Source organism: Lissotriton vulgaris, chromosome 1_1 (assembly GCF_964263255.1).
Source record: "Lissotriton vulgaris chromosome 1_1, aLisVul1.2, whole genome shotgun sequence".
Taxonomy (NCBI): Eukaryota; Metazoa; Chordata; class Amphibia; order Caudata; family Salamandridae; genus Lissotriton; species Lissotriton vulgaris.
In genome coordinates, this window is record NC_141685.1 from 1,135,567,679 (window position 1) to 1,135,639,767 (window position 72,089).

The 72,089-nt window shown below is 46.2% G+C and overlaps 1 protein-coding gene across 1 annotated transcript; it reads right to left on the reverse strand.

Annotated features, from left to right (window-relative positions):
* Positions 1-13,206: 13,206 nt before the first annotated feature.
* On the reverse strand, positions 13,207-30,826 carry LOC147748779 (tubulin alpha-1A chain). The gene is made up of 4 exons (XM_086963808.1): positions 30,748-30,826; positions 20,773-20,995; positions 18,220-18,368; positions 13,207-16,196 (listed from the first exon to the last, which is right to left on the reverse strand). The coding sequence occupies exons 1-4, from the start codon at positions 30,748-30,750 to the stop codon at positions 15,216-15,218; spliced, it is 1,356 nt and encodes a 451-aa protein (XP_086819934.1). The 5' UTR covers positions 30,751-30,826; the 3' UTR covers positions 13,207-15,215.
* Between the last annotated feature and the right edge of the window lie 41,263 nt (positions 30,827-72,089).

A 72,089-nucleotide genomic window follows, 5' to 3' on the forward strand; every position in this document is an offset into this window, starting at 1 on the left:
CGGCTTGTGTAATGCCCCTGTGGCATTTCAATTCTTTATGGATGAGGTGCTGAGGGGTTTACTGGATGTCTCGTGCATCGTCTACATTGACGACATTTTGATTTATTCAGCCACACGAGAAGACCATGTCCAGCATGTAACGGAAGTCTTGGAACGATTGCAGCGTCATGAGCTACATGCTAAATTGGAGAAGTGTTTGTTTCATACCACCGAAGTGGAGTTTCTGGGTTACGTCATAGGTCCGAAGGGGCTGAAGATGGACCAAAAGAAGATACAAGCAATCATTCAGTGGAAACCTCCCTCTTGGGTGAAGTCCTTGCAGAGCTTCATGGGATTCGCGAATTTCTACAGGCGATTCATTAAAAACTTCTCTGGAATAATACGGCCTTTAACCCAACTGTTCAAGAAAGGAGTGGTCTTTAAGTGGACCGATGCTGCTGAACTGGCCTTTCAAGAATTAAAAACCCGCTTTGTAACAGCCCCCATCCTGTGACATCCAGATGCCAGTCAGCCTTTCGCGATGGAAACAGATGCCTCTTATTACGTCCTAGGTGGCATACTGTCGCAGAGACACCCTGAAACAGGCCAACTACATCCAGTGGCATATTTTTCTAGGAAATTGTCACCAAGTGAGATCAACTACAGTATCACAGATAAAGAACTGCTGGCCATTAAGAGGGCGTGCAAAGATGTACACGGATCACCAGAACCTCCTCTTTCTGAAAAGTGCGAAAGCATTAACACCAAGACAATTACGGTGGTCTCTGTTCTTCTCTGATTTTGATTTCATAATTAAATCCCACCTGGACCACAAAATGGGAAAGCCGATGCCCTTTCAAGACCTGCATCTGTAATGCAGGAGCAAACAACAGAAACTGGAGATCCGCCCATCATTCTTCACAAGGCGACCTTCTCACCTTCTGCTTCCGCGATCACATGTTCCTCAGAGTTCCTGAAGGAAGTGGAAGAGAGGACAGCGGTCATGGACGTGCAATCTTGGATAGCCAAAGAACCATTGCAAAGAACATTGAAAAACAAGTTACTCTTTAGGGACCAACAATTGTACCTTCCTGTGAACGAGTTACGGAATCAGGCGCTTCAATGGACACATGACTCTTCACAAAGTGGACACATGGGAGTCCAGAAAACGTTGCAGACCACTGCACGATATTTCTGGTGGGAGACCATACGAAAGGACATCGAGGAGTACATTGCTACATTGCTAGATGTCCTATTTGCATTCAAGGGAAAGTAACACATCATCGAAGCAGCGGATTGTTACGTCCCATACCCATTCCTCCTGCCCCATGGCACACTGTGTCCATGGATTTCATCGTGGAAATGCCTCTCAGTTTCGGCAATAACACCATCTTGGTGGTTATAGACCATCTAACTAAAATGGGCCATTTTATTGCATTAACTAAGTTACCCACGTCAGGAGAACTAGCTACTGTCTTTTTGCAAAATGTAGTTAGATTATATGGTGTTTCTTCTGTACTGATTACGGATAGAGGAACACAGTTCACCTCCAAATGTTGGAAGGCTTTGTGTGACATTATGAAGATCAATGCTAGATTATGGCAAGACCGAAAGGCTTAACCAAACCCTAGAACAATATTTGCGGTATTTCACTCTCCAGCAAGATGAGGAATGGAGAACGTTATTGTGGATGGCGGAGTTCGCTTATAATAACGCTACTCATTCCACATTGGGTTGTTCGCCCTTCTTTTGTCTTCATGGGTATCACCCCAATTTCCTGCCCTTTGAGAATCCAAGTTCCTCCTCTCACCCTACCATTCAGGAACACCATGCTCACCTTACATCTGTTGTGCAGAATGCTAAGGAGAATCTAGAGGCAGCCAGAAATCGTGAGAAATTACAGGCAGACAGGAAAAGAACCCCTGAACCAGCATACTCTCCTGGCGACAAAGTATGGTTGAGCACTAGATACTTGAAATTTAAGGGAAACACTCGGTTGCAACCTAAATATGTTGGTCCATATTCCATTCTTGAGGTGATCAATCCCGTAATTATGAAGTTAAAGCTTCCCTCCTCTTGGCACATCCACCCTGTGTTCCATGTGTCCCTACTGAAGCCATATGTGCAAGGAACTAGACCTTCAATGAAACCTCAGCCTATAGAAATAGACGGGGAGGTAGAATACGAAGTGCGGGCAGTGTTAGATTCCAGAAGGGTGAGGGGTGTCCTGCAATACCTGATCAATTGGAAAGGGTATGGCCCGGAGGAACGCTCTTGGGAACCTCGCGCCAATCTGCATTGTCCTGGGCTTTTGAGGCGTTTTCACACCATGCATCCTACAAAGCCTGGTGGACCGCCGAGACGTCGGTCATTGAGAGGGGGTTCTGTCACGGTTTAGGTGCGGATAGCCTTGGACTCAGTATCCCAGAATGCCTGTGTGTTAGTCTGTTCTTTGTGTCTGACATTCTGTTACCCTTCCGTTTCCTATATCTGCCTCACTCTGATTGCAATCAGTGCTTGTCACCTGTTGTGTTAGCCCTTTTGGAGTTATCTGGAGTTTGGGAAGCTAGAGAGTCCGATATCGTGTGCCCGTGATTCGGGGTAGGAACATTGTAGCCGCGTGTAGCAGGAGAGACGCTTTCTGCTTACGCGGTGTGCCTTTGATTTATGAACTTGGAAACAAGCGTTTAGGAGCCGCGCTGGAAGTAAGGAGAGACGCTTTCAGCTTTCGCTGTGTGCCTGACATTTGACCTTTGGAGACGCGCTGTGAGGAGCCACGCTGGAAGCAGGTAGAGACGCTTACTGCTTTCGATGTGCGCGAACCGTGAACTGTGAGCTTTCAATGGAATAACAGTTCATTGGATCTTTTTGTTTTTTACTCGTGCTTACGATTGGATTGACACCCTTGTAGAATTGTGGAATACTACGAGCGGTGGTGCAGCTCAGAGATTTGGGCTTCGGAGAACTTTTAGGAGGCAAGTGGGATTGCTTTCAGGCTACGCTCTGGAACTATGAAGGTATTTTACTTCCCTGGAAGCGTCAGCCGGGTGTGAGCTAAGTAGCCTTCTTCTTGCATTGACATTAACCACTAGACTATTGCTCTTCAAGACTGTGAAGCTCTGTTGGTTCGAATTTCTTTTCCTTTACTTTATTTTTTCCTTTTTGATGCACCTGTTTTTGTATGGACGTTTGTGGCAGCTTCTACCAGTGAGTGAAATATTCAGCTATATATATATAGTATATGTTGAGACAAGATAGGGGGGGTGTATTTATAGTGTCCCTTGTGTATTTCTGCAGGTAAACAGAACACAGACCCAACGTGAGGGTTCCACCCGTCATTCTGTGCTGTGGATGATTTCTGGCTGCCAGTTCTTTATATTTTATTTCTCCATTTTTTTCCCTTCCCTGGGTGAGGTCCTCTCAGTGGAGTGTTATCTATATTGCTCACTTGGGGTACCGCTCCTAGGAAAGAGTGAATCTAGCATCTGCTTCGCTCCCGCCGTGTCTGAATCCAAAGGTGGGTCAATCTGTTTTTTAATTGTCTTTTTTATGTTTTCGTGAATTAATTTAAAGCAGATTTCAAAATGTGGCCTTATTGACAGACTATAAAGTGAATTATGTCTTCTTTTACCCTACTCAGCATAGATTTTTAAGAGAAAGCTAGTTCTTTTTACTTCCAAATCACTTTGGCTGCTTCAGCTTATACTGAATTTTACTTATATTAATCTCCTCTGAGACTTCTGTGCGTTCCTGTATTCCTTTGTTCTAGCACAAGTTGCGTACAAGATTTTAAGTTGCCCTGCCTTGACTTAAGTTCACGACCTTCTGGATACCAGGGTTAAATATTGCACCATTTTCACCAGTCGAGACATCTTGTCTCTCCATCCTTCTGTACTTCTCACTTCTGCGATATTTTCTGTCTTGTGATGTTTTATGCAACAGACACCAAAGTGATGGAAGTCTCCTCCAGATAGGAATACAAGCAACCCATGATCCAAACTGCATCTCGATGAGGACCCCCAAGTAGGATAAAACCAGTCTGGAGTTGCTTGTGTTTACATCTGGAGGGGATGGAACCACTCTGGGGTTGCTTATGTTTCCATCTGGAGGGGATGGAACCAGTCTAGGGTTGCTTGTGTTTCCATCTGGAGGGAATGGAACCAGTCTGGGGTTGCTTGTGTTTCCATCTGGAGGGAACCTGACCTGGCAGTTTGGGCTGGACTTTTCTCACAAGAGCAGAACCAAGGCTGACTTGGATGCGGGTGGTCTCGGTCTACAGCGGAAAAGTGAGCAAAAAATGACAGACTGCCCTGTGCCTGAGTGACTTCAGTAGCTGAGGTTAATTTAAACATTCCTCCCATCACTTTGTTGCTTGTTGCGCCACATGTCCTAAGCATGACAGGTATGTCCATGAATGGGTCCTTTGGTTGCTGTGCCATCGGACTCAAGCTGTCTCTCGCTGTTGAGGCCCAAGTATCGTAAAACAGGCCTGGGTTGTTTGTGTTCCGGTTTATTTTTTTGGTTTCAAAGCTTTATTCGAGCAATGTACTCATAAAAGCACAACGTACATTTAAAAAAATACAAGACATAAAATTGACCTTTTTATACATTCAGTTATAAAAACAGTTGTGCAAGCTTTAACAGGAGCAGTTTGTGTTCCATTCTGTGGGAAGCTTGGCCTGGACTTGTTAGACAGGAGAAAGACTCCAAATGAATTTGAATAAGGCTGGTCTTTGTCTCAAGTGCTACAGCGGGGGAAAAATATTGGACCGAAATGCAGCTCTGAGTTGAGTCATTCCCTATGGCAGAAAATAGTTCACGCATTCTTCTTTCACTTGTTTGATGTCCATCGGCTGAGAAATGTGTTCAGTTTCCTGAAGCATCATAAGTATGTATTAACACCAGGCCAAATACAGACCCTTTATGTGCCCCAACTATTTTTTTTTTCAATTTATTTTTTTTATTTTTGATATAAGAACGCATAAGCAATTAGCAATTCTGATATAGGGTTATCATAGGAGTAACAACCGTTTTTTATACATCAGTGTCCTGAGAGATTATGATTCTTATCTAACCCAACATGACGTCACTAGTGAAAAAGAGAGAAAGGAAGACAGAAAGAGACAGGAAAGCAAGGGGGGAAAGTAGAGATAGGGGACAGGCACTGAGAGTTGCATTACTTATGAATTACTCTTTTCATCTGAGAAGCAGTGGGGGTGTTGTTACACATGATGGCACACATACAGGCCAGAGAGGACACATTGGCTCCGACCAGTAGGGCTCAGATAAATTCCATTGTCAGTGTGAAGCGTACAAAGGGGTGCCATGATGTGTTTCGCCGAACTGTCTTGTTTTCGTGGAGGCTCAAAAGAGTCAAGGTACGTATCGAGAGACTTCCACATCGTTCTGGAGGCCGGTTTCCATGGTAAGTTCTGTAGTGCAATGTTGTCCGCTCCTCTAAGATGCGTGATCCAATTGAACCAGCCTTTGTAAGATGTCTTACTTGTGTCTTTCCAATTGGCGAGGACCATTTTCACTGCTGCTGTCAATAACAGGTCTATTAGGTTCTTATCGTGTTCCGATCTCGTTTCTGTGTTCATAAATGCCGTGGTGAGGGTGGACAATTCTTTTGTTAGCGTACAGTCAAACAATTCATTTATAAGAGCAAAAACATCCTCCCAGAATGTGAAGAGTGATGGGCAATGAAGGATAAGATATGCTAGATCCCCTTTTCCTTTATTACAGTTCCAACATAGCTCCTCCTCCCTGAGGCCTAATGAGTGTAGCCATGCTGGGGTACAAAAAGCCTTGTGGAGCAGCCAAAATTTTGTTTGTGAGAGCACAGGGGAAATTTTATTGCGTGAGGCTGAGGCCCATAATGTGGACCATTCTTGTTTGTTATGTGTGGTTTTAGCTTGAATATCCCAATAGGCAATTGTCTTGTCATTAAGTTTAGAGAATTTGGGGTGGAGGAGTTTGTAGAGCTGCGAGACCTGGTGTCCTGATTTATTGATGTTTGACACATACTGGGAGATTGAAGGTTGTGAAGTGGATAATTTGGTTTTAGATAAGACCGCTCTGATTTTTAAAAAGTTATAGACCTCAATGTTGTTTAGGTTATGTCTTGACTTAAGGGCTGTGAATGTAATGGGGCATGATTCATTTTCTAGTTGGTAAGGATAGTAGATACCTCTCTCAATCCATGTTTCGAAGGCTAGGCTTTTCCCTCTTCAACGGATCTTGCTATTGTCCCAGAGTGATTCCATTTTGGAACCTTTGATGCTAGTCTTTAGCTTCTTATCTACCTTTAGTAGGGCGATTTTTGTGTTTTTAAAGATTGACTTGGAGGGAAGGGGGTATCTATTTGCTGTTAGTAGAGTGAGTGGGCTTTGTTTAGGATGGCCTTCTCCACCTGTAACCACGCCTGGATGTAATCGGACGGCGGAGAAATCCAGTATGAGCCTTGTTTTGGCAGGAAAGCTATCTGGAATATTCTGAAGTATGCTAGATGTATCCCTCCTTGATTTTTATCCGGTATTAACTTTTTGATGCTTATCCGAGCTTTCTTCCCTCACCAGAGGAATTTAGAGAACAGGATATCTACTTTGCAGTGGTACTCATCTGTGAGGAGGAGCGGGAGCATACTGATTAGATAGTTAACCATTGTGGTGATCATCATTTTAATAGTTACAATTCTGCACCACCATGTTATAAATTTTGGTGACCAGGAGTCGAGAAGTTTCTTAATCTTCTCTAGTAATATTTTCTCGTTGTGATGTAGTGTGTTTATTAGGTCACTACCAAAATGTATACCTAAGTATTTGATATACCCTGTTTGCCAGGCAAAGCCTGACCCCCCCCCCCCCCCACAGGCAGTCTCTCGTGCAGTGAATATTTTACTGGTTTGCATTCTGATGTGTCTTTGTTTAGCTTAGACCCTGAGAATCCGGAATATTCTGCTATTGTATGCATCAGGGCGTCTATTGAGGTCCTTGGCTGTTCCGCTACTAATAATATGATGTCCGCATAGGCGGCTAATTTTATTTCAACACCATTGATATTGACCCCTTTTATGTTTGTGTTTAATTTGATATCTTGGATAAGGGGTTCCAGTGCTAGTAAGAATACCAAAGGGGACAGTGGGCAACCCTGTCTGGTACCCTGTTGCAGTGTAAATGGTTCAGAGAGTGACCCATTAACGACTATCCAGGCTGATGGTTCCCCATACAGGGCCATCACCATCAGTATGTATCCCTCCCCTAAGTTGAAAGAATGCATGCAGCGTTCCAGGAAAGCCCAGGAGACTCTATCGAAGGCCTTCTCTGCATCTAATGTGATGGCAACTTCCGGTTCGGATTTAGTGGCCGCATGCTCAATAATGTGACACAGAAACCACGCGTTGTCATTAGACATTCGAGTACGTAAGAATCCCACCTGGGAGTTGCTTATTAGTTTGGGGAGAGCGGAATTGAGTCTAGCTGCCAACATCTTAGCAAATATTTTGCAGTCCACGTTGCTAAGGGATATGGGTCTGTAGTTTTTTGGTACCAGGAGGTCTTTACTCTCCTTTGGGATGGGTATTATGTTAGCGTCTCACAAGGATTGTGAAACCGCCCCTCTGGATGCAGAGTGGTTAAATATCTGTTTCATGGTTGGTTTCAGCTGGTTTAAGAAGTTCTTGTAGAAGGTGGCTGTAAACCCGTCCGGCCCGGAGGCTTTATTATCTTTCAGTGACTTGGCCGCCATTTCATTTTCGGTATCGTTAATTTCTTGACCTAGCCTGAGTGTCTCTTCGGTGCTTAGCTGTGGCAAACCAAGTAAATCTAGGTATTTTGAGCACTCCTCTAAGTTGAGGCTCTGATCTTTCTGTTAAAGTTCGTAATAGAACTCTTGGAAGGTCTTAAGGATGTCTTTGTGTCTTGTGTGGGTTTTGTTATTTGAGTCCACAAACTGGTTGTGTTCGTATTTTAGGTAGGAGGCAAGCAGTTTCCCTGCTTTATTGGCCTCGCACAGGTTAGGGGCATTGTATGTAATAATCCACAGTCCCGCTCTCTCACTCAGGATTTTGTTGTATTCATACTTGTTCTGTGTTAGTTTAGTTAGGAGCTTGCTATCTTGTACAGACCTTGCGTGGTCAATTCTAGGCTTTTGATCTCCTGCTCAACCTGTGTTAGACTCAGGTTTGTGTTGTTTATTTTTTACTTAATCTCAATTACTGTGCTTCTGACGGTCGCCTTCAGGGCTTCCCAGAGTATGTTGGTGCTAGTCCCTGGAGAGTCGTTATATAGGAGGTAGTCTGTTATGGCGTCCTCAATCTTTGTTTTGTTCGCGGGGTCGGACAGCACATCACTGTTGAAACGCCACCTCCGGGGAACAGTTTCATTGTGACTTCCACTCAATTTTAGGCTGATACATGAGTCGTCCAATACTAGTCTTGGCGCAATGTCTGAGTGTTCTATTAGTTGTGTGTGAGACCCAGAGATTAGTATATAATCTATCCTGGTGTAAGAATTGTGTGGGTTAGAGTAGAATGTGTAGTCCCTACTGTCCGGGTGCTGGAGTCGCCATGTATCTTTCAGGTTAAATTTGGAGCAGATATTTTGGAGTACTGCATGCAAATTCGTGGAGTGATATTGGCAGGAAGATTGTCTATCTGTTATGTGGTCCAGTGGGATGTTAAAATCCCCCGCCACTACCATGAGGTTGTTTTAGGGGAAGCTGTCTAGCGTACTTGATACCTCCGATCAGAAGTCTGGATCGTTCGCGTTGGGGCCGTATACATTTGCTACATGGATTAGCTCCTCCCTCCTTCTCAAATGAGTCACCGGAAGTCTGCCTTCGCTACCGTGGGATTGTGCCTCTATTGTTATGTTGGATCTTTTGGATAGCAGTGTCATAACCCCTTGTTTTTTTGTCAGCGGGTGAGCAAGCCATCTGTGAGATCCAGTTACCTCACACTAGCTTAGGATCCTCCATGGATAATTTGAACTCTTGTAGGAGAATTATAACACCCTTAGTTTTAGCTAGGTAATCTATGATCTTCTAGCGCTTAATAGGATGGTAAAGACCTTTGACATTGAGGGACACTATGCTAAGGTCGGTTGCCAAATTAATTGTGTTATTGCGGGCCATCATCTAGGTGTAGCATGGCGGGAGCCTCCGTTCTATATTTCCCATTCACACCTTCGGTGTCTCGGGCTTTGGAGTTTAGCAGCACTTTTTGTTCAACCTCCCCACTCCGACTGTACAGTACCACATTACCCCCAAATGAGCCGTAAGCTATTTATGCAACATCTCCAGGTATACATATATGAGCATGCCAGATACAGTTTGTAGTGAAGAAAGAGGTGAGAAAGGAAAGGAAAAGAGAGAAAATATAAAGCAAAGAACAGAGAAACCGACTCCCACGCCTCCCCCATACCATCAGATCTCATATGTCGGATGTGCAACGACAGGATCATCGTCCCGTCTCTCGGAGAATACTGTTGTGTGCTTTATATGACTGCAGTCCCAAGAGGTTTCGTCCAATATGCTGCATCTCGTCAAGTGAGCATATTCCAGCTTAGCGTCTAAGAATACGCGGTTTCGTCTCTTAAGCAGTGTGTAGGCCTCCCATACCATTGTCATGCCGTAGCCGGGTGTCAGATGTGCTGCGGTTGGGGGCTGAGGTAACCATTGAGGTTGAAGTGTGTAGGTAATTGAGGTAGCTAGTGGTTGCAAGGCCTAACTTGGCCTATGTAGTACCCCCGGGGTAGTTAATGAGGGCGGTGTGGTTATTAGATTCACTCCAGAGTAACAAGAATGATAGACACGGGGTATCTCTTGAGGTAGAATTGTGGTAGCATTATGTAGGAATTGAGGTTGCAAGATCTGACTCTTGTGATTCATAGTTCCATCAACAACAACAAGAAGGGTGGATCCCTGAGACTGGCCTTGTGAGAGAGTTGTGATCATTCAGTGACCGGCTCCGGTGACGCTCTTCTTTTGCTGGACCCTGCTTGTGATGTCTCCATCTCTTGGGATGCAGCCAGTTCCTTAGGATCGTTGAAGTGGTGGTGTCTTACGGTGTCGATTATCCTGAATTTGGCAGGGCCCACAAATGAGAACTGTATGTTTTTGCTCCTGAGTTTATCACGTAGGGCAAGGAAGCCCTTCCTGGTGTCGACCGTCGGCTTAGAATTCTCCTGCGTGAAAATGATATTGTGCCCCTTCCAGGTTATCTGGTGTTTTTTACGAGCAAAATTAAAGATGGCTTCCGTGTGCTGTGATCTCAGGGGCTTGCAAATGATAGGCCGCGGCCCATGCAGGTAAGGGCAGAGGGGCCGGGTTGGGGGGGGGGGGGGGGGTTCAATGGACGATGACGAGGGAAAACGAAATAAATAATTAATTTTCCCTCGTCATCGTCCGTCTAAATCCCCCCCACCCAGCCCCGCCTCTCTTACCTGCACGGGCCGTGGCTAACCCTAAAAATAATTGCTTAACCAAAATCTGTCTGTACTTACTGACATTACATTGTTACTGACTCTCCCTAAGTGGCAACGGTGTGCCCAGATGTGGGCCTCATGCTCACTGTAGCTAGGGACTGAAACTGTGCCTCACTGATGAATACAAATATGGCACAGGGGATATGAGCTAGCATTAGAGGCGGGGCTGCTACTTTAGAAAGGAAAGTCCGTTTTATAATGTACGAATGAGCTGAAAACAATTTAAAGGAATGCCAATCAGACGAATTTCCAGCGATCAGGAAACTTTGGCTCAAGCTTTTCCATCCATCACTGTTTTGTTGATTTATACTACAGAGTTTCCACATGACCATGTTTTACCAGTCATTTATTTAAATCTATATACATCACAGATTAGTTTATCTGATGTCCTGTGAAGTGCTTAGCCAAAATCAAGTCGAAGAGTGACACATTTTACCGAATGGTCATGGTATAGAATGTTGTAATGGGTTTGAAGAAGAATACATTTTCAAAAACCGGACCCATATTTAATTCTATAAACTGACCCGCTTTAAGGTGCTGTTATATATTCGAATTTTATTATTTTACCATTTGAAATGTTTTGGAATCAAAGCTGAAGTGTAATATCCAGGGTAATCCTTTTCAATTTTAGGCCCCACTGCTTCTCTTTTTATGCACCACTTTGTCCATCCGACAGCATTTGTCTAAAACGTTTGACGTGGCCTAGGAAATATTTCCCCTCAGGAAACCAGTATGTAATTTGCGTGATACGATTTATTTAATATTCCTCCTAATTGTTTTTGCTGTACCTGTGTGCTGAAAAAGGTAGTCTTTTCACCTTTATTGGGGAGAGCGTCCTATAATTCCAGGTCTAAATTTTGTAAGCCATTACACTTTTTTGAAAGTCCCATGACCAAACATTTAGGACTAAGATGTAGTAGCCAGTGGGATGTGTAGGAGCCCCACTGGTCACAGTGAGTGAAGGGTGTGACTCTTGGAGACATTTGACAGCTACCAGTTTAGGAATACTTTTGTGTCCACAAATGTGAAAACTATGATTTAACCAACATGGAGAGTTTGAAAGTGTTGACTATTGGCTTGCGACTTGATTCAAACAGCCATTTTCAATACATAAATCGTTTTTCTACTGTAAATGTCTCAATTTACGATAATCAGGTATCCACAGAAAGATACCTTTTAGGCGTAGTGGTTTTAATATTGTGTAATTGTATGCCACCACTGTGTGTAATTACGCTAAAGCAAACACCATGAAAGGGGGGGGGGTCAAGGCATGGCTTGCCTAGAGGTTTAGTGAGAGCCCACAAACTCTTCATGTTTTTTGGCATTAACTCCTGTCCCACCCTTTCTCGGCCTAGAACTGGTCAGAGATTTACTACAAGAAAGGGCTGAAGTTACTTCCTTTCAAGTGTGGGAAGGGGAACGAAACACTCCCAAAGTTTGTAGTGGTGCTGGGGAAGGCGTTCTACCACCGGAAACAATAGATTCCAAATGGAGAAAAAAAGAAAAAGGAAAAAATAGACATTTGTAGAACTGGCTGTCTCTCTCCAAAGCTGAGTTGTATTGTACTGTGCTTACAACTCCACATTTGGTAGATAGCTACTGTTGCATGTCGTTTCAGTAGCATTCCTGGAAAAACGTAATGGGAGTAGACATCTGGGAGCATGGGGTGTAAAGTATTCGGTGCATTTAGAGCAACTTGCTGAAAAGAGGAAAACTCAAATGGAGCACAAAAGGGTTTCAGGATGGACAAGAGTCACAGCGCCTAATTTGTAGATGGGTGGTAGTGGTGGTGGTGGTGGTGATAGTCGAACAGCCATTGATTTCTGGGGAAAGTGCTAGGTATGAAGGACAGTCCACCAGAGGGATTAATATAATCCTTAATAGACGAATGTTAAAAGATAATCCACTGGGAGATTCTCCTTCTGGATTCAGCACTTCCCGCAGGAATCAGAGTGGGGTATCATTCCTACAACTCTAAAGCAGACGCCCCATGAAGTGGAAGGCTAAGAGTAAGGGGTGGATTAATGGAGGTGTGCGGAACTTCGCAGAATTTTACTCTGGGGAATTCAACAGAGTTACAGAAAAACTCAGCAAGAGTCTGCCAAAGGGCAGAATATACACAGCTCATGCTGCTCGTGCTGCAATTTAGCACTCATAGCGCGAGCAGTGCTGATGATCAGCACAAACGTCACCATGCGTTGCGTAAGAGCACGCGGCCAATCGAGTTGAGTTTGATGCCAGAAGATAGGGGAACGGTCCTTGATATCATGTTAACGAGAGGAGCAGGAGTAAGTACAATCAGAGTTATGTCTATGAAAAGGAATCAGCTTGACTATCAAAACAGTGCGATGAGGATTACTAAAATGCATGGGGAAATAAAGAAGGAGAATGTTTAAGGAGAAGCAGTAGCCAGGGTCAAGTAGAGCGTGTGGTTCCCGCCCAGGGATCTATTACTGAAGAATTGAGTTAGGTGGAAATGTAGTGAGGCAGAGAAGAACTGATATTAAACGAAAGTGTATGAATCATCAGCATAAACGATCATCTGAAACTAAAAAAGATGTGATCACAGAGGAATAAATCTCATTGGCGAATGAACAATTCTCTCCAGAATTTCATGGCATTACCTCAAAGTTCTCTCCTTTCTAAATAAACAGTGTTTTGGGTGCAAACATATAAATGCACTTGCTATCAAAAATACAGAGGAGAGACCTTCAAATGACAAAACAAGAGCGTGAAACAGTAAGACAGGGAATGCTTTTATTCCCAAATCCATCTTCAAAGTTGACGGATTCGGTCTGTCACAAAGGTTTTGTGTGTTTGTCAACAGGTCAGTTGAAGTAATAGAAACATACACAACCAGAGGCATACTACCCACTGAAACATTTGGCCACTTCTCCATTTTGAGGTTCTACTGTGTGATTCATCCATATTTTTAAGACTACACGAAACAACATAGACTCATTGAGTGTAGCTCGCCCCATATTCAGGCTGGTCCCTAAAGAACGTACAAGTAAACGAAGAGCCAGAGGACAGTGACTGCTCTGGTGAGGCATGCGTTACAAATGGTGGTCCATCCATGTGGTGCCAGATGTCACGCGGTGGTTAAGGACACAATGGTGGCTGAAGGAGTACCTTGTGTGTGGTCTTCTTCTCTTAGTATTCCTAAGGCCTAGATTGATTGTTTCAAGCCAGATTTTACCCAGCCCGGCTTGTGCCTGCTCTCCTAGGTCGGACAGTTCTCGTTCATTTAACGCTTCATGACCTTTCTTTGGACCCTTTCGAATGCGATCTACAGTTGCTTAGACCTTTTTCTGCCCCTCTATTCTGCCCCAATGCACTCCTGAGCGTACCACTGGCCTTAAGTGCATCAGGAAACCTAGTACATAGAATTCTGTTTACCAGTTTCTCCAGTTTTTGTTTTCTTTCTGTTTAGCCTTCTTTCTCAACTACACCATCCTTCAGGCAGCCTATTTCAGCGTTGTGTTCTTTCTGCATGCCGTTCCTTGTTGTGTTGTGAATTTGTATAGAACTTTACTCATCCTGTTGCCCTTTGCCTGCTTGACACAGGGCCACTTTCTGCGTGTCCCTCTCTCTTGTGCCACATCTGCAACCCTTTTCACCCTGCCTTCCTTCTTCCTTGCGCCTCATTACCTCAGTATTTTACCCCTTGCCCTCTGTTTGTTCCCCCTTACTGTTGCCTTCTTTTTCCTGTCCTTTTCACATGTGCTCTCTCTCTGCCTTTCTTTTCCACTTTTATCCTTTCTGTCTGTCCTTTCACATGTATGTTAATTCCAACTATCCAACTACATCTGCCTTCTTTCCACATGTGCCCTCGTTCAGCCTGTCTTCTGCACATATGCCGGTTTTCCTTTCAGCATGTCCCCTGCACGTGTCCCGTCTAACTGCCCAACGTACACGTGCCTTCTTTCAGCCTGTCCTTCTCATGTGCCTTTTTCCCCTTTGTGTCATCTTTCGGCTACTACCTGTAAAGTCCCCTCGAAAGTTGTCTTCCTGCTTTTTGTTCTTCCTAATGCGTGTGAAGGATATTGGGTCACGAGGTCTGCGTGTCACCAGCTGACCGCATTCATCTAACCTAAGCTTATCCACCAAGACGCCATGTTGTCCTGGGACTTGAAACTGATCGGTATTCGGGCTATTCTGTCATCTCCGTGTTTGGTCCCTTTACCCTACTGAAATAATCTGCTGCTTTGAACGTCCTTTGACATGCATTTGAGGATGTGACCTGAGCTGGTGAAATGATCTTTGTGGATTATCCCCTCAAAGTGCATTGGGGGATGGTTTGTGTAATCCTCTAGCAGATAGGCATAAGTTGCTCTGCAGCAGCCTGATGCTACCCTACTGCAGGCTCATTCTGTTTTCTTCCTCCTTCTACTGATTGGAAAAGCCAAATTAATAACCTGTTTTCGGTGTTATCATGACACACTCTGGAGATCAGTTTCAGGATCTGATAGACTGACCTACTCCTGATCCCGCTGTGATTTCCAGGTTATTTACTTTTCCCTTCCCATAGTGATCAAACCATTAACGATCCTTTAGTTGCTGTTTATGTATTCATCTGGGACATCCTTATCGTGCGAACAAAGACTTTAGGTCTGTTTCAGGAGACATTTGGTATAACTCTGACATTAACGTATATATAACTGTTAATTGCAAATGAGCTGATCAGACAATAGACATGTGAATGTTAACAACATCTAAAAGTTCCCTGTAAAAGCAGCACCTATTTGATGTTTAATATTCTTCACCCTCTTCTTCACCATCTCCTTCCACAGAATCCACACCAACTTCTTCATAATCTTTCTCCAAGGCGGCCATGTCTTCACGGGCCTCAGAGAACTCTCCTTCCTCCATACCCTCTCCTACGTACCAATGGACAAAGGCACGCTTGGCATACATCAAGTCGAACTTGTGGTCCAGGCGTGCCCAGGCCTCCGCAATGGCTGTGGTGTTGCTCAGCATACACACGGCGCGCTGCACCTTGGCCAGGTCACCACCAGGGACCACTGTGGGAGGCTGGTAGTTAATACCAACCTTGAAACCAGTTGGGCACCAATCCACAAACTGGATGGTACGTTTGGTCTTGATGGTGGCAATGGCAGCATTGACATCTTTGGGCACCACATCGCCACGGTACAACAGACAGCAAGCCATGTACTTACCGTGGCGTGGGTCACATTTTACCATCTGGTTGGCTGGCTCGAAACAAGCATTGGTGATCTCTGCAACAGAGAGCTGCTCATGGTAAGCTTTCTCTGCAGAGATGACTGGGGCATAGGTGGCGAGAGGGAAGTGGATACGAGGGTAGGGCACCAAGTTGGTCTGGAACTCTGTGAGATCGACGTTTAGGGCCCCATCAAACCGCAGGGAGGCAGTGATAGAAGATACAATCTGTCCTATTAGTCTATTCAAATTAGTATATGTTGGGCGCTCAATGTCCAGGTTCCTGCGGCAGATATCGTAGATGGCCTCATTGTCCACCATGAAAGCACAGTCGGAGTGCTCCAGAGTGGTGTGAGTAGTGAGGATAGAGTTGTAAGGCTCAACAACAGCGGTGGAGACCTGAGGAGCAGGGTAGATGGAGAACTCCAGCTTTGATTTCTTGCCATAGTCGACAGACAGACGCTCCATCAGCAAGGACGTGAAACCAGAGCCAGTACCACCGCCAAAGCTGTGGAAGACGAGGAAGCCCTGGAGGCCTGTGCACTGGTCAGCCTAAGAAAATGAAAAATAAAACACAAATATTTTTTTATTTACATTTTGTGAAACAAGTAAATCATTCCTTAGTTTTATAAATTGTATTAATAATTTATGGATATACATGCCATTGCTTTTTCTGATATATTCATGCATAACTTGGGCTCCACCTTCATCACCCTGTGATGAAGCCTGATCACACTATCCAGGTGAGCAACTCTTTTATCAAATGCCTGGAGTTTACAATGTTTCATCACAACTTATATAGAGCCTTGCATGGGCAACCCTGACTGGGCAGCTTTGTTAGCGATCAACATTAAAAGGGGATTGCTCTTAAGTGGATTCATTTGCGATACTGTGGATTACCAACACACTACTCCTTTACTCGTGGTGCCATGAGATGCCTCATTTTCAGTATTTTTTGCCTATGTTCTAAAGAGTGCTGTGTGGACTAAGTGTACATCCTATTTACCTTAGATCCCAGGGCAGAGATCTGCACCTCGATTGATGATCTGCTTTCCTCTTCCACCTGCGTTCAGCGTTTGTCAGCTTTAACAAATTGTGTGAAGCTAGGAAACATTTTATCTACCTCTCCCAGTGCCTCAGGACCCTGTCAACTCTGGGAGTGCCAAAGGGAGATCCATTGTGAAGTTTGTTACACAAAAAATGATCTTCTCCTCAAAAGAGCTTCACTGGACACATGGCTTTATGCGCCAAGTCCTGTGCCAACACAGAAAGTACTCTTAAATCCCAAACAAATGTATTCGCCTGTCCTATGCTTGAATGACATCTATTGCTCCAGTTTACCAATCCTAACATCTTCCTTCACCCTAAACTTTCCATCAGATCTTAGATGCTTCCTTGCTCTTCAAAGTTTGACCTCCTGGACAAAACCTTGTTGATTCCCTTATCTCATATTTTACTGATCCTTTTAGCTTGTTTCCCTCCACGAAAAGATAGTGACCCTTTGTGCAATTGACCTCCAGATGCTTGTTTACAGAACACCAGGCTTTTTGGCTCTGGTGCACTATGCTAGTTGGTTAAAAGGACATGCTGGCTAGCATCCACTTTCTAATATCATCCCTGTTCCTCAATAGAGATGTAAAACTAGGTAGGAACAACCCTACTGTTCCACTAACTCTTTCATCTTTAGATTCTAGCCCGTCAGATGGCTGTGTCCAGCACCTCGTTGTCTGCACCTTTTTAAACCAAACCCCATTGTCGCAATGGTGGTCACTCTTCCCTTCCACACCCAAGTTAAAGGGTTCAAGAAAGACTATTTTCTATTTAATTTTTCAATAGAAACTAGATCACAGGCACTACCTAAACTTATGTAAGATAGTGCAAGTATCTCCTGTTAAATTTATTTAACAGTGTGTTCAATGGAACTGATTCACAATTATACTTGATATGTTCACTAGACCTGAGTCACAATCTAAAAACTGTTGTTATTACCGTTAACAACCAGTTAGTGCAGAATCAGACAGACAACTGGTCGACAAAATATCAAAATGTGCAAGCAATAATTCTTCGACACACATCCTGATGTGCTTCTAACTCATAATGAGCTTGAAGCAACAGCTATTCAATAGAAAAAGCCTCTACATCTTCTCTTTCACACAACACCGTTTACCATCATTTCTTCAGTTGCATCTCTGAAACCTCATCAAATGGCACCTCATGGCTATTATCACTAATAAACCAGTAGTTACATTATCTCACTGTGAAACATCCGGATAAACCATTCCTGATCCATTATTCTATTGCTAAAAGTTATAATTGTCTTCTCTGCATCTATCCATCAAAAGTGTAGCAGAATGTTGTAACATATTTAAAGCCTGACTATACAATATTTGACAGAATAAACCACATCTCTACTGTCCATGTTTGTGGTTATTCAAGAAAGATCTGTGACCTGAAAATTGGAAGAAGGGCGTCTGGCAAAGAGACCTCACTGGCCATTGCTGGTCGTGCTTTGCTCTGTTTGTGTGCTTTGTATTCTTTTCCTTACTAAACTGCTCCTCAGAAAGAGAATATTTACCAGTTTGCGTATCCTGTCGAGCACCAAGTCAATAATCTCTTTGCCAATGGTGTAGTGGCCGCGAGCATAGTTGTTGGCAGCGTCTTCTTTGCCGGTGATGAGTTGCTCAGGGTGGAAGAGTTGGCGGTAGGTTCCAGTTCTAACTTCATCTACGGGGAAGAAAACATTTGAGAACCGGTCCTACAAGAGCAGTTTTATGCTTTTCATACACAAATAGGCTTTGTAAATTGTCCTTGACTCGGTGATGTTGATTTACCTTACATTTGATAGGAATGTGCTTTGTCTATGTGGCAAAGTCAACTTTTTAGTATCGCTTTTCCAACATTATTCTCTTAAATATGTATCTCCATTTATGTTGTACTTCATATAGGCATACTTTTCTGAGCTACTGTAACATGGTTGCCAGTTGCAGAGCTACTATTGTTGTATAGGAAGTAAACAGAGCACAGAAGGCACACGGACCTGAATTGATTTTTTAATTTTGTATGATTAGTAAACTATTGGCTTATGGTATGCTGAAAGTCATACATTTTAAAATCAAGTAGACATTAAATGGGTTTTCTCTATGTGCAGTGCGAATTTGGCCATGAAGTCCGAAGCAAGGTATTTCAATGACCTGCATCGTTATTTCAGTCAGAGTGTCTCTGTTGGTTTGATCTACAGGAGCCTATATGGATGTGATTTTTTTTAAATAATCTTTACAGCACTGACAGAATTTGTAGCTTGCTCATGTACAGCCATGAGACGTAAAAGAGAGAATCTTTCTTAAATCAAGTTACATTGAGAGAGATTCTGGCAGTGTGTCAATGTTTTATCCCGTTAACTCGTTTCAAGGTTAACTGAATATAATTTCACAAGACAACATCATCATTGATTGAGGATACAATAAAGCAATTCTCAGGATAGTATATTGCTAGAAAGATCCACCATGTTTGCCATCTAATGCGCAGATCAAGATGTTTTAATTTATATAATTAGATTAAACTGTTTTAATTCTTAGATCAAAGTTTTATAGTTATTGATTCTTAGCTAGATCAAAATGTTATTAGCTCCAACTTCAATCAAACCATTATGGCTTTCTAAACTATCAGTTGTTGATTCTTGCTAAGAACAGACATTTATTGATTCTTACAAAACACCATTACTCTTTCATAGTTAAATCTCACACTTTTGGTTCTTAGATCAAATTCTTAGTTCAATCTAATTATTATTGGATCTTAGATCAACCCTTAACTCTTAGATCAAAGAGGTATTGACTGTTAGATGAACATGTATTGCATGCTACCTACATCAAACAGCTATAACTTGTTTAAAGATCAGATGGTTATTTATGCTTAGATTAACAAATATATTCTCTGTTAGATCAAAGATGTATTCAGTTTTACTTAGATAGCATCTATTCTCTTTTTGTTCAACCACTAATTAAGAGAGCCTTAGTTAAATCAAAGAGTTACTTGTTTCCATTTAGCTATAGAAGTTATTTAACCTTATTTAGATAAATGGGATATTGATTTTTAATTAGTATGTTATTAACTCCTTAAAACTTATTGACACTTAAAACGTAGTAAACTTATTGACCCTTAAAACTTTCCTGTTAAGGGAGACTTCATGTTTAGAGAATGTTCTTATTTATTCAAATTGTAGATTCTGGGCATGGGGACTTCTATCCACTATAGCCTTCTTAAGGTTTTTCTGCTTGGCGATGGGTACTTTTTCCAGACTACCATCAGATTTCCCATAAGGTATGTGTGTTTAGCATAATTTGGAGGAATGAGAGAGGGGAAGTATTTTAATTAGATGTAATACTTTTTGATTCTTAGAGAAAGGAATTATAGATCTGAGTTCAATACTTACTTTTTCTTTGTTTTACTCATGTAGTAATTAATTCATAGATATATCTGTTGGGTACAAATATTTAGACAAACAGGTATAAGTTCTCACTGAAGCCAAGCAGTTATTGAATCTTGGTTATTTCAAACATTGTTGATAATTAGATCAAACAGGTATGCTTTTGTAGTTGGATCAAGGTTATTGATTCTGTTTAAATCAAAGAGAGTTGTTGATTCTTAGAGTAAAACAATATTGAGTCACAATTACAGCAAACGTTTAATAATGATCCGCCTAATATTTGTTAGTTATATGAAAAAGTTATTCATTTTTGGAAAAATAATTATTGTTCATGGATCATAAAAGTTGTTGTTGTTTACATCAGAATGCCTTGCTCATCCTTTTTTTAGGAGTAGTATATAGCAGGAACTAGCCCTAAACAAGTGATAGAGCTCTTTTCAACGAGTCCTGTAACATGATTACAACAAATAAAGTATATGCATAGGAAAAATAAAATGATACAATATAAGAAATCTATATATTGAGGGACTGGTTCCCTCAAATCAATGCCAGTCTCATTCCTTGTGGTATCAGACAGGTTTAATTTATACCTAGTGTTCTAGACTTGTTTAGTTTCTGTATGGCAATAAGGAAAATGTTAAAGATAGTGTGAGCAATCAATTGCTCTACCAAACACTGGCCTATTGAATTGTGGCTTCTACTCACCAATGACTGTTGGTTCCAAGTCGACGAACACGGCCCTGGGTACATGTTTGCCAGCTCCAGTCTCGCTGAAGAAGGTGTTAAAGGAGTCGTCTCCTCCCCCGATGGTCTTGTCGCTGGGCATCTGTCCGTCCGGCTGGATGCCATGTTCCAGACAGTAGAGCTCCCAGCAGGCATTGCCAATCTGGACGCCGGCCTGGCCAACGTGGATGGAGATGCACTCACGCTACAAACGATAGAAAACCTACAGATTAGAATCCCCAAGTGTTTGAATAAATAGGTCCATTGTTTGGGTCCAAAGGGATGTAATAGCTAGGTTGGAGGTTTAACTACCTAAAAATTATAGAGTAGAAATGTATGTAATTTAAAGGATGTCAAACCTACTCTCACAGAGCTAATCCCTCACTGACAACTAGTAATTTTAAGAAGACATTTTCTTTTGCTGTGTTTTACAGGTAGGCAACCACAGGCATTGAAGAGTTGTGCTTTGATACAGTGCAGGATGGTTTCACAAATGTGTTTTATGACTTCACTTCCAATACGAAGTGACGTTTTGCAAAGATTCCTGTAAAAACATGACTGTGCACTACTGGACACAAAATTGATTGTGCCCGGACATATATAGTAAACTGTAACACAAAGCCCCTGTTAGCCACACACTGTAATGTTGAGGTAATTCCCTAGCTGGCCATTCATTCTTGGGTGCAACACACAATTGTTTTATTCATACAAAGAGTGTGAGCTGCTGGATTTCTACTGAGCATAGATCATAGAGGTTTAACTATCATTAGAGCAGCAGGTGAAGAGGCTGAAGGGTCTGGGTGGGATGAGCCGACTCAGCTTTTACAACTCAGCAGGTGGCAAGAGGGTCCATTTTCGTTTCTTGTATTAAGCGCATGGCAGAGTTGCCATGACGCTAGCCACAATCAAACATCTGCTTTGTTTTGCGGCTTAGAGGCAGTGACACCCTGGGTTGTTACTGCTTCACCAAGTGTCCCGTGTGACTAGAAAGAGCAGCTGGTTTCTTACTTTCTGCACTGTCAGAGCCTACAAAGAGGATCAGTATGGAAGGGCGTTTCAGTTTCTGGCAGGGAGACTGAAAAAAGATCCAACCCTCCACTGCCCATGCTATGCTTGGTTTTGATTCCCTTGTGGGTTGCCCTGGTCCAATCTGAGCTGGTATTAGTGCTCAGTGTGGGCAGTGCACTGGGACTTCTGTCTTCCCGCCTTGGCATGGCATGTTGACCCGCTCCTGTATTTCACCAGCTTCCCAGGGTGATCTCATAACATGCGGCTGTGCCAACATTCCCCGCGCTCTGCTCCAGAGCCTAGGCGGATAAAGCGTGATGTGTCTGCAACAAGTTAAGCATTGACTGTCGAGGAGGAGGGCGCCAGGGGCATTGAGAGAATGGGCCTGGCATGCCCACCCCCTTTGTCTCCGGAAATGAATGTCTAAAGTGAGGTGTGGGTTTACTCCTTTCGGATTTCAGGGTTGTGGCGGTCCTCCAAGCTCGCTGCCCAACATTCATCACGGGTGGATGGTGTAGAAGGCTGCGCAGTGTTAAAGGTTGGGGTTCATTTGCGACTGTAAAAGGGAACAGTATACACAGAAAATACCCTTTGTTTGCTCAGACCTTGAGTTGGCAAGTGCCCATGATTCATGAGCATTTCCTTGGGACACTGTCAGGCAGACTGTGCAACCATCAGCCAACTATGGGTTAGCCGCTGCTAGCCAACGGAAGGAGTAAGCCACCATGTAAGGCCACATCCTGATAGTGAGGCTGCCATCGAGAGGGTGCAGTTAGCCAGCATGCGATACCACCATTCAACATGGGCAGCCGTAAGCCTGACATGAGGAGCCATTCTCCAATATATGAAGCCATCAGTTAATGTGTGAAAGTATTCTCCAGACATGTGGAGGCATCAACCATGTGTGGAAACCATCAGCCAACCTGTCCTGGCATAAGTCTACATGTACAGCTGTGGACAACTTGTGCAGCCATCAGCCAACTGAGGCACCTGCCAATTAGGCAATAAGGCAAGCCCTGGCAGCTGGCAGCCTAAAATGTGCAATAGTCAACACTGTATGCAGCCCTTAGCCAACCATCGAAAGCTGTTGGTTGTGTAGGGACAGCTGCTAGCCAATATCTGTAGCCATCAGTAACATGTCAGTTAATACATGCCACCGACAGCCATGATGTTTAGTCATCAGCCAGTTTGTAGAACGTCACACTACACTTGCGGCTGGCATGCGTAGCCATCAGCCACCATGTGCCATGATCACCCACCATGCTCAGCCCTGAGCCATCATGAGCAGCTATTTGCAATTGTGAGCAGCCAACATGTGCAAACACCGCAGTCCATGCAAACTACTGGTCAAATATGTGCAGCCATCAACCAGTATGTGCAGCTATTGAGACACGTACCACCAAAATCCGTTATTTACAGGCCTCAATTCAAATTGTTGGCAGCTGTCAGACAAATATGGACTGACAGCTGTCATACAGCCATGTAAGAGTGGGTCAACATGTGACGCTACTCGGTTCCTTGCAGTCGCCAATGTGTGCAACTGTCAGTCAAGACGTGGATATTTAAGCCAGCATGCACATGTGCAGCCGAGAGCCAGCATGTGCAGCAGGGAGCCAGTATTTGCTGCACTCTTCCAGCATATGCAACAATCAACATGTGTATGCAACCCTCTGCTAGCATGTACAGCCAGGTGTTCACTGTCAGGCAACATGTGCAGCTGTTGGTCAATAAGTGTTGCTAAAGAAAGAACAGACGTCCGGGTTCGTGGGACAAAATGTTGTCTCTTGGTATGGAATCAGTGGGTATCACTTTCTATAAACGTGGGTATTTATTACCCTGGGGAAGGCAAATTGAGTACAAACTAGTACATTCACTAGTACATTAGGTTTGCCCTTTTGATTCTTTGACCTTTTTAACATTGTGATGATCATATTTATGGATAAATGTTTTTAATGTGTTTTTTTACATTGTGCAATGTGTAATAAAATCTAATACTGTGACCAAACGTTTGAGTTGATATGTTTTTAATCTAAGAGTTTCCCATATGTGTGTGCACTTAACAAGTGAATGTACTAGTTTGACTATAGATACTTAAACCAATAGCCCACAACATTGTCAAGGTCCTAGACCTGTCTTTCGAAACCCATTTATGTGCAATTTTCCTAAATTTATACAAATATGTCTATACAGCAGAATTTTTCTGAGTACTGAGTGAAAATGTTAAAATAGGTGTGTACTCAATTTGCCTTCCCCAGGGTAATAAATACCCACGTTTATAGAAAGTGATACCCACTGATTCCATACCAAGAGACAACATTTTGTCCCACGAACCCGGACGTCTGTTCTTTCTTTAATGACATTTTCCCCACCGTCCTCTACTACGTAGAGTGGGGTCCTCCTTATTGTTTTTACAATAAGTGTTGCTGTCATATAGCGAGTGCAGTACTCCAACTGCATGTACAATTTTCAGCCAACATGTGCAACCATCAGTCAACATTGCAGTTGTCAGCCAGCATGTGCAGTAACCAGACATGACCAGTGGACAGGCTGCATGATCAGCTGGCTGCCAACTTGCACAGCAGGCAGCCAATGTATAATAAACATATGCCAGTCACCAGCCATCGTGTGCAGGTGCCAACTAACATTGGCAGCCACCGGCTGCTTCCATGAGGAAACCGTTTCAGATGCAGCGTCCTACCAACCAAGCATACATGTATTTCGGGAATTTATTTTGCTAGTTCTGGCGTTATTTATTCGCAGTAAATGCAGAGTGTTGTTATTTTCCTGCTCTTATGGTTTTTGACTCGTTCCTCGTCTCTCGCGAGACTTATCAGCACTTTGGAGGGACGCTTTATCACGTGATTACTATCCTCGTTTGTCACAGACCAGAGGATGTAGAGCTGACTGGGTGCGGCCGCTCGGCTGGCAGACTGGGCAGGGCATAAGTGCTGCCTTCAGCTGCACTTATCAGCTCAGTACAGCCAAAGGGCACTGCCGCTCGGCCTCACAGCACACGCAAAACGCCTTTTCACCTCTGACCCACGCAGCACAGGCAAAGGGGAGAGGGGTGTGACCTTACACCAGTAAACATGCTCTTAGCCCCTCGGCCGCATGGCACAATTAGGGTAAAAAGGTTTCTTCCTGCCCCCTCACCACCCACTGGTAACCTCCAAATGGACGACTGCTTTCGCCCTCTTAACAAATACGTCATACACCCGACCCGAAAGAGAAAAAATGTGCATCCTTTAGAAATTCACACTAAAGGCTGACCAGACCCCACACATACATTGTGCATATCCATCACCACCACACGACGTCATTGCACTGTCCATAGACACAAGACTGGCGGGCATACAAACACACATAAAACACCCATGGGCACATACAGACACAGACGCTAGCACACACACCCTTCAAATCACAAGACACCCACACGCCAAAGATGAACCCCAAGGGCACTCTTCGTCTATCTAGACAGCCAGTCAACCAATAAAAAAAACAGGCACCGAGTGCCTGGGCCTGGAGTTGAAAAATGTTCAGTGACGCTGAGTCCTAAAATGGTGCCTTGCTGCTGATATGTGAACAACTAAAAACAGGCCCTGACCCAGAGGCTGTCATTTGTATGTGTAGACACGTGCACCACGAGCTGGTTGGTGTTAACAGAGGTGGCCAGAATTGGAAACGAACCTTCTGGTAAGGCTACTCGTGTCTTTGGTTGTTGTAGCCACTGTGTGTGTGTGTTATTTTATGGTTACATGGTTACGCTGTGCCCAGAGGCCCTGCATTTCCCTGAAGCTTTCTTTCTATTCGAACGGAAGGTTCCCTCCCAGCCGAAGCTAGGTTTCCCTTTCCAAGAACAAGGCTGCGATTGGTTTACTGACTGCGTAAGTCTGGGTTGGGAGGACGGGCTGCTTCTGGAAGGGCCTGGCTGGGGGAGGCCCTTTAGTACAGACATGTGATGGGTGGAATGTTTGATGTAATCCAGACCACTGGCCTCGCGCTGGGTAACATTCCTTTCCATTGTTTCTTTGTTCAGCGAGACCTCGTGAGGGACAGACTACACCAAAACAGTATTGGTCCCACAGCAGAAGAAGCAGTCCCGGAAGCACTTCCAGGCCACGTTTCCTCTGAGCAGGAAGAGAAACACCACACATGTGGGTAAATGCTAAGACCTTAAAGGCAGAGCCAGCTTAAAGGCCTAGGTCTGGGCGTACCGTGTCACGTGACCCGCGAAAAGAAAGAAATACTTGAGGGATGTAATTCTGGACTCAATCAGACCTCGGACATTCCTCTGGATAGTATTCCATTCCATTGTGTTTTTTTCCTCTCCATGCCATTACAAAGGGGAAGTCTCGTAAAAATGTGTTAGATGCAAGGCTGACATTCACCGTCTTCCCAGCGGTATAGCTGAGAAGCTCATGGTCTGTGTCAGGAATACGGTTCTCCGCGTCCATCGTCCCTACAGTGCACCCTGCTCCTCTAGTTCTGGAAGCATTTGAAAGCTGCAAGAACGGTGTTCATCTCTGGGTGTTTTAACTTGTTTAAATGTGTGTTGGGTAAGTAAGTGATTACATAACCGCTTTTATTCCCGGGGGCTCTCGATTACTGAATACCCCTTTGTCTAGTAGCCCTCCACCTGTATCTGACTGACATTCCATCCTGTGCCTGGCATACCTGGCTCCCGCACATCTCCGGGCCCCACCCCATCAATGGCTGACCACCCCCTATCAGACAGCCCCACCCCCTTCATATCAGTCACACCCCCCCTATCAGGCAGTCCCACCCCCTTCATATCAGTCACCCACTCCCTGTCAAGAGTCCCACCCCTTTATATCAGTCACCCACTCCCTCACCCACTCCCTATCAGACATCCCCACCCCCTTCATATCAGTCACCCACCCCCTATCAGGCAGTCCCACCCCCTTCATATCAGTCACCCACTCCCTGTCAAGAGTCCCACCCCTTTATATTAGTCACCCACTCCCTATCAGACAGCCCCACCCCTTCATATCAGTCACCCACTCCCTATCAGACAGCCCCACCCCCTTCATATCAGTCACCCACCCCCTATCAGGCAGTCCCACCCCCTTCATATCAGTCACCCACTCCCTGTCAAGAGTCCCACCCCTTTATATCAGTCACCCACTCCCTATCAGACAGCCCCAACCCCTTTATATCAGTCACCCACCCTCTGTCAGGCAGTTCCACTCCCTTTATATCAGTCACCCACCCTCTATCAGGCAGTCCCACCCCCTTCATATCAGTCACCCACTCCCTGTCAAGAGTCCCACCCCTTTATATCAGTCACCCACTCCCTATCAGACAGCCCCACCCCTTCATATCAGTCACCCACCCCCTATCAGGCAGTCCCACCCCCTTCATATCAGTCACCCACTCCCTGTCAAGAGTCCCACCCCTTTATATTAGTCACCCACTCCCTATCAGACAGCCCCACCCCCTTCATATCAGTCACCCACTCCCTATCAGACAGCCCCACCCCCTTCATATCAGTCACCCACCCCCATCAGGCAGTCCCACCCCCTTCATATCAGTCACCCACTCCCTGTCAAGAGTCCCACACCTTTATATCAGTCACCCACTCCCTATCAGACAGCCCCACCCCCTTCATATCAGTCACCCACTCCCTATCAGACAGCCCCCCCTTCATGTCACCCACCCCCTATCAGAGTCCCACCTCCTTCATATCAGTCACCCACTCCCTATCAGGCAGTCCCACCGCCTTCATATCAGTCACTCACTCCCTATCAGTCCCACCCCCTTCATATCAGTCACCCACTCCCTATCAGTCCCACCCCCTTCATATCAGTCACCCCCTTCATATCAGTCACCCACTCCCTATCAGTCCCACCCCCTTCATATCAGTCACCCACTCCCTATCAGACAGTCCCTCCCCTCTTATATCAGTCACCGACTCCCTATCAGGCAGTCCCACCTCTTCATGTCACCCACCCCCTATCAGACTCCCGCCCCTTCATATCAGTCACCCACTCCCTATCAGACAGTCCCCCCCTTCATGTCACCCACCCCCTATCAGAGTCCCACCCCCTTCATATCAGTCACCCACTCCCTATCCGGCAGTCCCACCGCCTTCATATCAGTCACCCACTCCCTATCAGTCCCACCCCCTTCATATCAGTCACCCACTCCCTATCAGTCCCACCCCCTTCATATCAGTCACCCACTCCCTATCAGACAGTCCCTCCCCTCTTATATCAGTCACCGACTCCCTATCAGGCAGTCCCACCCCTTCATGTCACCCACCCCCTATCAGAGTCCCACCCCTTCATATCAGTCACACACTCCCTATCAGACAGTCCCTCCCCTCTTATATCAGTCACCGACTCCCTATCAGGCAGTCCCCCCCTTCATGTCACCCACCCCCTATCAGAGTCCCACCCCCTTCATATCAGTCACCCACTCCCTATCAGACAGTCCTCCCCCCTTCATGTCACCCACCCCCTATCAGAGTCCCACCCCCTTCATATCAGTCACCCACTCCATATCAGTCCCACCCCCCTTCATATCAGTCACCCGCCTCCTATCAGACAGTCCCTCCCCTCTTATATCAGTCACCCCTCTCACGGTCTGCCTGAGGCTCTCCCATCCTTATATCAGTCAGTCGGTCCACCGTATTACAATTCTCCACCCCATGTCTGACTCCCCACATTTCTAATCCAATAAAACTACATCCTCGAGATACTCTGATTATGTCTGACAGCCAGTCGCCACCTGCCAATCTCACCCCGCCCCCAAATCTGACAGACAACCCCTCCCCGCCCGAGATTGCGCTCCCCGTAATCGCTGACCCATGCAAGCTTATCTGACAGATTCTGTATATTATATCGCCCCCAAGTCTGTCACTCTAAATCTAAAAGCCCCTCCCCCAATTCAGAGGCCCTTCTCCCAATCCAGAGATGACTTTCCCACTCCCTCGGCATCAACCAGCCGCCATATTTGCCAGCCCCAGCCCCCCACCTCCCCCATATCTGCCATCCTCTATCCTTCTAGCCTCCTAGCCCACCCACCAAAGTGCCGCATCCCTGCTGCGGGAGGGGTGGGGAGGGGGGGGGGGGGTTAGGTTGAAAATACAGGGGGGTGGGGGTGATAAAACGTCAGAGCTGCGGGCGCTCATACATGGGTAGGGCGATGTCACAAAGACTGAGGATGGCACAATGATGGCAACTAGGGCGGATTTAGGGGTGCGCGAGCAGATGGGACAATGGCAGAGAAAAAGTTCTTCGGGGCGCAGTGACAGAACCGGGGTGCTGGGGGCGAGGCGGACTTCTCAGCAGAGCTAGGGTGTTGTGGAACAAAGACATGGGGTGAGGCAGGGGAGGGTGGAGGAGCAGGCACTATACACGACCTGTTCCGTGGGTGTGGCTCCTCTGTAGGTGGGGGGAGGGGGTCTAGTCAAGCGCCCCTGACTAATTCAAGGGTGGGTCTGATCCGGGCGGCTAATGCGGCAGAGTGGAGACCCTGAATGGCAGAGGGTGGGCAGGCTCAGTGGCAGCGCAGGAGCCTGACCTGGCTTGGGTGGGGAAGGGCTGGCACAAAGGGAGCTGCCACGGTGCCAGTGCAGGGAGATGCCCTGAGAGTGCTGCGGTGAGGGCTGGCGTTGGTACATGCAGCGTTGAAGCTGAAATGGGGTGAAGTGGTAGAGGGGTTGCCCAATGCTGGGGTGCTCGGACTAGGGGGCGCTAGTACCCTTTCAGAGAAAAGGATGAGCTCTGGGTGCGAGGATGCCCCAGATGTAGGGATGATCTGGGTCCGGAGGTTGGCACGTCGTCGGAGTTGATGGGTACCCAGGGCCAAGGGTCGCACTGACAGAGATGGCTTCTCACATGGGCAGCCAAAGACGCGGCCTGGGGGATACATTTACTGAAGTGACAGCTCAGCAGCGGGCTGTGTTGGCATGAGCAGGTTGGCATTGCAGACACCGCAGTGCAGGGCACACTGTCCAAGCTGGACCTCGTCCGCGGTGCGAGGCTGGCTCGGAGGCAGAGGTCCGAGGACGGAGGACGCAGTGGTGGCATCGCCGCGGCCGCTCTCGGCTGGGCGAATGCCAGCGCTATCGGGCTCATCTGGCGCTTTGAGGGTGACCCAATAGTATCGAGGTCGGTGATTTGGGAGTGTGGTGGCAGCGCCAGGGTAGAGATCAGGGCGCGGGGCTGCCACAATAAGACACGTTGATGATTCTGGAAATGTGACTGGCACACGGGCAGAGCTGGGCTGGTGTGTCTGCTGGCACAAGGGCAGAGCTGGGCTGATGTGGCAGAGGAGCCGACACAGTGGCTAAGCAGGAGACTGATCTGAGTCGGATGTGAGGGCTGGCACAAAGGAAGAGCCGAGGGTGGTCCGGCGGCTGGGTTGGCACACTGGCAGAACTGCAAAGGGATTGACACGTACACTGGCAGTATGAGAGCCGAGAGCTGACAGGGGTTCGCTGGTCTGGGGCACCGAGGGGCTTGCACACTGCTCTGGGTGGGGAGCACCGACCGGGAGGGAGGCGGAGGGGGGGGGTCTGGAAGTGAGTGTTGGTTCAGTGGCGGCCCTGGGCAGGGGTCCATGGATGCTCGCTTTGCCCCATGCCCTTGAGGCGGTGTCGTCGCGACAGACAAAGCGGTGTATGAGACATTGCGAGCGGTTTATAAGGGGACAGAGCGAGAGGCCTGGAGGAGTTGCAGCGCATTGAGGCAGGGTGCAGAGCATAGCGTGCACGGGTTACCACGTACTGGCGCTAGATGGAGCGGTATATTGGGCTGCAGAGGGCGCTGTAAGGGGGCCGGCTGCACAAAACGGCGTGCATTGGCTGCAGTGCACTGGAGCTGAAGGGAGCGGTGCCTTGTACGGGTGGGGTGCAGGGAGCGGCGTATTGGACAGGTGCAAAGAGGGTCTGCAGGGATCCATATACTGGGGGTTGCCCCTTACCATGCTGCCGGTGCTGGAGGCTGCTTACAGCGCGACTCTTAGGCGGTCGATGTAAGAGGATCTGAATCCACGGCCCCGCCCTCGGATTTTATACGTTTGGTTTCCATGGCGACCAGCATCCGTTCATCCATTGGTGCCGACAGCCCAGGGCCTCCCGTGATTGGATGAGAAGGAATGGGATGAGGTAATGCTGCAGCATCCCAAACGTGATGGGTATAGACTGGCACTGGGTCGTGGGGGCAATAACGATATTGGAATAAGGGGGAAACATAAATCTTGTACACATATATGGTACACAGGACGATGGTAGCAAATTAATTATATTGAGCCATTAGATCCACCCTTTTTACCTTTCACCAGATCGAGCACCTGTTACTTCCTGTTGAGTATACACACCTGGTTGTCATCCTTCACGCGGTATATCCCTATTCATCTTGGAACAAAGAGTGTACCATAGTTTAGCTTCCATTTTACAGCGTGTACGGTAATGGTTCTTCAGATCATATCTGCCTCACACTCAACGCCGCTGCTTTTATCAGACTACGTGACTGTGTTTATCTTTCATCTTACACAATATGTACGTTTTTGTTCGTTCACATCAGAATACCTTGTTTATCTTCCACCATACTCTTCACCCATGTTTATCGGCCATCACCTTGTAGCTATCTATTTATCTCATGTCATTCGTTCTGCATCACGAGATAGACTCCAGAATCTTCACCAGAGAGTAGTTGCTAAGCCAGACTTAGACAATAAACAACAGTGGGGGACCATGTGTTCCTCTGAACCTGGGCATCTTGTAATACATACACAAATTAATTACTTTTATGCTCAAAAAGAGCCAACAACTCACATAGGTCTAAGGCGCCAATTCTATTGCATGTATTTTAAACAAGTATCAATATAATGAAATGTAAACAAAGGTGCTCCAAAAAGTGCAGACGTGTGAAGATGTTCATAGAGAAAGCTAAAATTGAACCCAGCCATTTGTTTATGTATTGCTAATCAGGCTTGGAGGCTAGGCACTATTTTTTGGGTATGTATCTTGGAGGATCCCACAAGTGGATAATTATTGTTAAGATAAATAACTTTTCTTTATAGCCTTTTAACTTCCATCGCATTACATACCCTTTTCCTTGCTTGGATTACTGTATGTTCCAATGGTGCAGTCGAAGCTGTAAATGCTGCAGCCGGTCTATGGCAATGAACTCCGGGGTTGCAGACAGGCCCAGTAAGAAACTCCCGCCCAAACTGTATTTGTCACTTGTGTCTGTCTGATGTGATGTTAGTGATACCAACTCCAGCCCTTGGTCAGCTCCTGCAAAACCACCTATTCCAGTCCGCACACCTGGGCAGTTCCCTTCTCCCAGGCACCCCGGCTGGATTTTTCCTCCAGGTGATCCTCCGGCAGGGGGATGCCCTGTTCCCTCTTTCGGAAGAAGCCACACAAATGATGGACGGAATGCGAAACAAGTGAAACAATCACCCCAAGTCAAAAGTTCTGGGTTAAATCCATTCTTCTTTTGCTCAGAATGCTACCCCAGTTTAGACCCAGCCATATGCAAATCAGTCTTGGCCCTGCTCCTCATGGGAACACTCCAGCCCGAACTGCAAGGCCTGGTCCTCCCTAGTTTGTGATGTTGCCCTCTTTCAGCAGGCCAGGCAGACTCTCCACCAAGGGAGACCTACAGCTCTCCAGTGGCAGATGTAGACTTCCTGGTGAGATCCCTCTCCTCTAGGGGATGAACCACTAGCAACACTAGCCCTGAATCAGAAAGATTCCCTGACAATCTACGGAGGTCCAACCAGGGGTGCAACACAAGCCCCGGCAGGCCCTATGGTGGATAGAGCACCCCTTCCGAGGGCCCTATTTTGTCTAAAGCCACGACTGTCTCTGAGATATGGAACCTCAAAACAACAACAGACCTGTTCTTATAATTGAATAAACTACTCAGTGCATCCACCATACGTATTACAGGCATGCAATTTTGTGTGACTCGACAACGGTTATATTTATACCGTCTGCTCTAAGGGGGACTGAATCACCTGCTACTCCTTAAAAACGGATGTATCTGTGAACACTCTCTACCAAGGTTTGTCCCACCCTCCAATGTGAGTGATCAACTAAAGATGTAAATTGGCAATGCCTCATGAGAGTAACACCATGGGAGTTTGCAGACTGGTTCTCACCTGCATCCTCAGGTTCTCATCCTTAGCAACCGCCAACTTATAACCAAAATAGTGATAAAGAAAAAGAAGAACAAATGCTGAGTGTGGTATTGTGTGAACCCTATGAGGTGTAACAGGATGTAGATTAGAACCTCGATACTCCTGTATCTAAAAACAAGCTAGACTATCACTGGCTAGATTACTTTATTCATTGCTGTGTGTATGCTCACATAAAAACCAACATGTTTCATTGCCAATGTGATCTTACGGCAATTTCATGAGGGCAAAGGTCAATTTTCCACACTGCACCAATTTTTTGTCTGTTTATTATACCTGCGGGAGACAGAGATCACACAACACATCCTGTCAGCAGAGGCACCAACTGTAACATGTAGTTAAAAACATATGGAAACCACGATATATCTTGAATATATTTACCAGGTGGTTGCCCTTCCTGGGCATACCTGCAACCCCTTTTGATTGCGAGTGTGTACTAGTCCACACAAGCAATATTCGTCCCACGTTGCTGCTATACGTCAGTCTGTGAGGAAATGGGAAAATAAATCAAGTATTAAAATCATGTAATGTCCCTTCATTAGGACGGAGGTATGGGCACCTCCTATTACTGGACTTGCAGCCTTCAGGTATTAACATACAGCCATTACATGGGGCTGTTGCGTGTAAAACGCCAGAGTCCCTAAACCATATCTGACTCCTACCCCCTCCTAGGGGTGTGTCTGTAACTTGTTTGAGCCCAAATTTGTCACAAAAGTTTGTTGCTCACAGGAGCATTATGCTACAGCTGCTCCCATCAATATGGGTATCTAAAAACCTGAGCAGTTTGAACATTACTTCCCACCTGCTAATCTGCTGCAGCCTGCTTACCATGCCAACGCGAGTGTCTGGCGTTAGCTCAGCTCCTCACGTCTCGGTTTAGCGGCATTGTATTTCAAATGACACAGCTTGTCACGTAAGCGCGTGTGTGACTCTCCCATCTTCCAGTCCTGTAGTTCTCTAGGATCATTCATAGCTAGTGTGGCTGCCATATTGAAGTGGCATTTTACAGTCACTTTCTTATTAAGGAACTATATGAACTGTGGGGCTATCATAGTGTATGTTATAATGGTCTATGGCTTCCATGCTCATATCATCTATCCCACTGCAATATGCATAGAATAAAGCCTGTCAAACGTATTTCATCTTTCTTTGAAAATAACATTTTTTTTGTGTACTGGAAGTAGCACCGGTGCCTAAAATGCAGACATTTTAGAACGACAATTACACCAACGTATATAGCCCTCTTTCATATGTTCTAAACTACCCCTCTTAAGTCCCGCAATTCAAACTGGTGTGTCTCAGCATTGCCTAGAAATTGTCTTTTGCGTCTACGTGTATGTGGACTCTCATAGCTGTAATGACTATTTGCAGAATGTGTATAGCCAGTTTCATTTTAGTCCTACATTTGGGGACGGATCAACACCACCCCAACATACATCAATGTTGGCAGTTTATTTGTTTGATTTATTTATTTGAGAATTTGTAGAGCGCGCAGCGGCCCCAACGGGGCGTCCCGGCGCTGAAAACTCTGAAAAAAAGAGGTCATAGGGTCGGGTGTCCAGTATTAGGAGGAGAATAGATGTGTTTTCAGGGATTTACGAAAAGCTGGTTCTGTCTGACAGGTGCGGAGGGCTAGTGGAAGCTTGTTCCATCGTTGTGAGGTGCAAACCTCAAAGGTTTTCCCTCCTGCCCGGGAGCGTTTGAATCGGGGGTTTCCAGGAAATGTAGGGTGTTTGAACGTAAAGTCCTGGAGTTGGCATAGGGACGCAGGATATTTTTTAGATGTGCCGATCCATTGCCTTTTGATGCTCGGAAGGCCAGTGTCATAGCCTTGAACAGACATCTTTTAGCTATGGGCAGCCAATGCAATTTACGGAGATGGGGAGTGATATGGTCTCTAGGCGGGATTCTCTCCACCAGCCGAGCGGCGGCATTTTGAACCATCTGGAGTTTGTGGCAGAGTCCTGCTGTGATACCAAGGTAGAGGGAATTGGCATAATCAAGATGGGATATGATCAGTGCCTGGATCACAGTCTTACGGCAGTCCGCCGGCAGGTAGTTGATAAGGCGTTTTATAGTTCTAATCTTGGCAAACCAGGAGGATGCTACTGTTTGGACCTGATTTTTGAAGCTGAGTTGATTGTCCCAGCGAACTCCCAGATTTCTTACCGAGTCTTTAGGGGTGGGAGCTAGGCTCAGGTCTTCTGGCCACCAGATACTAGAGTCCAGGGGTAATGGTGAGTTAAAAAAGAGGATCTCGGTTTTTCCTGCATTGAGTCGGAGGGAGTTGACATCCATCCAGCTCGAGATGTCCCTGAGGCAGGATTTCAGTGGTTTAGACATTTTAGACAATAATTTCTTAAAGGAACACCTGGGAGTCATCAAATCCGGGGTCATATATTTCTTTAGACTGCTGCTACATCATTCCACTCAATAAGGTCATTCAGTCCATGTTGGTCCACCCCCTCCTGACAGATCCAGCGTGCTTCTTTAGTACTCAGTCTGCTCTCCATGTTGTATTGATCGTCTACTACCATTTCCAGTACCACTCACTGTAGGTCTTTATAGTTGTGCTTCTGCACTACAAAATGTTGCACCAGTCTTGTGGTAAGCTTTCCGGCATTCAGCGTGCTCAGGTGTTCCTGAATTCTGATTTTGACTTTACGTGTCGTGAGTCCAATGTAATGGAGTTCACACGGACAAGTAAGTCTATAGATGACATTGACCATGTTGCAGTTGTTAAACCTGTTAAGGTGCCAGGTTTTACCATGGGTTAAAATTACACTCTTAGTAGGTGTAGTTAGCTCACACACCGAGCACCCCCCACATGAATAATGTCCAGAGGGCACCCCGGTTTCTCTGGATTCCTGGATCGCCCGAGTATGTACTAAACGGTCTTGTAAATTGGCTGACCTCTTAAAGGCAAATCTAGGTTGGGGCAGTTTCCTAGTGGAGGTGCTGAGCAAATGCCAGTGCTTCCTAATGGTCTGTTTGATTTTAGTTGACAGTGGTCCGAAGTCGTAACCACTGGTATACAGTCTCCACTGTTTTTCTTGGTCCTTTCAAGGAGAGAAGCTCTCAGAGTGTTTAAGGCCCTTTTTCTCGCTTGTTTGATAACTTTCTTTGGGTAAGCTCGGTCCGCCAATCTTCTAGACAACTCCTCAGTTTGGTCTACAAATCTCTGAGTGGATTAACAATTCCTGCGATATCGCAAGAATTGACCCACAGGTAAATTATCACGCAGGGCCCTTGGGTGATAAGATCTGTAGTTTAAGAGTGAGTTTTTGTCAGTCGGTTTTTGATGTACATTGGTAACGAGATTGTTGTTACCCTCTTGGATGTCAAGTTCCAGGTAAGTCGCTGTGTTCCTATCTACAGTTCATGTGAACTTCAAACATTCGTCCAGGGTATTGAGCCAGTTCAAAAACATATAAAGCTCGTCCTCTGTACCTGACCAAATGCACAACACATCATCAACATATCTCTTCCAGAGGACTATGTTCCTCTGGAAGAGATTGGTGGAGTGATTGATGTGGTTGGATTCAAACTGGCCTACATAGATGCAGGCCAGACTGGGGGCAAAAGTAGCCCCCATTGAAGTCCCCGATGTCTGGAGGTACAACTGATCTTTGTACGCAGAAAAGTCGCGTGTGAGAGCGATTTCTATGCATTGTAGTATGAATGTCTGTGGTATTTCATAAAACCATTCGCATTCCCCCAGGGCGCGTGCTGCTGCCACCTGTGTAGCTACCTGGGGGATGCTGGTGTACAGCGATTCAATATTAATGGTGACCAAAAACTGATGGTCCGGGTCATACTCCACATTGTCCAAAATCCTTAAAACATCAGTGGTGTCTTGTACATATGAGGGCTGCGTTATAACACACTCCCTCAAGAAAAAAATCAGAGAACTAGGATAGACGTTCCTGCAGGGATTGGATGCCCAAAACTATCAGGCGCCTGGGAGGCGATCTCTGGGCCTTATGTATTTTAGGCACGATGTAGAATGCCGGCACCCTGGGTTTGTTGTTAATCAAAAATTCTGCTTCTTTGTTTGTGAGCCATTTCTTTTCCTTGGCTTCCGTGACTATTTTTTGAATGGCAGTTTGAAGTTCTTTGATGGGGTTCCTCATCAGGGGTTTATAATTTTGATGTACTCCCAACAACCTGGCTACCTCGGCCTCATAGTCTTGCTTGTTCATCACCACCACCGCCACGCCCCGCCCTTATCGGCTGGTTTGATGGTGATGAAAGAGTTATTTTGTATAGACTTCACGGCCTGCCAGTCTTTACTGCTCATATTGATATGAACTGTTCCATTCATATTATGTTCCTAGTTAGAAATGTCCTGCAGGACCGTTTGTTAAAAAACATTGACCTCTGGGCCTACTTGATTATTAGGACAGAATTGTGATGGGTGTTGCAGGTTGGTTGAAAAAATTGAGGGGGTCTCTTGTTCCCTGCCCTCAAAGTATTTTTTGGGTTTAAACTTTCTCATGAGGCCATGGAATTCTCCTCTGAATTTAAAGCTATCATGTTTAGGAGTTGGAACATATCCAAGACCTTTATTCAGGACCCTGATTTAGTCCTTAGTCAGTTGGTAATCGGATACATTGACCACTATGTCCTTATTACTTGTAAGTATAGGGGGGTTCTTCCCCGGCTGCAGGTGATTCTGGGTGAGAACATCTGACATGTTGAGTTCAATTTCTGGCGAGCCCGTCCTCTCCTCCTGCCTCTGTGGCCTGTTGAGTGTTGTCCTAAAAAAGCCCGAAACAGTGCTCCAAATCTTCGTTAGCTCTCTCTTGGGGATTAAATCTCACCCTTCGGTTAGCAGTAGATTGTTGGCAGCTATAGTCGTCGTCTTCACTGCTTTTATTTTCAAATGTCCAATTATTCGGGGTTCTTCTACCCCGACGTCGCCCACCCCTAGGACCTGTTGTCTGTTCTGGGGCTTGTTGGTCATACTGATCTTCCACGTATGGAAATGCCCACTTGTGACTGAATCTGTCTAGATTTATTTTCAGTCCTTTGATTTTTTGATTGACCATATAGGTTTGATATTCCCCCAGGTCACTCTGGATCTTAGCCAACTGTTCTTTAGTATACTGGATAGTGGCGTCAGCCTTAATTGTTTTTCCAGATCTAATATCTCTTTAAGAAGTTCTTTACTTATGCTCTTGGCTATATTAATAATGAGGATAAGCCAGTCCCGGGTGCACTTGTTAGCTATGTAGTCCAGTCCACCCAGAACCTCTTATCCTCCAGAATTATTTTTGGCTCTATGCGAACTAATAAATTTGCTGGGGCTGCTCCTGCTCGAAGGTATTCAGTCATTAACGCTCCATGGATCGCTATTCTGATTTGACGTTTTTTAATATTTGACAACTTCTCCCACTCATCACAGGCTGTGGCAGTTCCACTAAGTGGTGCATTAGGCAGCAATGATGGCCCGATAGTATAGAGGCAATTTGATTGTCAGTAAAGGCCAGGCAAAACTTGGCCATACTGAGCAATATTGGATCAAACGATTGTCTGTTGGGTCCCACACGTTAAAATGATGCCATCTGGATGTGTAGCTTTTTTAAAACTATTAAGGGGAATTGTCCCTATGTAAAGCAAGCTCTCACATCCAAGCTGCCATTCTCACTACTATGCACAAAAGGGAGCTCTAGGGGGTAAAAGAACAGGTCGCCCCTTATCACAAATTTCAAAACAACAGACCTGTTCTTATAGGTGAATAAACTACTCAGTGCATCCACCATACGTATTACAGTCATACAATTTTGTGTGACAAGACAGCGGTTGTATTTATATTGTCTGCTCTAAGGGGGCCTGAATCACTCACATTGGAGGGTGGGACAAACCTTGGGAGAGAGAGTTCGCAGATACATCAGTTTTTAATGAGTAGCAGGTGATTGTATGACTGTAATACGTGTGGTGGATGCACTAAGTAGTTTATTCACCTATAAGAATAGGTCTTTTGTTGTTTTGAAATTTGTGAGAGAGGGGAGACCTGTTCTTTTACCCCCTAGAGCTCCTTTTTGTGCACAGTTCTGAGATATGGAAGTCTGAAGGGCCCTAAAACACATTCTGCGGGGGCATTACTTTTTATTACTTGACTGGTGCCACCTCTTCGGTCAATGAGCATTTCTGGAACTCCATTGGATGGTCACATTCGCTTTCTTATGTTTAGTTTCCAAACAGTGAGTGCTGACTTCACTGTGACTAGTCTGGAATTGATTATGAAAGAAAACAGACAGCCTGGATGCCAACAGAAGTCTAGCTAATGTTTAATGCAAGAATATAGAAAGCAGAAAAAATATTCTGTTTGTGACTCACAATGTCAACTGACTAGCGCTTCGCAGCCCCAACTGTTGGAGCACATAGTGCCAAATTCTGTACTTTTTATACACTACATTAATACATTTTCTGCAATGCAGGAAACAATACATGTTTAACTGAAACTCGTTATGGACACTAACATGTAAGCGCCTAGATTTTCTTGTGGCAAGAATGAGAGAAGAAGTTGGGAAGGAGATATAGTATAGTCTGGTAGAAAGCTGATTTACTAAATCTACAGTTCTCAATTGGATATGCCAACTTCAAATGAGGCTACAACAGGAGCGGCTCCTCCTCTAAGGCGGAGGAGCGTCAACCCACTGCTCTGTGAACAGTTGAAAAAGGAAAAATAAAATAATAACGCAACATTATTATCATTTTATTTTTCAGTTGTGGCTCAGCTGCTTAGGGGCGGGCTGTCACAGGAACATGGGGAGGAGTGGATGGCACTCTCTTAAGCAGCGGCGGCTCCTCTGCTATGGCGGAGGAGCGTCTCCCCACTGTTTTCAAGCAGTGTGAGAAGAGGAAACATAACATGATAATAACTTTGTTACTATCATGTATGTTTCCTTTGCAGGCGGGAGGGTGGGCTGCTTTGCTCACGGAGCAGGGCAGGGGGAGAGAGGTTTGCCTACTCAAGTGCGCAATGACTGTTTGGTCAGCCCTCTCGGGCCGCCCAAAACAGTCATGCGCACTTCCCTGTTCTCCATGCAGGCTGCATTATGGCCTGCATGGAGAACATGCCCACCCCAACAGCCCTTGACTGAGCGCCACTTCACGGTGCTCAGACCAATCACAAAGCTCCACTGGAGCGTTGTGATTGGCTTAGGGGTAGAAGCCTGGCTGCCTGCTTCTTGTTCCTGGAAGCGGACTCAGGAGAGCAGGAGCACAGAAGACATAGGACCCGTCCTCGAGGTAAGTGAAAAAAAAAATCTAATCCCTACCCCCCCACGTGACACCCCCTGTGGCACCCTCTTGCGCTGTACATGGTGCAGTACGTGCAGATTTTCCAGCGCAGGACAAACACCCGGTGTTAAAAATCAGCGTGAACCGCACCACATAACGAACTCCGCTGCCTGCAGAACTCCGCATAGCACAGCTGACTTTTTTGGTCACTTCGTGGAGGTCTGCATAGCGGAACTACACAAACTCCGCCCAGGCCTAATTAATACAGGTAGGTATAATATATGATCTCACGGTTTAAATCAGTCAGCTCAGATAGTGTACCCTCCTCTCCAGGGCAGACATTGTATTTATTCCCAGGTAATGTTTCCACAGCAGGTGTCACCAAACGAAGCACCAAAAAGAAGAGGACCATCAAGCATTGCTGTTCTACAACCTCATGCTCTCAATCAATTCTTAATTTGTAAAATGATGCGTGCCAGGGCCATGACCAGGTGACCAATTAAGCATGCACCACCCATTGCTGCTGTCATCACCACCAATGACGGTACCAAAACAACCACTAACTACTACTAACAAATAGCTGGGAAGCCAGGTACTCGTGGTAGCTTTCAATGTATATTGTATTCATAAATAACCTCTGTTTTGCTAATCTCTAATTTAGATGAGCAGCGCCACCATGTGGCAGACTGTCATATGTGCGGTGTTGACAATTAAGTGCGGGTGCCGAATACCAGAAAACACCAGCTTAAATTAAGCACTGCTATCAATTCTTGAAAAATGTACAAACAGAAGAAGGAGAGAGAGATAGAGAGGAGAGAGGACTTTGGGTGTGCCCTCTTCAGCCATTACCATGCATGTGTTTTTCAAGGTTTGCCAGTGCTTCAATGGACATTTTGAGGATGATTAGATTTTCCCATTTTTGTTACCTTTAGGCTTTGGTGATGGGACATGGACAAGTTCTTTTGTTGGACTGCAGATGCGATCTATAACTTGTAACTCAGTTTTAAGCTGACACAACATTTTAATTACTTATTTATGGCTTTGTTTTGTTTAGGAAGTGTTTGTTTATTCACTAATGAACCCTTGCACGTTCAAGTGTTTCACTTTGCTGTGACACACTTATGTTGAATTTACAGCTTCTTTTGTTCACTGAGTAACGTTGCATGAGCATATAGGCTTTCTTAAAGAAGCTATATACTGTGTAAAATCTTGCCATGTATGTCATTTAACGTCATCATCTGCAACGCAGGCGTTGTCTTCTGACTCCTTTCATAACACTTCTTTGAGGATCCAGCGTAACTCTTCTTACTATGTCTGTTCAGCAAAGGAGTCCCACTCCCAGCTTTTACACTTTTGTTACCGAAGATGTTGCTTCTTTTTGGGAGTTTAATTATCGGACAGCTGGGGCAAGATGCACAAGTCGCCTGTTGTTACCAAACACTTCCTCAAACAAAATCCAGACCTTTGGCTTTATCAATGCTTATTGCAATTGCTTTGAATAGGACTATCTTGTTTTGATAGTGGGCTGTAGGAAGGAATGTCACACGGGCAAAGGGTCTGAGTTATAGAAAAAAACCTCAGTGTAGTAGGGTATGACAGTACCCTTGGTAGGTGTTGATTGGCTAAACCCTGGGTATTCTGGTGGAGGCTGCAGATAGGCGTTTATTTATTTATGTATTTATTTATAAAGGATGAAGCCACTGGTTCATGAGTATCCTGGTGGGGTATATGAAGAGCATCATTGATGAGGGCTGCGTGGAAATACCCTTGCATTGGCTTTTTCATTTTTTACGAGTTCAATACAGTGCCAAATGTGGCGGGTGGCCGGCACTGCTTGCAGGGGTGGGGGGGAACACTTACCTTACCGCTGGTTGGAACAGGAAGAAGGCAGCCTGGCTCATACCCTTAAGCCAATCACAATACTGCAATGAAGCGTTTTGATTGGTCTGAGCGCCGTGACACAGTGCTCAGCCAGGGGCTGTAGGGGATGGCATGTTCTCCATGTAAATGTAAATGTACTTATATAGCGCAACCTGTCACCCAAAGGGCATCCTGGCGCTTGCTTAGAGAACCCGTCCTGGTATTCCCCTGTGAGAGGCCCCGGCAGGGTGTCCACAGGGTGAAAGTCAGGCATCCCGCCGCGAGGGCCCGTAGTGGAGATTAAGCAAGCTATTGCCCAGAGTTGCAGAGTGAGACCCCGTGAGTCGAGTAGGCACCGGAGCGAGAATTGTCGAGACCGTGGAATTTTATGAGCCCGAGACCCGCTGAGGCGGGGAATCGAACCCTGGTCCACGGTCGATCTCAGCTTCCGGGTCTGCCGCCTCTAACCACTGAGCCACACTTCTCGACTCTCCATGCAGGCTGTAATGCAGTAATGCAGCCTGCATGGAGAACAGGGGAGTGCGCATGACTGCTTTGGACGGCCTCAGGCCGCCCAAAACAGTCAGCGCGCACAGGAGTGTTTTACCACTCCTAGCCTGCAGCTCCACCCCACCCCTTCACGCAATGCTGTAACAGGAGTAAATAATAAAATAATAATGTTATTTTTTTCCTTTTTTTGCTGCTCCTGGCAGTGGGGCAACGCTCCTCTGCCTTAGTGGAGGAGCTGCCACTGTTGTGTGGTCTTATGGACACTTAGTAGAACTTAGTAGAACACAGGAATGGAGAACAGAGGTTACAATCTAGATGGCTGCAGGGGGTTATTTTCTTTGCAGCATTCCTCAGACCAGTGCTTGATTTGTAAAATAATAAGTGACTGTCCCCAAATGTTTGCTCAGAAGCCCACACACAGCACTAACAAATGCCGGGGTGCAGTATACCAAGGCCGCAAAGTTGTGATTCCACCCTGTGTCTATTTCATCTCCCTTCAGACACTTGCTGACCCTTTCTCTCACTCTTTCAGATTCATTTTCAGCCTTGCTTCTTGTACCCTCTTGTATTTTTCCCTCTTATGCGCTGGGACAATGCTTAATGGGGAAAAATGAGTGTTGGCACCCAAAAACCGGCTCAAATTAAGCACAGCCTCTGGCTGTTCTCTTATCCCAAAGACTCTTAGGTTCTAATGCCCTTTTCAACAGCACAGCTTTCAGGAGTCTCTTCCAGTGAAGACTATGGCCCCCATTAGGATGGCGGGCGGATCGCCCCCGCCAGGCCGGCGGTAGCCACCGCAGGTCTGGCGGGGGTGATCCACCCGCCATCCGTGCCGGAATGACCCCCCCGCCATATTAGCATGGCTGGGGGGGTCCGCAGCGGCCGGAAAAGACCGTCCGCCGCTTTTCCGCCCCGGTCGCCTTGCGACCGGGCGGAAAAGGGTTTATATGGTGGCAGTGTCTATCAGACACCGCCAGCCATATTTGGATGGGCATTTGCCGCCACGGAAAGGCATGCAGAGTCTACTTTGGGGGCCCATTGCGGGCCCCCAAGGACTCCGGGGGTGGTGGGTGCACATGGGGGGTACCTATGGTACCCCTCTGCATTTCAAAGGACCACGTGGCAGGCACTGTGCTGTGCCTGTCACGTTGTGCTTTAAAATGCACAGCATGTATTTTTAACATTGCGGCAGGCAGTGCATTCAGCACCGCCCGCCGCAATGTTAAAAATACAGGTTGCGCCCGCCACTGTGGCGGGCGCATCCTAATTCCCCCCATGGGACCCCCGCCCTTATGGCGGGCGCTCCCTTTCCACGATGGGATGGCGGGCGGGCAAAGTCCGCCCGCTATCCTAATAGGAATAGTTTCAACAATGGCTCCTCGGGTACAACCAAAATTGCTTTAAATTATATAGTTATCTTTAACTACCATGTAGGCATAACATTTCTACTTATTATGCCGCCTCTATTAGGCCATGAAGTGCAAAAACCAAACACTGAAAAAAGGGTCAGTACAGCATTTTAATCATTAAATCATTTCTCATTCATGGTTTTCTCTTTTTTCTTTTTTCTTATCGACTGACAATTTTCAATATGCAATAAAATTTACAAAAACGGCGCAACAATTCAGTTTGGTGAGCAAAGTGACATAATGTGAGATAAATGTGACATCGTGACATCAAGTGATCTATATACATGTGAGTGAAAAGGTCTATAGTAGGGGAAGAATAAATTAGAGAGGCCAATTCTCTTTAAGCTGATACTCAAGACCAACAAATTATATTCAATGGATGTATTATGTTGGACATGGTTGACTGGTCCTTTTCGTAAGTATGTCGACGTTTCGACCCTGGGACACCTTAGTTATGGGTCTCTAGCGGGTCTTCTTCAGGACGGGGGCAGATAGGAGTGGTTGCGCCAGTTCTTCAAGAGTTAGACATCCTGATGTTCTATTCCATCAGTCGGTCTTCTTATATATTGGCTGAATATCTATTTAGGAAGGCATTAGTCCTTGTACAATCCTATTCACTGGCAGTTTGTTATTAATTGTTGGGATCCATTTATGTTAGTTTCTGCTGGGCGGCTTCTGTCTCTGAAAACGAGCGCTCGTTTTCAGAGACAGAAGCCGCCCAGCAGAGCAGACGCGCGTTAGAAACCGGCTCTGCACTTTGTCAATCCTTCGTGATGACTCAATAAATCACCGGATGTTACACGAGCAGCCACATAGGAATTACCAACTTATCGTGGCTTAAACTATTATAACGGAGACATCACCAGAGTTATTATTGGATATTGGAAACTAACATAAATGGATCCCAACAATTAATAACAAACTGCCAGTGAATAGGATTGTACAAGGACTAATGCCTTCCTAAATAGATATTCAGCCAATATATAAGAAGACCGACTGATGGAATAGAACATCAGGATGTCTAACTCTTGAAGAACTGGCGCAACCACTCCTATCTGCCCCCGTCCTGAAGAAGACCCGCTAGAGACCCATAACTAAGGTGTCCCAGGGTCGAAACGTCGACATACTTACGAAAAGGACCAGTCAACCATGTCCAACATAATACATCCATTGAATATAATTTGTTGGTCTTGAGTATCAGCTTAAAGAGAATTGGCCTCTCTAATTTATTCTTCCCCTACTATAGACCTTTTCACTCACATGTATATAGATCACTTGATGTCACGATGTCACATTTATCTCACATTATGTCACTTTGCTCACCAAACTGAATTGTTGCGCCGTTTTTGTAAATTTTATTGCATATTGAAAATTGTCAGTCGATAAGAAAAAAGAAAAAAGAGAAAACCATGAATGAGAAATGATTTAATGATTAAAATGCTGTACTGACCCTTTTTTCAGTGTTTGGTTTTTGCACTTCATGGCCTAATAGAGGCGGCATAATAAGTAGAAATGTTATGCCTACATGGTAGTTAAAGATAACTATATAATTTAAAGCAATTTTGGTTGTACCCGAGGAGCCATTGTTGAAACTATTACTGTATTGCCCAGGTTCTGAGGGATACTGGGTTACCCCATAAGGAATTCTGCTATCCTAATAGGGGCCTATGTGATTCTGCCAGGAGGTTTGAACTAAAGGCATTCCAGAATCTGGGACCACCACCTCAGCACTTTAGCCATAATAAATGCACAAGGACAACCCTATAATTCAGGAGGACCAGAATAATTGTGGTTGTCGACATAGAATTCCTGGATTGGGGATGGAATGCCATCCCATATCAGAAGATCTTTGTGCTCTAGAAATTACCTTCGGGGCTTGGTAAATATGCAGAGTTTTTTTATCACTCCTTTTATCATGCGGTAATACAACTTTAAATACACGAAAAAAACACTTTCCACGTATTTTGCACGGCATTTAACACCTCGAATTAGGATCCTGGGTAGAAAGAGGAAAACAAGTAAAAGGCACTCATCAGAATGCCACCTCGGCTCACACTCATTTACACACGCACACTCGCGAGCGCACGCACGCACGTAACCTCATCCACACTGTCTTATCATGTACCCCACGTTACAGGCTACGCACAACAATTTATCTCACAACCACTCAAATCGCAATGTATAGCAAATAAATACAAATACAGGATTGTGAACCTAAAGAGGCGTGATTACACGCAGTCTTTTTTGAGGTCCTGTAAAATTAGTGTGTTATTTAAATAAAACGGGCTGATTCTGGGCCCTGGTGAAAAAACCTGTAGTTCGGACGCATGGGTCAGGCTGGCAACGCCACAGACTCCCTTTTAACCTCATCGCTTATATGGAAATCAGACCCTAGCCGCTGTTGCTAGGCAACGCCTCTCAGTTGCTTAGAGACAGGGGATTCACCCTCCCCTTTAGAGGTTCTGCCTCCAGCCCTTCCACCCATGCACCCTCTACTGCCAGGACCGCAATGAGAGGGAGGGGGTCTTCAAGGGGGGAGGGGCAGCACCAGGCCTCGCTGCCTCCGTGGACCACAGTAGGGTCTGTAATTGACATGCAGATTGCGAAAGGAAGGAGCTGGGGGCTGCCTCAGGAGAATAAGGCACGAGGGGGAGACTTGGGGGGGGGGGGGGGGGGGCGGGGGGTTAGGGTATTTCACCCCCCTAGTAAATGCATTTTCAGAAAAAATAGTTCGGTACAGGTGCTTTCAGTCGGGTATTGCGATATGCCAGTCAGATTTCACCGTAATGTTTACATACACACACATTCTCTCTATCCCTTTCTGTTTTAAAAGTCCTAAAAAATCTTGGTTATTTTACGTAATATTGTGTTTTCACTTTTATTATTCCTACGAATTCCCATTCCTCTCCATTTCCACTGCCACGGGCCCCTCTCATACACTCGGATTGTCGAATAATGTATCTAAATGTATCTATATGCCAGGCTGATTGTCGGAACATCTGAAGCTTACTGACCAAGCTACGCCCCTGAAAAAGGCACTCACAGTCCACCCAAAACAAATAATGTTCTGGAGTGGGATAATAGGTACACGTGTGCGTCTAAATCCTCCCATCCCCGAGTAAAGCATTCTGCCATTTGGTACCCCCTTTATGCCCGCTTCAATCCCCCAGGAGACACGCTGAACATTGTCTTTATTGTCCCTTCTTGTCCCTCCCACATGCACCCTCTTCCTCCTCTCCCTTTTCCTTTGTCGTCTGGCTTGTCTAATCATTTGGAGTCCCCCTCGCCCCCTCCTTCCAAGCGCCATATTCCTACCTTCTTCCTGCCCCTCTAGCTCTATTTTCCCTTTTCTCGTGGGTGTCTCCTTTCCGCCTCCATTTCACCTCATCTTTCTCTCCCTCCCTTCGCGCCTTCATTCTCGCAAACATCCCTCCGCCTTTTCATGTTTTTGTGTTTGCCCCTTTTTTTCTTCTCACATCCTCCTTCTCAGTCCTTTCTACCAGTAACAAACATTATCTCCTCCTTAACTGCCTTGCTGCTTCGGAGTGTTTTATTTGTTTGCAGTTGACCAGCCCATGGGGCCCCATTGAGGTGAACAGTGTGGGGCCCCCTGTACCACGGGGCTGCGGGTGGTCTCGTTACGCCCCTGCTTTTTCCACCTCACCACCTTCTGCCCTTGACTCCTTACATTTCTTTCCTGCTCTGTCTGCCCGTCATGATTCTTTTTTTCTGCTTCGAAGTTACAGTGGAAATAGTAATGGTATGGTACCAGAAAATTGTTGCTAGAATATTGTCTGACGAAAATATCGTGTAAATAAATATACAAAAATATCACCTCATTTATTTATTTATGCGATTCTATATAGCGCACACATTACCAGAGGTGTCAGAGCGCTTTACAGAGGAGCGAGGAATTGTACACGACAAAGTCTAGAGTAACAAGGTAGTAGGGGACCAAGCTTATGGCTACTACGGTTACTCAGGGTGAGTTACATATTTACAAGATTACATATATATTACAAGTAACATGATTAGCAGTTTACACAGATAAATATTACATATGTACAGAGATAACTCCTTTGAGCCAATAATACACATTTTCTGAAAAACAACCTATAGAAAGCACAGTACTTTGCTTGTCAATGCTTTACTTACCTTTCGATTTCCTTAATTAGCACAACAGGTCAATCCACTTCATTTTACAAGGTTTTTGTTCAGTTTTGTTATCATTATCAGGGCTCAGGACGGCTCAGGGCATCATAACAACCACATCATTTTGGGGCCATATTCACCAAATCCATCTTTTGATCAATTGATTTTTTGACCAGTTTTTCACAAAGTTGATATTTTGACATAAATCTATATAAATATAATATATATATATATATATATATATATATATATATATATGTATGTATATATATATATATATATATATATATATATATATATATATATATATATATATAAAGAGAGCGAGAGAGAGAGAGAGAGAGAGAAAGAGAGAGAGAGAGAGAGAGAGAAGAGAGAGGGGGGGGGGGGGGGAGAGAGAGAGAGAGAGAGAGAGAGAGAGAGAGAGAGAAAGAGAGAGAGAGAGTGAGAGAGATGTGTTCACAATTTTACACTGCTTTCCACTCAAGCGGCACTGCAGAGCTCGATATTTCCAATTTTTAATTATTATTATTTCACTATTTAGTGCAAATAACATACATTTGACGTGTTTTGGCATTTGCCTTTTACTTTTAGTCCTGTCACCAGGATATATATATAGTCCTGTGAAGCACTGGATGAATTTACTGAGCCTAAAGCGACCAAGCAGCTGTATGTCAGAATACTGTTAATAAAAGTAACGTTGTGACAAAAATATTCTGTCCTAAATGCCATTAGCAAAAATATCGTCAACCTGGGTATAGATTTTCTATTGTTATGGTCTCTTGTTCTTTCTATTGGGTATAGGCTTTCTATTGTGAACTCCAATGGAGTGCTAAATATTGAAACAGTGTTTAGCAAACAATATTTCTGTCACAATATTCTGGTTATGACATTTTGGTGCCATGTCCTCTGTACAGGTGATGACGCACCTGTGACGCATTAATGCCACAGATATCAGCACTTGAAACACAAAAGTTGTAGGGTGTAATGTTTACTAAAGTCTAGGTCACTAGCTACTGTTCAGGGCCACATGCCCCTTCTTGGTATGTAGTGCCTGCTTTGACCTTCTTGAGCTTGTCAATCAGTGGTTGGAGCCTCCACGCAAGATTGTGTCACTCACACAGGAGATCTGGAGAGAAGCACAGAGAAAGCAATCTCCATGCTTCTGTATTTTTGTCTTAAGCAGGGTGGGCAGGCCAGATAGTGGTACCTAGGTCAAAACACGACTAACATGCACAATGGGAGGCAGCAGACCCTCACGGCAGCTGGGTCTTGTGGTTCTGGATTCTGAGTTAGTCTGATTATCTGCACTCTTGCCATTCTGCCTTCACAGCTTCTAGCAAAAGAAGGCTCTTCCACAACCTCAGAACCTATCTCTGACTTTCAAGTAGGGCAGCAACTTGTTGTTGTGCCCTCAGTCCAGCCGTTCCTCTGTGCGAGTGCACAGGGCTTTTCTAAAGCCAAAGATGTCTAAAGTGTAGCAATTGGGACGAATGCAACTAGTGAGCAACTGGAGAAAACAACTCCTATTGGCAAGTTGTCTAGCTCCATGGTGATGAGGCACCCCATAATATCAGGAGTGTCAATCGGGGTCTCAGAATCCATGGCTATGGGGGCACCACGTAATGTTTGTTATATGTTGGGAATCTCTCAAGATATACCTCACATGCTGGGGCAGCAGCTCTTCTATGTAAACTGATTTTGGGGTATGGGGACGGGTACACAACACATCTCTTTGTTTCAGGGGTGAGCAAGGTACTAGGCCCTTGGCCTTTCTCCCCAAAGTTTCACCTTCCTGCAAGTCACAGGTTGGCCTGCTGGAGCCAGCTCTTCTAGCTTGGCCATACATAAAGGTTCCCTTGCTTCACTGTAGCTTTTGCAGATAGAGAAGCGACACAACACTAAGGTGCATTTATCTTTGCAGGGTGGGAGGACTTGGGCAGCATTTGTGCCACACATAATATGAGAGCCAGGGAAAGTACATAGACAGGCCAACAACCATCGCTGGGCTATAAATACCTAGGGATAAACCCCATTACCCCATGTGTGCATATATGCTGAATATATATTCATAACACCCCCAGGGAAAAGGAAGTGATCCAAGTTATGAGCAGTATGTGGATTTACACACATTGTGAAACCAAAAGCAGGCCTGGCAAAAATGCTCAAACTAACCCAGCCCCTCAGGGATGTGGAGGAGTCTCCACTGTCCCTATAATGCCTTGCCTTGAGAGTCTTGTTCCTAAAAACCCTGATTTTCATTTATCTGGGTCTCTCCAGTTTGAAGGCTCTTTAGGGTGCTGGGGAATCCCCACTACACAATAGCGGCTGCTACCAATATGCAGTGGTGGGGCAGCAGAGTAGCGGTAGGGGGTCGGGTTGAATTAAAAAAAAGATAGTAAAAAAAAATACCTGATCCTGGGGCAACCTCGCGCTTTGGTACTCCTCCGTTCTCCGGTGCTCCCAGCAATCCCGGGGACAGACTCCCCATCCAATCCAGATGCTGCTCTCATACTATGAGAGAAGCACCAAATTGGCCTGAGGGCGGTGGTTTAATGCTCCGCTCAGGTACAGGGAGTCTATGTGGTTTCTCCACCTGGCTGTAGAATACAGCCGGGTTAGAGAACCCTAACTGCACATGTCTTATGCACACTTAGAAGTGCACATAGCACTCCATTACTCCTCCCTCCCATGGCCCAGCCAGGCCCCTCCTTACGCACGCTGGCTCAGCCAGCAGCTGAAACATAAAAAAAAAAAAAAAAACATTGTTTTCTTTTTCAGCTTGTAGTCTACTTAGTTGTTCTGTGGGCAACTTGTGCCCTTTGCCAGCCGAGAGTCCTTTTCTACTGCCAGTGCAAAATAGGTAATCAAACAACATGAACTCACTTGCATTTGCTTTCCGCTTTAGAAACGAATCATAACATCATAACATCGAATATCATGCATATATCTTTTTGCTAAGAATATTACCCCTGTTATGAGTCTAAAACCTTTTTCCGACTCATAAAAGGGATTTTATAACCCATTATGTATCTCAAATGGACGACCTTATGGGAGGATCACCCCCCCCCCATATTTGGGAATCAAAATAGAAAGCATCAATGCTAGGTACACTGGGCGCAAACAGGGAAAGTGCGCCCTTACATAATAAGGTCCCAGGTGGAGTCCAAATGTGAGCTCTTATTCCAGAAGATCAGCATTTCAGTTTTTTGATGTTGAGCTTGAGGCAGTTTTCTTTCATCCAAATGGCCACGCTGGTCATGCATTGTTTGAAGTTTGTCTTGGTGGTGGTGGTGTTGTCTGAGAGGGAAATAATTAGCTGGGTGTCGTCGCCATAGGAGATTATGTTGATTAGATATTAGTACAGCTACAATACTACAATTGGAGAAGAGTGTCTCAGGCATTGAAATTGATTAGCTAGTATTGAGTCACATACGTTGAGTTGCCAGCCTCCTTGACCAGTTACTCAGATCAACAATGTGATACCGCGGTGGATGCATCTTTAGCATGCCAGTCTACCCCCATCGGTGCCTGAATTGGCCATGGAATATATATGATGAATCTGTTACATCAGGCCTCGCCAGGATATTGCATTCTAGTCAATAACTTAAGAACCCTTCATTCGCCAGCCTGGTGATTCGTTGCTTAAAAGACCTTTTGATCTTCTCAACTAGGCCTATAACATAACTTTGAGGTTTCTATATATTTTACCCAATGATAAAGATCGAAACTTGGGATACAAATTATGTGGGACCAATGTAAATACGCCCTGATATTTAGCCTAGCTCATCCTACTTGTAATGGGATACTCAGCATCTTCTTTACAGGCCTATTTGGCCATTTTATAACCTTTATCATTAAACCCATCTGGACCAAAACAGGGCTTTCTGCTCAAATTCATACTACAAACCCTGGCATGTTACCCCATGAGGTATTACTGTAGGTGACTCCAGGGGCAGTCCCATTAGGTAAAATGTAGAGAAGTTGGTCCTTGCAAAAAAGCTTAGAATTTAAGGATTTAATGCAGAAATAAATGCAGTAACATGTATATCTGCATGTTGTTCCCCATTTGCTTTGAACATCAAGGGTATTTGTTGTATGTCTCCTTCAAGACCGCAACCTGAAATTACAGATAACCCATGGTATCGGTAATACAGAATGTGGTATTACTGGCCCACAATTACTGCGGCCGTTGTAATGGCAGTGTCTTGAAACCTTGGTCTAACGTAGTATCAGACCACTTAAATACTTTGTTTTTTGTCCTGCAAAGACAGTGCAGATGTAGCACTTGAAGGCAGTGTGAGGAGCAGCCATAGGCACTGGAAGTATGGGTGCGGGGGAGCTGCAGAAACCTCAAAATAACCATAATAGAGTTTAAAAGTTGAATGAGCAATAAAGATACCTTTATTATTTCTTAGGTCTCGCATAGACAGCACATGCGCTGTCTCTTTGAGACATTTTGTTTACAGCTTAGAGGGCAACACCCCGCCAATAGCTTGCCGTTGGTTAGCTGCAGTATTTATCTCATTTGCGTCCTTTCTATTCGTTATGGTATGCATGTGTGATGCAGTCTCTTGAGTTTGTCCCTCTCCTGGAGCAAGGACCAAGAACTCGTGTCCTTCCACTAATCCCGTTTTTGGAGTTACTTTTTTTAGTTTTCAAGCACTCCATTTGAGTGCTTGTGTTTTCAGGTCTGTTTGTTACCCCCCCCCCCCCCCCCCCCACATCACCCTCTGTCTCATCTACCCCCAATCCATGTTTTCTCTCTCAATATCCGCCCTCAAAAAATTCATAACAAGCTTGGGGTGTGCTTACACTGTACCGGGCTGGAGAGCGAGCGCTGGGGCAAGCAGGTAGGAGGCTGCAGAAAAGCACAGGGAAACGCTGTTGATTGCAAAAAGGAAAGGGGTTGCAATGCTGTTGGGAATGCATTCTTGTTTGTTTTCATTTCTTTTGCACCAGGCGTGCAGTTGTTTTGCAAGCAGTCAGTGATCAACAACGTAGTGTTCCTTTGCAAAAACGGCTGCAAATATTTGGACGCTGTTTCTGTGCAAAACAATGTGTATTATGCACCGTATGTTGGCTCTATACTGCTAAAAAACATACAAGCCAACCTGGTACAGGCAAACATCTAAACTACAGAGAACAAATAATTTCTATATGCCAAAAAGTATACTTGTGATATTTGTCCAATCAGCTTCATGTAAAGTAGTCTGAACAGAATGGCTACCGGTTAGGGCACATGATGAAATACACAAGCATACTAGTTTACTGTTCTTTCTACCAGTGTTGGCTCTACCGAATCTGGAAGTCTGTCTTCTATGGCAATGACTCGGCAAGTGCTGCTGCAGTTGCCGCACCCATCCACCTTTCCCATGTCTCACACTTCCATTTCCAGTCCCTCTGTGGCCTGGCTAGGTCCAGAACTGGGGGCTTCATTGACAGTGGTGGCAGCCCATGAGTATGTCCTCGGAAGGAATGTCTGCACACGTTTTCTGCACTGCTTCAGAGGGGAATGTGCTGACCCTGGCCATGCTGATGTTGCACTGGACCTCTATCTTCAAAATCCCCAAATCCAGTGTAGATCACTGGTGGGCTGGTGTGTGGTGGCATCCTGTCACGTTGCTGCTGCAGCATTTGCATTAGACAAGGAAGTACATGCAAAAAAAAGAAACATGTCTATGTCTATGCAGGCGATTAGGAAACACACTGTCGCTCTGCAAATTCAGCTTTAGGAGTCACTTTTCAATAGGTCTTGAAAAATCTTGCTTTTTTGACATATTGGCTTTGCTATGCTGTTTCAGCACCAAGATGTTTTACAGCATAGCCCCAAAAAATGGTCAAAGTCAATACGTTTTTGAAAGGCGAGACCAAGTGGCTTTGCCAATGCTTGTTTTTACCCTGTCACATTTACTGGGAGTTCAAAGACCGAGGTCAAATGGCAGGCTATGTCTTCTGACAACATGCTGATTATTCTTTTAACATGGGATTTGAATGTACTTTTCTTTCTCTGACTGCATAATTAGAGGATTCAAATTTAGAGGATTTTGTAAAATAACTGCCTTATTATCTTGCTATGGTACAAGGACTGACAAAGGAAATGATGTAGGGTTTCAGTCTTTTCTAACACACAACTACCTTTAAATACCTGTATATGAACTGTCCAAATATTTCAAAATATATCAGCTTTCAGAAAAGCATAAATGAAGAGCACATTTTAAAAATAATTCTGAATGGTGATGAACACAAATATTTTAATAGCATCAACAAAAAAAAGAGACTTTACTTTGTGATCAGTAAACGGTGAATATTTGCAAAAACCCAATTTCCACACATTATATGTGCATCATATAGTTGTATCAGTAAAATTGCATGTCACTGCAAATTTTGTAGCCTTTTCAATGAAAAATACACTGCCTGTAAATAAGTGCACCATGCTCTTGTAATATACATGCGACAATGCAACAGTGTGCTCCAAAATGCACCACCAGCTACATACCAGACCCCTACACTCTCCTGCTGAAGGGGCATGGCACCGTTGCTACACTTGTTCTTTGTGCGACGCTTAGTTTTTTCCCAATCCCTATGACTTCAGTGATGTTACATTGATGGCAGCACCCTGCTAAGGAGGGTGTCTAGGCATCCGGTTTCTTCACCAGCTGTCCCAGCAGATTTCAGGAAAATCAGCTCATGTGCCGGTTTCTAGCGAGGGTCGACTGAAAACGGTGGGAGGTATCTTTTTACGTTTTGCAAAGCAGGGATAGCAGCTGTTATAAGAAATCAGTTTAATTAACAGGCATGCTACTGGCATTTATAAATGGCATTTTATTTATGTACTTAGTGCCTCTCGCGCAATAACCACTCCACGCATCAGTTTGCGTAAAAGGCCATTTATTAGGACAGGCATGACATCTTACAATAAACATAACATCATTAACTTAACAATCCCCCCAACATCCTGCCTTTCAACCGTCATCCACTCACGTGCTCCACCAGCCAGTCCCAAATCACACCACAACCTCTATGCATCTCATTCACTTCCCCTTTTCACTTTCCAACTCCTCGGTCATTTCCATCCATCGCACTCCCGTCTACCACTCTCTCCCATCCAGCACCTGTAACCCTCTCCCTGGAAGGGTGATTCTGCCCGTCATGGACTCCCCACCCCTCCCAGTTCCCGGAAACACCCCCTATCGTGCCATCCTGTCCTAAACTGGCATTGTAATGGCAGGGTTTTTGGCTCTATTTAGCAGTGATATAGATCTTAGTCTTGCTCACATCTAGGATAAGTATTCTTAGCTTGTGTTGGCCCTTTTAAGCCCTTTCTTCCAGACCTAGAAGAGGATAGCTGCTTAATATGATGATAGATCCCTTATTCTTGACTTTAACCTGTCTATTGCCTATTGGCTTTGACATACTTGACACATTGGTATGGTTTATGTAGGTATTCTGACAGAGCTAAGGGGTATTTCATCCCTTTCAGGCCTACAGGCCTAGAACTAGAGGGACTCCATCTTGATGGAGCTGAGAGGCTTTGCAGGGTAAAGGTAAAGTTTATAGTTAAAGCTGTTGTTCACTTGGAGAGAACCGGTCTGGGCCAGCCCTTATCGGTAGGCTGTATTATTCTCTGTGTCGAAGACACCACAAAAGGCTGGCCAGCTGGGTGTGTGTCCTTGATGCGAAGTGGTGCAGAGATCTGGTGGGCGGCAGGCTGATGGCTGGAACTTTCCATGAGGAAACAGCATTCTATATCAGTGAAGTACAGAGGCGGAGTCCGTCAGTCGAGTAGAGTTGCAGTCGTGTTGAGGTGGAGGAGTGGTAAGCAGTCGAGTGGAGGTGGAGGAGCGGAGAGGAGTCAAGCTGGAGTGGTAGAAGAGTGAGGAGGTGTTGGAGTAGGAGAGAGAGAGGGTTCAAGCTGGAGAGAGCTGAGTTGAATAGTGAGCTGGAACTGAAGGAAGCAGTCAGAAGCAGTTACTTATCAGGAGGAGGTGTGAATAGCTGGAGTCTGAAGTAATGCCTTTTAGAAGAGACGGAGGAGAGATCGTGGACTAACCTGTGGGAGCAGCTGGAGTTAATTGGACATTGGCGCAGAGACAGAGTGAACAAGCTAGTGGAATGAAAAGCATTAGAGCGGCAGGAACCATTAGATTGAAGCTGGAAGGTGGAGACAGTTCGTGGGGGAGAGGAGTCCAGTGCAAAGTGATCAGCGCAGAGGTGTATCCAAGAGTGCAGGAGAGAGAGAGAGTCCGAGATGAGCCAAGGCACAGACGAGAGAGGAACCCAGATGACAGCTAGAACAAGACTTCACACTAATCAGGTGATATTGATTCCGTCACATTAGTTTACTTTACACTTGCATCTTAATCTTGTCCTTATTCCCTAGGCTATTGTATTGCTAATCTTTTCCCTTTCAGCGGTGTGTTCTATCTATAGTCTTTGTCAGTTACAGATCTGTGTAGGTGTTTGTATTGTTCTAATAAAACCCCCAGTTTGTAGCAAACTGCAATGTGCCTTGTATTCTTGTTCAATCCAGGTAAATGTATCTCCTAGGTGGTTATTATTTTTATGAATGGATGAGTAACCCCAATCAGGTAAGTGGTGATCACATAAATAGGGAGCGAGTGGACCTATGATGCCAAGAATAAGAGGTACATTATATTAATTGGCTAACTCCTAATATTGTAGTAGCAAGCCCTTAGTGAATAGGGAGAGAGAGACTTCCCAACATATAACTGAAGGTGCTCATAGGAATGTGGTCGTCGGTGATATACGGCGTTAGTGAGAGCGCTGGGGTGGATGACCAGCGTGTATACCCACAGGATTGTGGCTTGTGTAAGTGAGAGCGTCAGGGGGGATACTGGCGTGTAGGTTTGCCGGATTGTAAACCGTTTGGAAAAGAGAGCATTGGGTTCTGCAGGCCCATGTGTAGACGCACCGGATTGTGTGTCATATCTGCCCTGGGGTAGATTAGTCTGGGTCTGAGTGGCCGCGAGACTATAAGGTATCCTTAGTAATCAGTGAGTATTCTTAGTATCCCTATAGATTTAGTGGTGTTTCTAATAATATGAGCTTGTATATTGCGAGTTCCCCATCCTCAGGTAGGTACCCAGGTGCCTGGATAGATGGTCCTGAGGAGGGAGGTGGTTACGTTCTGGCTGGTGTTGGAGGGGCCCCTAGGGGCTGATCCCATCTAATCAGAAAATCCGGCCATGACATCTGGCGTCACGAACTGTTTATGAATCCTGTGTGCCTGGCCATGTGCTTGGATCGTTTCCCTTGTGTTGTGGAGGAAGTGCCCTGAGCGCCAGACGTGACATCTGGCGTCACGAACTGCTTACTTATCCTGTGTGCCTGGCCATGTGCTTAGAGAGTTTCCCATGTGTTGTGAGGGAGTGCCCTGAGCGCCAGTTCCATCTGGCGTAATGTTGCAGTTTATGTAGCCTGTGTGACCTATGGGCTTGAACAGTTGCAGCGTGAGGAGATTGCATTACATCATGGCATTTGGCTTATTCAGGGTGGAAGGAATGGTTTTCATCTTGGTGTTTAAACTGTCAGGGTTGAAGGATGGCATTACATGAGGGAGCCAGTTACATCTTTGTGATGGTCCAATTGTATAAATGTGTGTAAAAATGCTTTTAAATTGTCCATTAAATTGCTTGCTGCATCTGCTTATGCTGTGCAATGTGAAATGTGTTCATTGTAATATGATTTGTGGAGTTCTTTGCATATAGCTCCTTGTAAATATGGCTTGTGAATAGCGCCATGTTAATGTGGCTTATGAGGTGCATGTTCTTATGTTGATTTGCTGTGTTCCTTGTGAATTGCGCCTTGGATATATTATTTGTGTAGAATTTGTCTTGTAAATATGGCTTGTGAATAGCGCCATGTGGTCATGGCTTGGACAGGGCATGTTATCATTACGTTAGGCAGGAGAGAGCTGGATCTCTCTCGGGTGCTTGGGGATAACGTTTTGAAAATGTGTGTACGTGTTATCTGTAAACGTGAAGAGATGTGCTCATGACTTTCCCATGTATCCATGGACATTGGGCAATGATTGTGCTTGAGCTGCCAAAGGGTTAATATCTTGAATTGAGATGGCAGTCTTTATTTTTAAACATGCTGTTTAACATGCATGGTTATCTGAAACTGACTATAAAAGTCAGTGAATATTTTGATGGTTTGATTTTGACTTTTATTGGTTCCTGGGTCTGCCTACGTGCTTTGTCAGCTTCTTGACGGAAAGGTAGCATCTTGTGCTTTGCGAAGGGCTCTGTTCATTTCACATTCTTTTTGAAATGCGTCTACGAATTTGTGTGGGTTTGCCTTGGAACAGATGACTTCATGTGTCTGACTCTTAGGGGTCGGTAAGTTATAAATCAACTAGTCGGATTGAGATAAGGGTTTGCACGGAGAGAGCTGTGTTCTTTTAAATGTACTTCTTAATATGCATCCACAGACGTGTGGAGAATTATTTTTGAATGCATGGTTTAAAATGTGTGAAATATTAGAAGATGGCCCAGTTGGTGTGCGCACGCTACGGGCTGTTTTCATTAATTATTTCTTTGAGGGTTTTCCATCTAGAAAGGAATGTGCTGGCCGATGTTTTGCAATGATCACAGGTTGAGCATAATCAATCTTGCCCGACAGTGCATGGTAACATGTGCTTTTAATTAGTGAAAGGCAACCGTGTGCTTTTAAAATAAATGTGTTCTCATTATTATTTTCCTAAATGCAAGCTGAACCTTTTTTCAAATGTGGATATTTTAATATGCAGATGTAAGTTGACCCACTCAGTTAGAAAATAAATGGCTGTTTGATAATATATGAATTAGTAGTAAATTATACTGCAATGCAAAATTACATGTTGCCCCTGGTTGAACAAAATACAATGGTGAAATGTGTCTGCATTTTATGTTGTTTTAAAATTCTTTCTCTTTCAACAGCTGACAGTATATATATATTTTTTTTTTGATGATAGTGTGTATAGTTAGGGTGGAGCAGAATATATTATTAAATATGATAACTATAACACACTACCATCTCCCTTACATTAGTTTAATTTGCATTTAGTTATAAGGCTCGCCTATGTATTTTGACAAGCTGTTGATGGAAACCTTGCACGATAAACATGCTGCCTGATAGATATATGTGCAGGGAAATATTAAACCCAACAGTCCATGATAATTCGTTTTTTAAAAAAAAGCAAAATGTATAGTCTTGTGTGCAGAAGTAAATTGCCCCTTTTTGTGTGTTGATCTGCATGCTCAATAACTGCTCATATTTCAAATATCTTGCCTTTTAGCTGAATTAGTTAGACAAAAGTCTTTTTAGAAAGTGGAGCTGTAAAGTAGCAGTACATTGTAACAGAATAGTTTTTTTTTTAAAAATGCTAGCTTTCGTTAGTTAAAGAATTTAGCCTGGGAACAGAATTGTTTGGCTTCCAGGGAATGTGTTTGTCGACCTTGGCAGACCAGCTGGTTTGTGAAGGCCTCTGCAGGCTCCGAACACGGCCTGTTATGATTGGCCAAAATCCAATTTTGTTCCGCGGACGGAATGTTTATTTAAGGGAGGGGTGAACTCGCTCTTCCTTGCTGTCGGCGCAGACAGCTTCATTGCCTGCTGATAAGGGACTCTTTGCCCTTGGAGTTAGTTAGATACAGTAGGCCTGGGCAGGCTTCCCTGATCAGGGAAAGGGAGGCTTGCAGCGCCCTGCTCCTGCTGTGAGATCATCACTTGGCAGTGTTTCAAATTGCTTCACACTGTAGCCTGGCTCCTGCGTATTCTGAAGGGAGGGGCTGTCTCACAGAGGATTAGGGTATGACTAGACCCTTTTGGATGTTTAAAAATTAGATTTTGCTAATGTTTTTAATTAATTAGGATATTTCCTTTTTAATAATGAAAGGCACTCGGGGTGCTTTTTAAATAGAACATTTTATTTTGCAAGAATAATGATACTTGTTTTCTTGTCCTAGGATTGCTGGGTTGTGGTGTTGGTGTGTGGGTCGCCCCCCCCCCCCCACTTCCTTTCTTATTTTAGTTTTTTACTTTCATGTTTTTATGTTAGTTTGTTATTTTTGGAAGATGGAACCAGACCAGACCAGACCGGAAGGGTGGTGGATGGCCGCATTGGAGGAAGTGTCCGGATACCGAAGATGCAGGGTGGTGACCTACACTGATGTCCCAAAATTGACATTGGACTTACAGAATCGCAAAAGGATTTTGTTATGTAATTCCTTGGCCTGCATTATTCCCATGTTTTTCTTTGCGATCACTACGAACAAGCCCCACTTTAAAAAAAAAAATATATGTCATCATGGTAAAACAGTATGAAGAGAAAAAGAGAAAAAAAAAGAATGGTGGTGCACACATGTGTTCCACAGTGTGAAGAAATTAGGTGCTAACTGTTTTATGATATTGTGCTTTTACATATACACTGCATTTCTATATATACATCAATGCTTAGTGCTACACCAGCCATCTTATAGAAATGGGGTTGTCTTCATTTTTCCTTAATTGATCAAAGGGTGGTTACCCTAGACTTTAGGTTGTCCTGGGAGGTGTGTCTTTTAGTATGATTATATATTAATGTTTGCCCAGACCTTGAGAACCGTTTGTCATGTCTATTTCTCAGATTTCACCAAAATGTTTCCTTAAGTTGACCATAGTAGGTAGGCCTCATTTAGACCCATTGTTATTTTCATCCCACAAACAAGCCCCTACACCAATAGATTTCATGGGTCATCATTAGCTTAAGTTGACCATAGTAGGTAGGCCTCATTTAGGCCCTTTGTTGTTTTTTTTATTAGAAGTTGAAACACATTTAGTTCTTAAGTTGTCTGAAGTAGGTAGGCCCCATTTAGGCCCCTTGCTGTTTTCATTCAACACATAAGTCCCTACATCACTAGATTTCACCAGATATCACTAGAAGTTGAGGCACATTTAGTTTGAGGATGCTTTGGTTAGTTTCTGTTGTTATCAGATCCAATCTTTGATATGTTTCAGCATTCAAATCAAGGGTGCTTTGATTTGTTTTCAGTTGGTTGTTAGATTTGTATTCCCTACAATTGAGTTTCAGGTGGAATTTTCTTAAGTTGTCATTCTTTTTAGAGAGTTTTTTAGTTTTTGATTTGTTGATAGATTGTGTTGATGTTTGTTTATATGGATGTTGTTGTTTATAGATGTTCGCAAGATAAGGATCTAAGGGTGGAATGTAATGGCAGGGTTTTTGGCTCTATTTAGCAGTGATATAGATCTTAGTCTTGCTCACATCTAGGATAAGTATTCTTAGCTTGTGTTGGCCCTTTTAAACCCTTTCTTCCAGACCTAGAAGAGGATAGCTGCTTAATATGATGATAGATCCCTTATTCTTGACTTTAACCTGTCTATTGCCTATTGGCTTTGACATACTTGACACATTGGTATGGTTTATGTAGGTATTCTGACAGAGCTAAGGGGTATTTCATCCCTTTCAGGCCTACAGGCCTAGAACTAGAGGGACTCCATCTTGATGGAGCTGAGAGGCTTTTCAGGGTAAAGGTAAAGTTTATAGTTAAAGCTGTTGTTCACTTGGAGAGAACCGGTCTGGGCCAGCCCTTATCGGTAGGCTGTATTATTCTCTGTGTCGAAGACACCACAAAAGGCTGGCCAGCTGGGTATGTGTCCTTGATGCGAAGTGGTGCAGAGATCTGGTGGGCGGCAGGCTGATGGCTGGAACTTTCCATGAGGAAACAGCATTCTATATCAGTGAAGTACAGAGGCGGAGTCAGTCAGTCGAGTAGAGTTGCAGTCGTGTTGAGGTGGAGGAGTGATAAGCAGTCGAGTGGAGGTGGCGGAGCGGAGAGGAGTCAAGCTGGAGTGGTAGAAGAGTGAGGAGGTGTTGGAGTAGGAGAGAGAGAGAGGGTTCAAGCTGGAGAGAGCTGAGTTGAATAGTGAGCTGGAACTGAAGGAAGCAGTCAGAAGCAGTTACTTATCAGGAGGAGGTGTGAATAGCTGGAGTCTGAAGTAATGCCTTTTAGAAGAGACGGAGGAGAGATCGTGGACTAACCTGTGGGAGCAGCTGGAGTTAATTGGACATTGGCGCAGAGACAGAGTGAACAAGCTAGTGGAATGAAAAGCATTAGAGCGGCAGGAACCATTAGATTGAAGCTGGAAGGTGGAGACAGTTCGTGGGGGAGAGGAGTCCAGTGCAAAGTGATCAGCGCAGAGGTGTATCCAAGAGTGCAGGAGAGAGAGAGAGTCCGAGATGAGCCAAGGCACAGACGAGAGAGGAACCCAGATGACAGCTAGAACAAGACTTCACACTAATCAGGTGATATTGATTCCGTCACATTAGTTTACTTTACACTTGCATCTTAATCTTGTCCTTATTCCCTAGGCTATTGTATTGCTAATCTTTTCCCTTTCAGCGGTGTGTTCTATCTATAGTCTTTGTCAGTTACAGATCTGTGTAGGTGTTTATATTGTTCTAATAAAACCCCCAGTTTGTAGCAAACTGCAATGTGCCTTGTATTCTTGTTCAATCCAGGTAAATGTATCTCCTAGGTGGTTATTATTTTTATGAATGGATGAGTAACCCCAATCAGGTAAGTGGTGATCACATAAATAGGGAGCGAGTGGACCTATGATGCCAAGAATAAGAGGTACATTATATTAATTGGCTAACTCCTAATATTGTAGTAGCAAGCCCTTAGTGAATAGGGAGAGAGAGACTTCCCAACATATAACTGAAGGTGCTCATAGGAATGTGGTTGTCGTTGATATACGGCGTTAGTGAGAGCGCTGGGGTGGATGACCAGCGTGTATACCCACAGGATTGTGGCTTGTGTAAGTGAGAGCGTCAGGGGGGATACTGGCGTGTAGGTTTGCCGGATTGTAAACCGTTTGGAAAAGAGAGCATTGGGTTCTGCAGGCCCATGTGTAGACGCACCGGATTGTGTGTCATATCTGCCCTGGGGTAGATTAGTCTGGGTCTGAGTGGCCGCGAGACTATAAGGTATCCTTAGTAATCAATGAGTATTCTTAGTATCCCTATAGATTTAGTGGTGTTTCTAATAATATGAGCTTGTATATTGCGAGTTCCCCATCCTCAGGTAGGTACCCAGGTGCCTGGATAGATGGTCCTGAGGAGGGAGGTGGTTACGTTCTGGCTGGTGTTGGAGGGGCCCCTAGGGGCTGATCCCATCTCATCAGAAAATCCGGCCATTACAGGCATGTTGCCCAACATGGCAACTACAACAACAACACCCAACTTCCCATTTCAACCATGTAGGGTGGGTGGGTGGCAAGACTAACTTCTCCCTAAGGCACCGGGGACAGGAAAAGGAAGTTGTTCCCCTCCTGTCCCCCTAAATAGCCTCCTACCTAACCCCTCCCACCCCTGACCTAACCCTAACTACTTCCTGCCATGTCCCTGTCTCGCGCGAACTCCCCGGGGAAAAGACTGGTCTGCCGACTTGCTTTCCCCCGGGGGCCGCATCGCGCAATAACCACTCCACGCATCAGTTTGCGTAAAAGGCCATTTATTAGGACAGGCATGATATCTTACAATAAGCATAACATCATTAACTTAACAATCCCCCCAACATCCTGCCTTTCAACCGTCATCCACTCACGTGCTCCACCAGCCATTCCCAAATCACACCACAACCTCTTTGCATCTCATTCACTTCCCCTTTTCACTTTCCAACTCCTCGGTCATTTCCATCCATCGTACTCCCGTCTACCACTCTCTCCCATCCTGCACCTGTAACCCCCTCCCTGGAAGGGTGATTCTGCCCGTCATGGACTCCCCACCCCTCCCAGTTCCCGCCACCCAGGGAACCCCCGGAGGGCGGTTACCTGCCCCACCAAGCGTGCACCTTTCGAACTCAGTCCCTCTTACACCAGATCGATTCATTCCATAAAAAGCTAATTAAATCCCGTAGCTCCATCAGGTAAAATGCGTTTCCCATGTGAGAAAGGTGCACGCCGTCGTCCCTGAAAAGAAGAGGCTGTTCCAGCTGAAGCCCGACATGAGCCAGCACTTTGATACCCCGATCCGCACAAAAGAGTCTCACCGCCCTGTTCAATTTCCTGCGGGCCCTTTCAATGGCCGCAGGCTTGAGTGCACCCCTCCAGATCCTACGTGGCACAAATTCAGTCCACACAATGCAGGCGCCAGCCAGATTGCGTTTCATCACCTCCAAGTCCCTCTGCCTCAAATGCAACAGTGACACCCCCGATTGTTTCACCAAGTCATTTTCCCCCAGGTGGACGATAAGCATGTCCGGGCAGCCCAGCTGCGACACTTTCCTTGTTAGCCACGGCAACAGTTCACCCCATCGCATTCCGCTCTTACCCCACCATTGTACTTCGTGATGGCTGCTCCTCAGGCCCAGGCTACGGCCGTACACCTGCCTGTCAGTGTATTTCGAAGCCCAGTGTACAAAAGAATGCCCAACAACCCAAGTGACCGTCTTGGCCCCCTGTCCACGAACACAACCTACGAAGAGAAAGATATTAGTACCAAGGCATGACAAGAAAAACACCAAGCAGCGCAGCCGTCCAAGCAGTGCGCCCCACGCCCTCACTTGCGCACATAGCGCTCACAGCACCGCGACCGCCAGCGACCAATCCTCCTGATCTCCTCCCACGACCAACCAAGTCCGCCGCCACCGTAGCTGCCCCAATTCGAAACGAATGCGTGCCAAAACAAGCCGGATCCCTGCCAAGCCTCCTCAAAGCCATTCGCAAGACCGCCAACAACTGGAATGATGTCAAACGCTTCCGCGACGCGTGCACAAAAATTTCCCCTTCTGACCTCCGCACTCGCCCACCAAAACTCAGCCACTCACGCACCGGGCACACGCTTGCACACCCACTCTCCGACAACCAAACCCACTTGCCCCGCCCCAGCTGGTCAGTCTTGGAACGTCCCAACCAAATGCCCAATCGCGTCCCATCCACACGCACATCAGCAAACATCCGACCCGGCGCCCCACGGGTCCCCAGCAATTCTGACACACGAAATGCTCCAAAAAACATCCAGATCATGCACAGGCGAAACAGCGCCACCTCCTCCCCGTCATAACAACAGAAATGCAATTCCTGTAAAACCCTCTCCAATAAGTCAAACGTGACAGCCTCCCGTGGCAACTCAAAGCGCACCACCCTTTGTTCACACTCCTCCTTCGGCAACCTCCCCACATCCTTCCCCATGCCCGCAAAGTCCCCAAACTCAGTCCAAGCCAATCTGTATGCCCGCCTAGTAGACTCCGCCAAAGACCTCTCAACCAAACCAACCACTCTCACTCCCCCCATGCCCAGATACCCTCCGGCACCTTGGTCTTGCAAGCCTACGCTCCCGGCGCCAGCTCCCTGAATCGCTGCCACTGCGAACGAGATAACGCATCCGCAATTTCGTTACTTGCGCCAGGCACATGTTGCGCGCGAAACAGCACATTGTAACGCAGACACAGCAGCATGAAACTTCGCAGCAAGCGCAGCACTCGCAGGTCCCTCGCTTTCTGGTTGTTTACCAAGTCCACCACCGTCATGTTGTCCACATGAAACAACACCGACCTGTTCTTGAATTCTGGGCATGACACCAGCAGCGCAACCAACAAGGGAAAAAACTCCAAAAACCCAATGCTCCTGCCCTGGCGCAGCCAGTGAGCCGGCCACTGCTCCGCACACCAGCGACCGTCCCAGAAGATCCCGAAACCTGCTGCTCCCACCGCGTCCGAGTAGAGTTGAACCTGCCACACCATCCTGTCCCGCGCAAAATCCAAGGACACGCCGTTGAAGTCCTCCAGGAACACCAGCCACACTCACAAGTCCGACCGAACTCCCAGCGTGATCCTGACCCTGTGATGTGGGAGGGCCACGCCCGACATGGCCATGCCGAGCCGTCTACAAAAAGTCCCCCCGCCCTCACCACTCTGCAGGCAAAGTTCAACAATCCCAACAAGCGCTGCACCGACCTCAAATCCAGTTTCCGAACCTCCAACACGCCTTTCAAAGCATCCCGCATCTCAGCCACCTTCGTCACCGGTGAACGCGCCTGCCAAGTCTCCAAATCCAAATCAATATCAAGGAATGTCAAGCAACAACTGGGCCCTTCCGTCTTCTCCGGTGCCAAAGGCACCCCAAAATCCCGTGCCAACAACTGAAACTGCCGCAGAGCCGTTCCACAGCCGCCAGAGCGCCCCGTTCCCACAAACAGAAAGTCATCCAAATAGGGAGACACCAGCCGGTGCCCACTGAGGTCCACGAAGGCCCACTGCAAAAAGGAGCTGAAAGTCTCGAAGAGTGTGCAGGAAATCGCACAACCCATCGGCAACACCATGTCCACAAAAATGGCCCTGTCAAACTGCATGCCCAAAAAATACGCCGGATGAATGGGGAGAAGGCAAAAGGCCGACTTGATGTCACACTTGGCCAACTCTGCCCCCCTCCCGCAGGACCGCACCAGACCAATGGCATCATCTACTGACGCGTACAACACTCTGGAATCCTCCTCCGCAATGAAATCATTCACCGACCCACCTTCCGGCCAAGACAAGTGATGAATCAATCTGAATTCCCCTTGCTCCTTCTTGGGCACCACCCCCAACGGTGAGACAATGAGATCCGACAGCGACCAATCAGAAAAAGGACCCGCAATCCTGCCCTCCGAAACCTCCTTCTCCAATTTACGCGCCACAACCTCCGGCAGTTCTTTGGCAGACCGCAAATTCTCAGCTAAACGCCTCTCCTTGGGCCCCTGATATCCAATCCGAAAACCTTCAACAAAATCCCAGTACAAACGCAACGCCGCCTCCTTATCAGGGTACCGGGAGAGCCAAGGACCCATGGCCTCCACCTTAAACGGAGTATGGGCCCTTCGGCCCAGGCTGCCCCCTACCCTTGGCAAATTTCCACTGCTCTGACGGCGTAGCCAAGGGGAGGCACTGTGTGACTGGGTGACGCCCCACGCACTTCGAACACTCATGTTTAAATTTACAGGAGGGGCGGTTGCAGAAACCTTTATTGAACCCCCAGCAGGCCCGTGAAGCGACTGGCTTGTACTGCTGCCCTGCTGATCCAGACCACACAGCCTGGTTCCCTTGTCCACCTGCAGTTCCCTGGTTACCCGCCCCAGACTGGGCGGGGCGCGGCTGAAAAGACCGATACGTGACCGGAAGACCACTGGCCGTATGTGTAGATGACGCCGCCTGCGTCGAAGACATCAACTGGATCCAAAGTTCCTGATCTACGTCCCCCCACGGCTTGTCGGGATTAAGACTGACCCTGGCCCGAAACTCCTCGTCGTAGCTCAACCATGCAAAACCCCCGAAATGAAGCTGCGCCTTTCTTATCACATCCATATACTTGAACAAAGCAATAGCCCGATCCCCATACTTCTCACAATAAATACTTGCATAAATCAAGAAGGCCGACGTCCAATTCTCCATCGTGACCGGCACCCTCGGCCGCCTGGTCAATTCCCACTCCTCCTCTTTAGACCCCTCCTTCGCCTGAATCTCCCTGTCCAAGAGCTTAAACACATCCACATATTCATGCCCCCAGATCCTCGCCTTCATCTTGTCCGACAAATGTGACCCCAGGGGCATCGCCAGCCCCATGCACGGCAATTTCTTCCGAAGCCTTTCCACCCCTTCATCCTTCCCCTCCAAGTCCTCCACCTTGTCAGTCTGCGCGCTGGCCGTTGCGACCTGCTTACCCCCATCAGCCTTCACAGGCACCACCCCACCGGGGGTCCCAGACCGCACAGACCCATCCCCCACCCCCACCGACTGGCAGGGCTTTTTCCTATCCCCCACTCCCCCCTTCCAACCAGGCATCCCACCAAGCGCCCTCACCTGACAAAGTTGCAGGAGCGTCCCGCTCCTGTCGCCGTGCGTCTGCCGGCTTCGACATCCCTCTGCTGGCCCGACTGGCGCCGTCCCGTGCCTCGTGGAAAGCACCAACCCTGGCCGCTGCCACCCTAGCCTTGCACACACTTCCAGGTTCACGCAACTCACCCTCTTCCAAATCATCCTCCTCATCCTCATAGTCCAACCACTCATCCTGCACATCCAGCGGCACCACTTCAGTCACGACTCTCTTTGCATCTTTCCCTTTCACTACAGGCGTAAATTCACACTCCATCATTGACGGTGCCCGCTCCCTCGATGGAGGGCAGGCCGCCGCGGACCCCCCTGCTTCTTCGTCCCGGCGTTTGGAGGCCGTTTTGCGCCCCGCCGGCCCACCCCGGCCTCTGCCAGCTGCCCCTGCTGGCCTGGTCCCCCCCCCCCGAGCCGTATGCGCTCGGGGAGGCCCCGGTGCCATCAGGTCCCTGATCCGTCAAGACAGTCCCTGAACTTTCCACCCAGACCCACTGCCCTTGAGCCCCTGGGGCCCCCTTTCCTCGACCCCCAGCTGACCCCCGGCCACGCCCGGGTGCCTGGGCCCCCTCGCCCTTGGGCACCCCACCCGCCTTCGCCTCCCTGGCGGCACATAAGCGCTGCCACTCCCTCTCATATTCCGCTATGACGCGGCGCTGGTCGCGGGCCCTCTCCTCCTCGGTCATGTGGGCCCACCGGTCGAACATGGAAGACTGCCCTGGCTCCCCCAGACCTCCCTTCCCGGGCAAGGGTGCCACAGCACTCCCCGCCACCTGCCCTGCCCCCCCCCCTGCTGCTGCGCCTTCAGAGGGCCCTTGCCCTTGGAACCCTGGGACCTGACCACCCCTTTCCAGCCCCCCGAAAGATCGACCGGTTGCTCGAGGGCGGTGAACTCCTCCTCCCCCCCCGGACAGCGTGAGGGCAAACTCCTCTCCAGCCGCCACCTCCCAGTCATCCGAGTCCTCCCCCCCACTGCCTTTGCTGCTCTCGCCATACCCTGCCAACTGACTCAAGCTCCTGGACAACCTGGCCTGCAACGCCAGCGGAGCCTGGCCCTGCCCGGGCTCCCCAACTGCAAACTTGGGGCCCACAGACCCCTCCCCTCCGGCACCCTCCTCCTCCTCCGGGACCACATTTCCCGCCCCCACCTTGGCAGGGAGGCTCAGCCTCCTCCCCCCTTTCTTGGGGGCCTCCTGCGGTTTCTTGCCCTTCCCTTTCTTGGGCCGCCCCTCACGAGCCCCAGAGGGCTCGTCCATGCAGGCTGCAACAACTGCAGCCACCCCCGCAGACGCTGACCTGGTCGGGCAGGTCATGCCGACCCATGCCTGGTCCAGGACACCGGGCTGGAGGAGATCTGCCCTCCCAGCCCGGCCAAGCACTAGCAGGGCAGCCCGCACAGCCTCTGCGTCAGGAGTAGCCATCCTCAAATAACACAGTACACACCCTCCGCGAGATGCGTGAGGTTTGGCACCCGCTCGGTCCGTCCGCGAGATGCGTGAGGTTTAGCACCCCCCGCGCACCGCACCGGAGCACCTGCGACAAGGAATCCAAAATAACACTAAATAACACCCCACCTAAATGTAGCGACAGGAAACTGGCCTAATCGTCACACTGGGGCACCAGTCACGACGTCCAAACAACCAAAATCGTGCTCCGCCTACCTAATTCACACTCCGCCTAAGCTCCAAGACTAACTTCTCCCTGAGGCACCGGGGACAGGAAAAGGAAGTTGTTCCCCTCCTGTCCCCCTAAATAGCCTCCTACCTAACCCCTCTCACCCCTGACCTAACCCTAACTACTTCCTGCCATGTCCCTGCCTCGCGCGAACTCCCCGGGGAAAAGACTGGTCTGCCGACCTGCTTTCCCCCGGGGGCCGCATTCTGTAATTCTCTGCTAAGGAGAACTGTCGCTCTGTGTGATCAGTTGAAGAGAAATTGTAGTCCTTCTTCTGTTTTGGAGAATGTCCCGGTATTTGGCTTTCAAATGTTGGTCACCCTGTCTGCACGCCCACCCTCAAAACTGTTCCAGCTCCACTAGGAGCCGACGGGTGCTCTTTTCGAGGAGGTCATTGGTAGGCAGTGAGAAGTTCCTACTGCTGGGTCACGTGAGCAGCAAACTGTGGACTGTGTGAGGAGCTGGCACGACAAAGCACTTCGAGGATCTGTGCCAGGAGGGCATGCGAAGAGCTCGCGCTGAAGAGGGCATGCTGGTGGTGCTGGCGATTTGTGCATCCGGCAACTTCCTCTGGTTGGTACCAGATCTGCGCACTGAGGTCACAGAAATGAATATTCTTGTTTAGTTCGACCCCTCCTTGTCTCCCCCCTCCCTCGCAGTGTCAGCTGCGAGGCAGATCCGGCGCTTCTCCGGCTCAGCCTCCGCTTGGAGTCAGTTCCAGATTTGGGAGCCTGCCACAGAATGAGAAATTTCGAAGTTATTTCCTTTTTTCCGGCATTTGGTTTACAGTTGCCAACAACAAAGGACATGCTGGAAACTGTCACTGCAGCAACGGGGGCTGTGTTTACTGGAAACCAAGGAGAAGGGAACCGATTCGGAGACCAGGCCGCGCTGCACCCCAGGGAGTCAAGGGGGGGGGGGGTAGGGGCTGTCTCCTGTGGCACCATTGAGAGGCACAGGGTGCTGGGCCCTTCTACCGGCGGTTCTGAACCTTTGTAATCTGTGGACCCCACTTTGAATCATTTCTGGAATCCGGGCACCCCCACTGAGTCGTTAAAGGAAGCTCCAGACTAAACAATTTCTATGCGTTGAGCCTCTAAACAATACACAAAAATAAGTATACACCAAGCAAATGGTCACATATTTAAATATTTTCTTTAATACAAATTCAAGTATAGAAAATGTTTAAACTGTTCAATGTTGCTCCTTTAATTGTGTGTGTGTGTGTATATATATATCAAGATATGCTTTATTAATTTCCATATTATTGTTTTAATATTATTACATTCTGTAAAACAGCTGCAGACCCCCTGAGTAGGCTTCACAAACCTCAGGTTAAAATCCACTGTCCTGTACAATGCGCTTAATTAGTGTGTTTGCTTACTCTTTATTTATTTTATTTTGTGTATTTATATTGGCGCGGGCCAGGCACTGTCAGAACACCTCAAGAGTATTTTGATAAAGCTGAAACAACGGTTTAGGAAAGTCACCATCATTGGCCATTTGGTCATAAGCGTATGTTATGCTCCTGGGTGCATAGTGTCGCTTTTGGCAATTTTTCTTGGCGTTTTGTGTAGTCTACTGGTCTTTTCCAGAACAACACTAGGGTGGATGGGTGTCTTGCAGGGTGTGGGTTATCATCACAAACATGTTCTGTAGTAGACAGGACCAGTGCTTAATTTGTAAGAAAATAAGTGCCAGGGAACTTGTCAGGAGGCCGCTGCAGTTTGCATCACTCATTGCCCCTGCCAGTACTGCCAATGAAAGTAACAACACAACTACTATCTACCACACTCCTACAAGTGTTACAATTCATATTATCCAAAGCTATACGAATGTCTTGGAAGGCAGGTATTAGCCATTTTTGAGACATTAACAACTGTTGTTGTGCTCATCTCTAAATTAGACAAATATCTCCACCATGTGGCAGACTGTCACAAGTACCAGTGTTGACAATTAAGTGCAGGTGCAGAGCACCGGAAACCAACAGCTCATACTAAGCATTGGAGGGGCCTGCAACCAGGGTTGGATTGGGAATGAAAATCGGCCCGGGCACGGAAAAAAAAAAACGCCCACATTTGCATAAACACTCCTCATCACTGCTTTGGTGTAATCTTATACAAAAAACTTTAGGAGGGGTTGTAAAAAAATGCTGTAAAGAAATGCATGCGTTAGTTTACACTGTTGAAAGAAACAAGTGAGGCCACTTCTACTTAGGCCCCCTGCCCCGCTCAGTATGTGCAGACATTAATGGGCCGGCCTGAGAGACAAAGGGATTGATACCTCTGCTAAACGGAGGTAATGAGCGCCCATCCGCCTCTAGAAAGGCCACTCAGACACCCACTGGGCCGCTGACGGTATCAGAAGAACAGAGACAGCGCCCAAATAGCGCCCCAGA

Coding starts and splice junctions, on each gene's coding strand:
- LOC147748779 (XM_086963808.1), bottom strand. Junction 18,369..20,772: donor CTTGGAACCAACAGTCATTG/GTGAGTAGAAGC, acceptor TCTTCCCCGTAG/ATGAAGTTAGAACTGGAACC. Junction 16,197..18,219: donor TCGACAGGATACGCAAACTG/GTAAATATTCTC, acceptor TCATTTTCTTAG/GCTGACCAGTGCACAGGCCT.